Source organism: Bidens hawaiensis, unplaced genomic scaffold (genome assembly GCF_021521415.1).
Source record: "Bidens hawaiensis isolate Kalapana, Puna unplaced genomic scaffold, B.hawaiensis_p1.1 tig00000237_1, whole genome shotgun sequence".
Taxonomy (NCBI): Eukaryota; Viridiplantae; Streptophyta; class Magnoliopsida; order Asterales; family Asteraceae; genus Bidens; species Bidens hawaiensis.
Window position 1 is genome coordinate 7465431 of NW_027491021.1, and position 72089 is coordinate 7537519.

General features: G+C 33.4%; 1 protein-coding gene, 1 long non-coding RNA gene and 2 pseudogenes across 3 annotated transcripts; 2 read left to right on the top strand and 2 right to left on the bottom strand.

Annotated features, from left to right (window-relative positions):
- The first annotated feature begins 25828 nt into the window (after positions 1 to 25828).
- LOC143607244 (uncharacterized) lies at positions 25829 to 26777 on the top strand. The gene is made up of 3 exons (XR_013148929.1): positions 25829 to 26001; positions 26545 to 26599; positions 26699 to 26777. It is a non-coding gene; the product is annotated as an uncharacterized LOC143607244 (long non-coding RNA).
- A 69-nt stretch (positions 26778 to 26846) lies between these two features.
- LOC143599813 (putative multidrug resistance protein) lies at positions 26847 to 29487 on the top strand (annotated as a pseudogene). Its single transcript, XR_013147363.1, has 5 exons — positions 26847 to 27180; positions 27262 to 27588; positions 28164 to 28216; positions 28268 to 29015; positions 29104 to 29487. The product of XR_013147363.1 is annotated as a putative multidrug resistance protein (transcript).
- A 204-nt stretch (positions 29488 to 29691) lies between these two features.
- Positions 29692 to 33693, bottom strand: LOC143607309 (uncharacterized). The gene is made up of 5 exons (XM_077082820.1): positions 33392 to 33693; positions 31492 to 31528; positions 31171 to 31407; positions 31036 to 31083; positions 29692 to 30342 (listed from the first exon to the last, which is right to left on the bottom strand). The coding sequence occupies exons 1-5, from the start codon at positions 33691 to 33693 to the stop codon at positions 29836 to 29838; spliced, it is 1131 nt and encodes a 376-aa protein (XP_076938935.1). The 3' UTR covers positions 29692 to 29835.
- A 25213-nt stretch (positions 33694 to 58906) lies between these two features.
- On the bottom strand, positions 58907 to 59329 carry LOC143599900 (leucine-rich repeat receptor-like serine/threonine/tyrosine-protein kinase SOBIR1 pseudogene; annotated as a pseudogene).
- Between the last annotated feature and the right edge of the window lie 12760 nt (positions 59330 to 72089).

A 72089-nucleotide genomic window follows, 5' to 3' on the forward strand; every position in this document is an offset into this window, starting at 1 on the left:
TTTGTTGTTACGTTACAAAATATAGGTATTTAGAAAAGTTTAGATATTAAGTTGAGTGATTTAATTTTTAAATAAACACATAATCTAAGAAATCATATATTATTATTATTACTTGTATATTCTTTTTATATTATTATGCATGACATTATTATTATATATTATAAAATAAAATTGATATTGTCTAAATATTTCAATTCAATTTTTAGTTTTATATTTTCTTATGTAAATTGCAATAAACATTTTTTGTTTTATTAGGAATTGTCTAATTTTAGAATATATGATCTTTATTTATATGGAAAGTTTTAGAATGCCTATAAAAAAATTAAGAATTTGAATGGGAAAAATTAAACAAGAAGGAATATGAGACTGACACAGAATCATCATTATTTTCTTTTACTAGTATAGGTATATATATATATATATATATATATATATATATATATATATATGACTTTATATGTTATTTAAAATGAAATCCACACTAACAAAAAATATATTCTTAATATTTGTATAAGTATTTAAATATTGTATGTTTTTAAAAAATATAAAAACTTTCCAAAAGAAAGTAACATATCAAGAGCTCAACCTTTAAAAAAAATTGTAGCTGATGTGATGGACGATTGTCACAAACCGACTTAGGGCCTGGGTGCGACACCCGTTAGTTGGTATCCGGTTTTGAAAATATATCAGAGTTGCGGGTTTGTTTTAGCGGAAGTTTTATAATAATATAATATTCATTTATAAAATGTCGGGTTAGAATACCCGTTGAATTTCGTATAAAATATCAGCGGAAGTCTTTTCAGATAAAATATTATTATATTGAAAACTCGGAAGTTAAATACCCGTTTTATATTTCAATCACATGTCTTTTAAAAATATAACTCTTTAAATAATATTCTAAGTCAAATATTTGAGACTTCAGATCACCTCTAATGACTATGTCTCCAATCTTCTAATCTGTCTTGTCTGTCAGATCTATTCTTTACAGTTTCCCTGAAATGGGGTGAAAAATACGTCAGCACAAAGCTGGTGAATAACGCTAATGTAACGTCCGTAAATTCCGATAAAAGATTTAGCCTTGTAGTGATTGCGTACACCTTTGGGCTTGACCCGGCATCCTTCCGAGGGCTCCTTGACCACCCTCGAAAACGTTTCTCACTTAACTTTTCACCCAAGTTGCTACACACTTCATACTGGAAGGACTAGAGTGTAAATCATTATTTTATATCACAAAACAAACCCTAGCTTTTCTTTTCCCTCACCTGTCCGATCGCAAGTAGCAGCAGCAGCTAGGGCTCCCATTTTCATTTTTTTTAAAACCAATTCCATGTGCCAAACTTCAATTCAAGGTCGGTTTTATGATTCCCCATGTCTTTTACACCTTAATTGATTATATTAACGCGCTTATTGGTCGTTAAGATTGAGTTTTGATGATAACAGCTTGCTAACAGATTCGTATACGTTTATTTTAGGGTCTGTAACGCAATGTTAATCCACTATTTTTGATTGATTCTTGATTCCATGATGTTCTACTTTGAGTCTAGTTTCCAGAAAGGTATAATACGTAATTTTTGGACGAGATTTGAATGGTTTTTATGAATTTATAAAATCGAGTGTCAAAGCTGATGCGGGATGACGGATTCTGGTCTGTCTTCCCGACGTCATAACCTTTTTTAAACAGGTCCAAATTGGTTGGTTCCACTTCTGGAAGTTAGTATTTTGAGTTAGGAACCAAACCCAATTGGAATCGTTTAATTTGGTTTGGTAATGAATTTTATAAAAATAAAACCATTTTGTTGCGCGCTGAAATAGCTGCACATACCTTTCTGTGTTGGAAGAATTTTTATGATTTTTGTGTCCACTAGAAAAATATAATAAAAATATTTTTATAAACTTAAGATATTTATGCAACACTGGTAAAAATTTAATAATCTAATTCCATGGTTTTCCTATGTAATAAAATACATCTTTGCATGCTAAAATCTGCATGTTATATTCGTTATTGATCGATAAGTTCGTTTTAGGCTTAACCGGTGGCTGCCCTTTCTCGCATCCTTCGGGGCTGTTATAATTGAAGTTCGTACTCCGTCATCTTCTTAGGTATGTCACTTACAACATACTAAAATTTCATGGTCAATGGAGGTGTTTAGGTCGGTCAATCGATTTAGTTCAAAAACTAGGGTTTATCGGGTGTAGGATTGGCAATTGTTGAGTTTGATGCGTTAAACGATCGGATGACCGACCGAATCAGTTTGTACAGCCCTAGGGGGGATTTAAGGGCTGTGGGAAAATTATATTTTTGATAGTCGGGGCTGTTTGGTTGGTGATTGGTCAATCGAGTCGGCAGCGCGAATTTTCGTTCAAATGTTAAATTGAAAGTTGTAAAAAGGAACCGTAAACCCTATCAACTCGGGTGACATAATTATGATGTAAGAAAAGTTTAAGATGGGAATTTAGTCCACTTGGGGCTGATTCGTTTGACTATTGGTTTTAAGATTTATTACGCGCGTATTCGACTCGATTTGGTTACCGGCGGGTGACTTGTGCATCATGGTTAGCCCCGGCCATATTCGTAGGGTGGATTTGGTTAGTTGAAAGGTTTAGGGGCTGAGGTAGAGTAATTGGGTTTGGGTTGGGCCTCGGCCAAGTGTTGGGCCTTGGGCCAAGTGTTGGGCCAAGTTGTTGGGCCTTGGGCAAAGTGTTGGGCCTTGGGCCAAAGTGTTGGGCTTGGGCGGCCCATTAGGCAAGAGTGTTCTTTCGGTCTAGCTTAGTAACGCGTTGTGTATAATTTTACAGGCCCTTGTTTGTGATTGTGCACTTAGGGATTTCCTAGCTCGTTGCAGGTGTTCGATTGATTTCAGGTAAGTTCATGATGCCCTTTTTTACTCTTTTTACGTTTTGGGCTAGCATACACACCGAAATCCAATTTTATACGATTTTACCCGTTACAACTATTTGAATGGTACTACATGGTCTCACTTGTGATGGTGCATTTTGAAAATTATATTTGAATTATTTTATATGCATTAGGATATTTTAGACTCGTTTATGGTCTTGTATCCTTTAAGGTTACGTACATTATTAATGGTCTAGACTCGAGGATGTTAGTAGACTTGGTAGTAATTGAATATGAGTAGACCTATTTACGTAGTTCCCGTATGGGATGGTATATATATATGTATGTATGTATGGGTATGTGTTACCTTATAGCCTACGGTTGTGTGATGATATTTTGTTCCTCGTGACTAAGAATGATGTGAGTAGGCTTATTGATGTGTGTGTGCATGGTGATTCACGGCCGTGTCAAATATATTACTCGGGTTGTACCCGTGGTGAAGAGGCCCGTGTGACGTGATCATCATTTTGGCGGGTCAAATATATTACTCGGGTTTTAAAATCCCGTGGTGAAGAGGCCCGTAGGATGTTGAGCCGTGATCGGGTCAAATATATTACTCGGGTTGTACCCGTGGTGAAGAGGCCCGTATCACGTGCTTAGATGTGTGAGCCGGGATCGGGTCAAATATATTACTCGGGTTGTACCCGTGGTGGAGAGGCCCGTATCTCGTGCTCGGATGTGTAAGTTGTGACCGAGTCAAATATATTACTCGGGTTTGACTCGTGGTGGAGAGGCTCGTGTCACATGCTTAGGTCTTACCGCGTCCGGGTCAAATATATTACTCGAGTCTTGACTCGTGGTGGAGAGGCCCGTGTACGTGTGTTCGACGATGATTGTATTACTTGGTGAATTATATTATATATTTTATTTTATCCTCTCTATTGTTTATAACTATAGTTTTGAAATAAAGTGTGAATTATTGTTTACGAAAACTTGAACTCACTCAGCTCAAGCTGACTTTGTATGTATGTTAGATTGACTTTCAGGTTAAGAAGTGGATGCTACCACTTGGACGTGTTGGATGCTACTCAGGAGGTTGAAGGCATTTCTGGTCGATGAATTCAAATAAAACAAACATTTTCTTTACATTTGATTTTGGACACATGTACCCGTGTTTGGGATTTTTTTTAATACTTACACTTTTTCCGCTGTTATTTACTCTGAACTGGTTTTAAATAAAATGAATTGGTTGGTTTTAAATTTTTGTGAAATTGTGGATGTGATTACCAACTGTAGGATTCCCGGGATTCGGGGCCTTACAGCTAACTCTGAAAAATCTTTTCAATACCATTGTGAAATCAACAATAATACCTTTGTTACAACTCATTAGGCACCCAACTTAATTGGGATGAAATTACCCTAAGTACATGTACAATTAATAATATACACCATGGCCCCAGGGTAATCCGAGACACCATGAATGAATGGATCCAGACAAATGTATACTCTTAATCTGAGTATGCTCGTTTCTTATTATTGTAACACAAAGTTTTAAGGATTCGTAAATCCTATGTAAACAGTTCAGACTCTAAAAGAGTTGTAAAAGTTTAGGGCGTATTCACATTTTATGATTGTAATCAGTTTCTGACACTAATTCCTGTATATGATCAGTTTTGGTTACTGACCCCTGTCTGTAATCAGTTTCTGTTACTGATTCCTGTTTCTGAATTCTGTTTGATTGATTGACTAATTGATTGTTATCTCGGACCTATAGTACGAGAATATCATTCGTATAAATATCTAGATCTATGATCTAGCTTCAGACCTCGTAGTCTATTTTATATAGCTGTAACTTTGACAATTTATTTGTTTATATAAAACATGTGGACCTTTAGTCCTTTTGTTTGTTTATCAGGAATCTTCTTCAGGAAGAAACATTTATACCAGGTTTCTTCTTCAAGAAGAAACATTACTTTATCTATAACCTGTGTGAAATGAATAGTATATTTCTTAATCATTAAGAAATACTATTTTAACTATACCCTTTGCCTGTAATGATTACGTTTCTTAATCGTGAAGAATCAATAATTTGACTATAACCATTGCTTATGAAAAGCTATACATGTTTAATAGTGATCAAGGTTCGGGCTACACCCCCGACTATGGTCTAAGTCATTATAATAATAATAAAATAATAACTTAATCTGAACCCCTACCTCGTACGGGTATTTGGAGTTAAATGCCTATGACTGATCGAGCGGCACTTCTACTCTATATCGCGCACTACTGCTTAAACCGTCAGAGCTTCGGTGCTTGGGACGTTCCATGAGACCGGCACGCAAACCTAGACTAAGCGTGTGTAAAATGTGTGTGTTTGAGTGATTTTGGTGTGAGATGGGAATGTGCCGTGAACCCCCTATTTATAGTCGAAATTGGGCACCATCGCGTAGCGCGATGGTCCCTTCACTTAGGGCATCGCGTAGCGCGACGCCGCAATTGTTGAGATGCTGCCACCTATTGACACGTGGCATCGGTTGCTTAATGGGGTCATCGCGTAGTGCGATGCCCCTTTGATCTCTGGTCATCGCGCAGCGCAGTGCCCCCCTTTTTTTTCTGATTTCTGGGGAAGAGCATCTATTTGATAACTTGCCACTTCTTGGTCCTTCGTATTTGATAATTTGCCACTTCTTGGTCATACTTTCATTTTCCAAAAATACTAAAGCGGCCCTTATGCGGCTTGCGGCAATGCGAGCGTGCGAAGTGCACCATCAAAACGCCACATTACGCCCCTGTCCGTGTCCGAGTTCGAGTCCGTGCGCGTGTGCGTCGGGTGCGTCGCACCCTCCGCTAGGATTATGGAGAGTGCTTAGCCATATTAAAACATTATTATGGAAACTTGCTTCCTTATAAAGAGCTTCCATTTCTTTTCTTGTTTTCATGTGGGATGAAAGTTCCATTCCTTATTTATACCCATGTAAAATGCTTCCCTTTTCTTCCATCTTTCCATGTGGGATGGATTTTTCTTATTTCCTTAACGTGAGATATCTTTATTTTTCTTATCTCATTTTTCTCATTACTTGTCTTTGATATTATTTTTAATCCCTCAACTTTCAAAGTTGACATATTTAGCCCAAAATAAATATGGGATTTTCCGAGATGTTACAACGATCAAATTAGTTGATATTCAAACGAGTAATATAACTTGTGCGAGTGAATTGCAGCAGAGGTTAAACAAACACACAAACACAATATTATTGAATAACTAGGTGAATTGTATTTACAATGGATAAACATGTATCTAATACTATATTATAATAGATATAAATGATAGATATAAGAGAGAGCGTTTGGCTGTTTCAATAATGGCTTCTGAATGGAAAATTGAACCTCTTAATCGGCCAGTGACAATATTGAAGCTAGATGAAAAAGAGACAAGAATAACCCTAGACACAATATAACCTCTTCAAACAATTTACGACTCCAATCATCACTCCCAAATCGCGATTATACGGTATTGCTACTCGATCGGCCGGCCCTCCTAACAGATCTGCTACACAATCGATCCCATTTGTACCCAGGTAATTTTTTTCTCCAATAGAAATTTGCCATTTTATTTCTGAATTGCTAAGCATATGATTATATTTTATAACAAGGATTATTTATGATTGATAGGATTGATCATAATTTATGGAAATTAGAGTTTCAATTCTAGTTTTCATCAAAATGGTGAAATAAAGTGGGATTGGTCATGTATATTGTGTATGTGTTTATATCAAGGGGCTATCTCTTCATCACATGTGTTAAATTTCAGTTTATTGCCCATCTTTCTTAGATTTGGAATGCTATTATAGTATGTCATAATCTTTTATATAATGTTGTAATCATGTATCGAGTTATTAGCATAAGAAATTGATCAAATGTGTGTTCAGTTTCGTATAACTTGAACTGTGTTGGTTGTCTAACTTCAAACAAGTTTAAGTTATCAAACCGTCAAACCGTTCAAGCTGGGGGTGTTAAGGGTTCGGTTTCAAACCGGTAGTCAGTTTTTTTTATTTAACTCCCGGTCAGTCAGTTTTAAAATTTTAAAACGGTAGCCAACGGCTTCTAGGAGATTAGAAGAGAGAATCCGAAAGTGTGCGTTTGTTCTAATGAGGTTGTGAGGACGAGTACAAAAAAGCCCAGTTAAAATGCAGTGCAGCCGATAAGCATGCCAAGCTGCTGGCTTCTAAGAGATTAGAAGAGAGAATCCGAAAGTGTGCGTTTGTTCTAATGATTCGGTATGTGTGCCATGAACTACGACTTAGATTATATTGTTTTACGTTTGGTTAATGTCATCAATAAAGCTATAATTGAAGTTTATTATTGTCCACAAATTTAATTTGATACAAGACTGCCACACCTTATTTACCCTCACATACACTTATTAGATGTGGTATGTTAATATAATAATTTATCTGCTTCTAGCAAAGCTTCAATTATTTATGGATTCAATTCACATTCAATGTTAAAATTATATGTTTATGAACTTCAACTTTCAGGCCATTGACAAATTTTGATGAGATCACCTTCCATTTCATTGCCCCCCTAGAGCCGGCCCTGCTTATATCGGTAACTTCATATGCATTGAAAATCAATTTGGATTATAATTTGATTTATGATGTGTCAATTATTGAGAGGTGATTGTTGAGGCAGAATGTTCAAATTATTAGTTGTTTATTTTATTGAAGTTATGCGGTTTATCCATAATAGTAAAACACTCTATTTGGCTTTGGTTAAGAGTTATGTATATTAGCAAATTTAATCTGAGAAAAACAAATAATAGCGTAATATATTAATATGAATGCTGCATTCATAAATAATATGCATAAAGTAATTCATAATTTCGCATGTGGAATGTTAATATGAAGTGAAAAGTTACGATATCGAATTCTTAAAGTGTTCAAAAGCTGATCTTCTGATTGGGCTCTATGAAGAGTGCACACACAAGTTGGTTGATACACAAGATTGCAAAGGTCTGAATCTATGCTTCCAAACTTATTAATTTACCAATTGACTTATTTTTAAGCTAATTGTGCAGTTTTTCACTTACTATTTGTACAGCTCATCATCTAAGCATAAATGCTACAGTGGAGCTTCTAGAAAAGGTATAAAGAGATTCTGAATATTGATTCTCATGATTGAAGTTTTGTTATTATATATTTGATCATTCTATGTTGTTATTATGCAGCTTTATAATCTTGGATATTTGTTTATTCAATCTTCACTCTGTGGATGTCTGGTCTACGAATGTTGGTGAAATTTGAGTACAACTTTTGTTTAACGGTTTGTTGATTTGACGCCCACCGCAACGCGGGGGTTTCAATGCTAGTTAAGCTACAAGATTTATAAGAATTTTAGGCTGAATGATTGGATGGCTCAACCCAAATAGAAGGCCTACCCAAATGGTGGGTGTGAACATGAATATTATAGCTTCTCATTGTCATGCTGCAGGAGATTTTGATTTGGTATTTGTAGGTTTTCATGTGGTTTATGTTTACTTTAGCTCCTTGTTGAGTTTCCATTGTACCATATCGTTGTTGGTTATGAAAGTTTGTTTTTTTAATTAAAAAAAAGATACATAACTTGCATTTATAATAATTATGTACCTTGTGCATGAAATAATATATTATTTGGATTTTCTATGATGTTTTGTATTTTCTCTTTATAATTATCATTCATTCGGAGTTCTAACCAAATAAATAAATTTCACTCAGCACGAAATTGTTTAGAGGGGTAAGATAGTCATTTTGCACAGTTATTCAGATGTCCAACCAAACAGACTTAACTGTTTCAGCACTTAATGGCTCAGATTCTCTTAACAATTCATATTCAGCACTTAATGGTTCAGCACTTGTCAAACAGCCCCGAAGTTGGATTGTTGAAAAATAGAAGTTTTACAAGTAAGTAAGCCTTATGTACAACTTTTGTATGCATATAGGGAGAACCCATGTCATGTTGCATCCCAAACAAGTATTCTGCAATATTGAATCAAAAAGTGATCTGCCAACAAGTGTACTCTGTACGTGTACACATCCCAATTCAAATTTTGAATTCCACCATTTCTTCAAAGTTCAAACATGCTTATTCCAGGGAACGTAGGAGAAAGGGGGTGTTTCAGCAACTCTAGGTGGGAATCTCATTTCAAATTTCAAACGACTTCTCTTTGGTTGTCTCACTCTGCCACTCTCTCTCTTTCTACAACCGTTTCCTTACCTCAATGGATGCGCAAGAACAAATAGGATTTGCAGATAAATGTTTGCTTCAATGGTGTGGTGGTATGGCAGCGGCGGTAAGGGTTTCGGTCGTGAAACTGAATCTCCGGCGACCAAGATCCAACGCCAATCGTTCCGGTGTGACTAAAAGGTAAAAACCTATACCAACATTCGATTTCATTAGAAACTAATACCTATAAAGACCCGATCTTTAACTTTCCGTTTTTTTTTGTTTTTGCCAAGATGGGGTTTAGGCCACACTCCAACGAGAAAGGGTTCATCACAGCGTTGATGGTGCATCTCAGTTGCACCGGGGCAACTATTATGGTTTGCTAAAATCATTTTCATTTTAAAATTTATGTATTCATGTTATTATTGCAATGCTTTTGATAATGATGGTGTGGTTTAGGTTGGTCTTTTGGAATTCGTTAATGGTGTTATTAGTTATGAAATTTTTCATTCAAATCGCAAGTTTAAACATTTTGGAAAAACTAGAGGGTCAATTTTACTACTCAGCACCATAAATGAGTCAATTTTGTGAATTTTGAATGATATTTAAGAATATGCAGAACATTTTGTTGCTGTCGATGGTGGCAATCTTGGAGAGTAGAAATTCTGAAACGCCTTTGCAGGGGAATTGAATATTAAACGAAGAGGTTTATTATTAAACTTTTTCAATGGGCTTTATGTGATTTGGCATACATGCGTGACAATGAAGATTACATCAGACCCTTGGCCCAACTTCAGTTCTTAAGTAAGTCACTGTTTTTGTTTCTTTTTTTCTTGGAGACGTGGTTTATATTGTATTATAAAAGTAAATAAAGCGTATGTGTTGGTAGTGCAGTACAATACAATGGTAGAATAAAAAAGATGCGGCTTATCTTCTTCTTCCAAGGCTCCGTGATCTTGGCTTCGCGGTTGATATACAGTATGGTTGTGGTGATAGTTCTGCTTACCTAATTCTAAATTCAGTAATACCTCTGTATACTAATTAGTACTTTACATATTTTAGTTCATCATGGTAATCACTGAAGAGTAACTAAAGTGATATATATTATTTACATTTTATAACTAATTATTTTATTACATAATCAGCTTTTAATGTCTGGAAAAAAATTGACAGATTCTGCATTGGGATATTTTGTTTTGATCAAGTTTCTAAAAGAGGGTTGAGCTTGTAATCGTTAAGAACCGTGAATGCATATTTGTTTATCTTCTTAAATTAAGGTACTGTCATGTTCAATTAAGGTACTGTCATGTTATAGCTAACTTTTTAAATCTAATTAATGACCTTTTGTATTGATTTTATATATTTGCTAGAATTCCTGCTATTGAGACTGAAGCTTCGAAGGAAGATGATCACCATCATGAGGCCATGATGGAAATGAATACTTCCGGGCTGGCCTGTTCCCTTGCGACTCATAAAGGTATATGATTCTCTCAAAGGCCACACAATTCGTTTTACTATTACAAAAAATAAGGATCTACCACTTTATTTCTTATGTGTTTGTATGCAATTGCGTTTATTCAATAATCAAATTTAAACTTCATTTTTACAAATTGTTTATGTGCATCAAAGTTTTTATTTTGGGACTGAATTTCAATTTTCTTTTTTACAGATCTAGGGGTAAAGTGGTAATTTCTCAAGGAACCCGATGGACAAAGGCGATGGAGGAGCAAAAGCCTATCAACCGACGCTACACGTCTGCACCCACCAAAAGGTACAACTTTCAAATCTTTGTTGATAAGTTTCTTGAAGTTTTATATTTTGTTACTCTTACAAAGATGTTTTGGAGTACATTGTGTTAGAATATATAAAGTTTTTCTTGTATCTTTAAATTGTTTGTATCAATGTTTTAGCCATCTTAACCGAACACGTTCTGACCTATAACCAACATTGGCCCTTTTAAAAAGTGGCCCGTTTTAACCAGAAGCCGTATAAACCGAACAAGTTTGAACCCGTTACCGGGTTGATTTTTTTTTAAATGGCCAGTTGTGACCCGAACTAAATGGAGGTTTTTTAAAATGGTTTAAGAAGCTCTGGTCTGCAATTAAAACAAGGACTGGAGATTTTACCATTATACCCTGCTTTTGAATGGTAACGACTTTTGTATACTGATACAAACCCTATTTAGGAAAAAAAAAACAACGCTCATTTAAGGGATTTTGATTGAATTTGGGATAAAATATACTTTTCACAATTATGAGTCTAAATGTATATTGTTATAACAATTTATTTTACGACATTGCAGCGAGTGCTAAAAATATGAAGAGTATTTTGAGATACTCGTGGTCTCACTATAGCTGTGAAATAGATTACAAACTGAAAATAACTCCTTGGATCAGTTCAAAATTGAATTAAAAGGTCAGGTTCAGTAAGCGAGTTTGGGTCGCGTGGTTTCGGTAATCAATTACGATTAAATAAAAAAAGATAGCTTGAGTAAAAATGAAACATAATTTTGTTTAGTTAAATTTCTTAGGAGATTTTGTGCGTAAAAAGTACAATTTGGGTGTCTATTGACCCTTTTTCTTGCATCCAAAAGTTTTATAGAAATTTGATAGTTTGCAATGGGTGAAAATCCAGCAACTTTGACTTTCAAATAATTAAATTTACATTCTAGATTTAGTTTGCATCTGTTGAAAAGTATAAACTAAATATCAAGTATAGGGGTTTTTGTGTCATATTAGAAAGTACATTTTTATGTTTTATTTGTATTTATAAGAAGCCTAGGGTTACTATGTAATTATGTTAACTTGTGTTGGTTATGTGATGATAATTCTAGGGTTATATAAACCCCACATCACAAGAAGTCTGTACGTCAACATTTACAAGATTATCATTAGCAAGTTTTATCAAATTCATTGAGTTTATTCTTCAATTCCTATTCTAAATTGCCAACAGTCAAGGAAAATATGGGTATTTCTAGAAGCTTTGCATACGATTTTTCTTTAGAAATTTAATAGTTAGCATCGGGGGAGACACAATACTTTGGATTTTCAAATAGTCTAAAAGAATTAAATCTAGTGTCCTAATCACCTTAAGCTAGTCAGGGTAAGTAGTGTGTCGAACCACGAGGAGTATGTGGTCAGTGTGAAGTGAAATCAATTCCTAAACTTATGAAGTAACTTAGTTAGCAGTGCCGATCACACTAGCCAATGGATTTGGGTTTTATGCTAAACGAACAATTAATCAGGTATTATATCAGTCAAACAAAGCAAATCACACCCAGGAATCCAAGTAAGCAGTCAAACAGCAATCTCATGCAACTTAACAAGTCAACTATCTTGTGTCAACTACAGACTGACTAACCGGTTAAACCTTAAGCATCCACGCTCGCTAACACACAGCACTGGTTAGTGTGACTCAACTAAGGGCAAACGTATGCTTTCTTGCAATTAACAGGTCAAAACAATCATATAAGCAATTATTATAGCAATCGACAAACTAATCGTTCTGATCGAAATAAACCTAAACTGACTAATTGTACGAACATACTAAACATCAATACTCAGATTAACACAAAGACAATTACAATTAGTTTTTCTAGTACATGAGAAATAAACTGAATAATTACAAACTATACATCTGGGTATGACTCGAAGGGTCTAGCCGCATCTCGGCATCTCTAGGGCTTCGATATAGATTATATGGAGCATGTCTATGGCCTTGAGATGATTGACAGTAATGGTAGGCTGCTATTCCTCTCCAAGAATGCTCTGGAAACTCAATAATATCGATTAGGGTCGTCAAAACATGTTTTAAACAAAAACCCTAACTTTCCCGTCGTGGGAACCATCGCGTCATCCTAGACCATCACGCTACGCCATGGTCCAGGATAACTTCATATTTGGATTCCTCTCGTTAAGAAACCCAAAATTCATATATTATGGGTCCCGTAACTTATTTCTAGCCCAGGATATGCTCGTTTTACTTCCTGGTCGCTTTTTGTGAACCCATCTTATTCAGTTTTAGCATCGGCTTTAGGTTTCTCTTCCAAACTCTTCCCGAATCGTTCTAACACTTCAATTTATGCTCCGGTCTTCCAGAGATATCATTCCATGCTCGTACAAGTCTCCAATTTAAGCGCGTTAAGTACCTGTGACCTGAAACACAATAAGCACGTATGAAGTACCAAAGTTCCTAAACTAAACGAATAAACGATTAAGTTAGCAAACTAAAATATGTACAAATAAACCGAACATCACATCCCACGCTTATCTTTTGCTTGCCCTCAAGAAAAACTCTAAAGTAAACATTAACCGCCATCATAGGTCAACCAATTATCACCATTAATACTAGCAAGGTTTATAGTCATACCCAGTTTTACCAGACTGACACTTTCTAGATTGACAACCCACAAATAAAGTTAATGCTACCATAAAACTATAGAATCGCCCAGACAAGTGTACTTTGTTTCCGGTTAGGGCATACATGTTAACACCCCTCACACCATCAACACTCCTCTCGGTTTAATATCTGGACTAGCAAAAGATGTGCTAGTATATGTTTCTGCCCTCAAAATACCTAATATGAGTTACAACTTATTACGCTTGTAGGTCAATCTTATCTCCACCCATTAACCACCGGTTGCATAAAGACTCGGACTAAGGTTTTGCTGAGGCTTAGGTTTGGGTGCGGATTAGGCTTATTTAGTCACTCAGGTGGATGAAACCCAGTTAAACAAACCAATATACAGACTCACGAATACAAATGAACTAATTACACAATCAACTGCTATTTACATACTCAACTGTTAATAACAACTGAAATACTAAACTGATAATTTCTTTTTGTCTTTTTGCTGATTTTTCAGATTTTTTTAGACATCGATAATTACAACTCAAACTTTATAACTTTTCAACTTGTCTGACTAAATACAAATCGATATATATATGACTCGATAACGAACTGGATTTCATCACACGGGTTAAAATAAAATAAAGCCAAGGTTGCAATGGTGTGTAATGTTCAGTTTAGCAAACGAAAAAGGATAAGGTCCAAACGGGCTCCTAAGGGATAATGTCGGGTAAGGAATTTATTTAGTGAGGAAATATGTACGGAACGGATTTTCTAAAGTCCTAATCTCCATACAGGTGGTGGTATTAAGATCTCAAAAAGCATGTGACAAGCAAGTTCTAATTTTGTAAAACCTACCGATTTCCCTCAATAAATGACAAGACATGTTTTATATCTACTATATAATATGTGTATTAAGTATAGGGGCTAATCTCACACTATATCTGGAAATAAAGGCTGCCGATGTGAAACATGCATACCCGTCCCCTTGACTCGTTATCCCCGCCTAAATGATTCCATTTTCAACTTCTCATTTTAAAAACATTTGTAGGGAAAACTATCGAGAAGCTAAAAAACCAACCATGATCAAAGACCTCTAACTTGGCATTAATAGCAATAACTAATAGTTAATAACTTAGGTTTCTGAATACTCTTCGAGGTACTATCGGGCTAAAATTTTCAATTACCCCCATCCCCACACTTGAGGTTGACATTGTCCTCAATGTTAAAATTTTAAAACAGTTAACGAACATTTGATGGACGAGGTTGAAATTGAATGTTTAACAATTTAAAAATCGGGCTCTAATGTGATAGTTCTAACACAAAAATCTACAATTATACTCTCAACACGTAAACTAAAATAACAAAATAGATTATGAAACTGAAATAATCTGATATGGCTGATAAGGCAATACTAAAAAAATGGCTCACAAACCCTCGTGAAAACTCATCTTCTCCAAAGACTAAAAATGAATATGCAAAATCTCAAAATGTGTAGAAGCAAGCTTCTCACCATGTGTAAGACATAGGTCTTTTAAGAGTTTTGCAAAAAATGAAGTATTAGTTCATTTTATTTAAAATTATTACCGAGCCGAATTAGTTAAGTTTCATAATAAATTTTGTTAAATGAGTTAAAATGTTTAAAGACGTAAGTCACTTTCGTAGGAATCACGGTTGCATTTAGCGTATGCAACAAGCCTTTTAAACCCCCCGGTAGCCCGAGTGGATGAGTGAGGTCTCGTGAGGGTTTATAGTGAACTACACTCACAAAGTTCCAATACAAAAAAATATACACGTACCTAGATTAACCACAGCAAAAAAGAACATGAAAGCACTTTGGGTAGCGTAATTGAAACCTCGTTTTCTGACATAACTTTACCGCACACATCAAAATCCCAACTTTTTCCTTGCGGTATCCCCACACTTAGCTTTTGCTATGATGGTACGCTTGAAATACAATTAGTAATATAAAAAAATGCAAACTAAAAATGTACAATTACCACCATTTTGAAAATTTTATGACATTCAAGGTGGGCGGCTGGCCCGTTTCCATGCAGCCTTCTCGTTACATAAAAGCTTATCCTTAATAGGTTGATCCCAACCTTTTAACATACCAGAATCCGGCCCAAACATTTCCAACCTCCATTCTAAATCACATTCAAACGGGTCTTGTGTTAGTAGGTAGTCTTGGAAGGGTTTAAAATAAAATACATGACAAATAAAGTAAATAAATAAAGTTTAGGATTTAAAATGTAAATATTTGAGAAATTAAAGAAACGAGTTTTGTAAAATAAGTTTACTCGAAACCGGGTCTCGGTATTCTATTCATTAGTTTTTTTCTTTTTTTTTTACTCAACCTATGTTAAGTAATAATGTGGGTTAAAATGCTATATTGCAAAACCCTTGGTTATAAGAATACCAAAACGAGGTTTAAACGAGTGTTCGGGTTTGTCGGTTCGAGACTTGATAATTGACCAAGCTCACAGTTAACTTCCCAAAATAATAAATGTTATGAGTTAACTCAATAAAATCAAAATAAACTTAACCAAGTATGTAGTTCTATTGTGAAGAACCTTAACGTTCGTTAAGCGAGTATACGACCTTATCGGTTCGAACTTGTTATAAGATCAAGTTGGTTACCGACATGCCAAGTATGTTTAGAAATTAACTAAAATTGATTTAAAATATAATCTTAAAGAAAAATATGAGTTTTGGTGGCTAAAAACACACTTGTGTGTCTTAAGCGAGTGAACTCGGTTTAGTTCGGTTTTTGGTTCGGTCCTTGACTCGGAATAAGACCGAGGATGGTTACCACATACCCAATTACCATGGAACTTGTAAAATAACTTATAAATAATAATACTCAAGTTTTACACTCAAAAAGTTAGCAATAAAGCTTTTAAATGAAAGTTCGGTTTTTGGTTCGGTTCTCAACTTGGGATGAAACCGAGGCTAGTCACCACATACCCAATACCATGGAACTTGTAAAATAACTTATAAATAATAATACTCAAGTTTTACATTCAAAAAGTTAACAATAATGCTTTTAAACAAAAGTTCGGTTTTTGGTTCGGTTCTCAACTCGGGATGAAACCGAGGCTAGTCACCACATACCCAATACCATAGAACTTGACAAATATGAACAATAAACTAAAATATGTAGAAGTTAAGCAAGTATAACAAGTTATATGGTTAGATTTGTTAAATATATAAACAAGGACTACAAAGTCCTCCATGTAACCTTGCCTTACTAGCCCGACATTTCAACCGGCCGAGACCGGAGAAATGAAAGACCGAAGGTAAACAAGGAGTGTATATTATATATATGTTGTAACATCCAGCTTTAAGTATTGAGAAGTTAGTTAAAATGAAAGATTAGCTTATGAAGAACAACCTTAGAATTCAAGAATTTGAGAGAGAAATGAAGAAATGAGCAAGCACAAATGAAGAAGATGGGTGTGTATATATAGGTTAAGTTGAATGGGTCTTTCATAAAGGGTGTTTCATGAAAATGGATTGGTTATAGACCCAAGAAAGCACAAACTACAAATGGGTCCTTCAAGTCTCCATTTTGGTAGTTTTAGTCCCTGGAGTTTGTTTTGAGTGTTTACGGTTAATTTTAAGAACCGAAAAGGGTGTTTTTTTTTATCCAACAACTATAAAACAAATATTTAACATATAATTCATCATTTTGATAATATCGAAAGGTTCGGGATACAAAACGGGTCGGGTTTATATTAAGAATACAAGTATAAAATAACCCGAAATTGACAAATGTCACAGTGCCGATCACACTAGCCAATGGATTTGAGTTTTATACTAAACGAATAATTAATCAGGTATTCTATCAGTCAAACAAAGCAAATCACACCCGGGAATCCAAGTAAGCAATCAAACAACAATCTCATGCAACTTAACAGGTCAACTATCTTGTGTCAACTACAGACTGACTAACCGGTTAAACCTTAGGCATCCACGCTCGCTAACACACAGCACTGGTTATCAAACAGTCCCTGCCAGTGTGACTCAACTAAGGGCAAACGTATGCTTTCTTGCAATTAACAGGTCAAAACAATCCTATGAGCAATTATTATAGCAATCGACAAACTAATCGTTCTGATCGAAATAAACCTAAACCGACTGATTGTACGATCATACCAAACATCAATACTCATAGATTAACACAAAGACAATTACAATTAGTTGTTCTAGTACATGAGAAATAAACTGAAAGATTACAAACTATACATCCTGGGTATGACTCGAAGGGTCTAGCCACGTCTCGGCATCTCTAGGGCTTCAATATAGATTATATGGAGACATGTCTATGGCCTTGAGATGATTGGCAGTAATGGTAGGCTGCTATTCCTCTCCAAGAATGCTCTAGAAACTCAATAATATCGATTAGGATTGTCAAAACATGTTTTAAACAAAAACCCTAACTTTCCCGTTATGGGAACCATCGCGTCTTCCTAGACCATCACACTACATCATGGTCTAGGATAACTTCATATTTGGATTCCTCTCGTCGAGAAACCCAAAATTCATATATTATGGGTCCCGTAGCTCATTTTCTAGCCCAGGATATGCTCGTTTTACTTCCTGGTCGCTTTTTGTGAACCCATCTTGTTCAGTTTTAGCATCGGCTTTAGGTTTCTCTTCCAAACTCTTACCGAATCGTTCTAACACTTCAATTTATGCTCCGGTCTTCCAGAGATATCATTCCATGCTCGTACAAGTCTCCAATTTAAGCACGTTAAGTACCTGTGACCGGAAACACAATAAGCACATATGAAAGTACCAAAGTTCCTAAACTAAACGAATAAAACGACTAAGTTAGCATACTAAAATATGTACAAATAAACCGAACATCAACCATCGGGCAATGAGGATAATAACAAAGGACCTTGAACTTCATCATCAAACTTAATGTCGACCGATACTAAGCGGGACATGATCGAATTAAGATTATTAATATACTTTGTAACTGACCCACCTTCTTTCATTCTAGTAGTCACTAACTCTCGGTTAAGATAGACCTTCTTTCATTCTAGTAGTCACTAGCTTCTCATACATGTTAGATAGTGCATCCATCATACCACGCGCTGTGGTTTCCTTCATGTTGTTAAAAGCCACATCTTCCGACAACGATAGAGTAATACAAGCCCTATCCTTCTTGTCTAACTTCTTCCAATCTACTTCTGACATCTTTTATGGTTTTTCATCTTCTAGCACTACATCTAAATCTTTTTGACAAAGTAGCGCTTCAACCTGCATCTTCCACCAACCAAACTTTTGCCCATAAAACTTCTGTATGATAACCTTTATGTCTTCTGCCATAACAATGACTAAACAAAACCTAGATAATAAACAGAGACAGACTCAGTAATGGCACGGGCCTGAACTTAACAACTGCTCTACTGAACTCTGTTAATAAAAAACAATCGGCTACACTGCCCGGTAAAAATGCCAAAACGTGATGATCAAACCTAAACCAAGACCACGAATCAACCAAAATTACTTGAACCAACCCAAACCTTAATCAGTAATCAGAAAACTGAAACAAACTAGAACCCAAACCTGTTCTTCGGTTTCTTTCACGCTGAACCTGGGTTTAAGAAAGAACGAATATCCAACAAAAATGCCTTGGTTTGATAATAATCAGCAACCACAAAAACTGCTACCTTGGTTGAAGTGAACAAAAGTCAAAGCAACACAAAAGAAATCAATTCATCTGCAGCTCTAATATATCTAATATAACAAAAAGACAAAATCCTATATCATTATTGTCTTTTTCTTGATGAACAAAGTGATGGTAACGGTGGCGGTTACTTTCTCTCAAAAACCACAAACAAAGAACCAAAAAGACAAATCTTACAAAACTGCAATATATTTCTTTCTTTTTTTATCTTTTTTTTTTATGTAAACGGTTACCTGATGCTTCTGATGATCAAACGACAAGGTTGATGGCCAGCTGCCGAAACGAAACCCTAGTTCGATCCCACTCTACTCTTACGATCGTGTTCTCTGGTGATTAACGAACCTAAGCTCTTGATACCACTTGTTAGGATCTAGGACACACACAAACACGAATAATACTGCAAGAGAAAAATAAACGAAGATGAACACGCGAGATTTACTTGGTTCGGTCTAAACTGACCTACGTCCACGGGCTGCAACCAGGGTATTTTATTATTGCTACTGCCTCACTCGTGAGGAATTACAAGTACATGATTGCAATATATAGAGACTAGTTAGGGTTTCTAGCTTAGGGAACAAGATAACATAAACAGGCCCTAATAAAGAGATATAGGGCCGGCCCAAAAACCTCCCATGTCTTCTATATTTATAAAACCCATTTAATCCGTCTTCAAGTAAATTGGGCGCAACCCGAGCCCAAGCCTACACAAACCCAACAGATGTTTTAATGCAAGTCGCACAATACTCGAGCGCAAAGGAAGTTTGGAACTCGATCAAAGTCAAATATCCTGGAGCCGATCTAGTTCAAAACGCACGTTTACAAACGCTGAGAAGTGAACTAGAGGCTTTGAAGATGAAATCAAATGAAACTGTGAGTGACTTTGCGGGAAAGTTGAGTAGTATACAAACTAAGTTTAAAACTTTTGGTAGTACTGTGAAAGATAAAGTACTTGTGAGGAAACTGCTTATCTCAGTCCCAAAGAAATTTCTACCGATGGTGGCATCTATCGAGCAATATCAAGAAATTGATACGATGCCATTTGTAGAAGCCGTTGGAAGAATAAAGGCATTTGAAGAACGTCTCAAAAGCCAAGACGAACCAGAAGATAATGATCAGGGAAGACTTCTAATGGCAAGTTCAAGAAATCAAGGTCGTGATAGAAATTCTAATAAAGGAGCAGGTGGATATGGAAGAGGCATGGGCCGAGGAAATAAGGACAAGAGCAAGTCCAAGTGTTATGAATGTGGAGAAGTCGGTCATTTCGCAAAAGAATGCACCAAATGGAAGAACAAGGAGCAAGACAAGGGCAAGAATCCAATCTCATCTATGATGATGAACCGGTCGCATTGCTGTAAAAAAGCAAGAAAGTTGAAGACCCTCTTTAAACTATATTTAGTTTAAAGGGGAGTGTTGAAAAGTATTAACTAAATATCAAGTATAGGGGTCTTTGTGTCGTATTAGAAAGTACATTTTTATGTTTTATTTGTGTTTGTAAGAAGCCTAGGGGTTACTATGTAATTATGTTAACTTGTGTCGGTTATGTGATGATAATTCTAGGGTTATATAAACCCCACATCACAAGAAGTCTGTACGTCAACATTTACAAGATTATCATTAGCAAGTTTTATCAAATTCATTGAGTTTATTCTTCAAGGGTTAGGTTCAAATAAGAAGTTTAATTTTCCTAAGAAGGCTAGGAAATAGGGTATTTTAGTCTTAACACTTTAAAATCAAAACCCACTTACTTTAATCTCAAAACCCGCTTAAATTAATTTCAAAAACCAACTTACATCTTCACTCATCTTCTACAACCACCACCACTCCACAGCCCATCGCCACCACAACCGTCACCCACCGCCACCACCTCGCCGAAAAAGTCTATGGAAATTTCGTCGGAAAATTTCACCGGAAGTTGTCGGAAAGTCACTAGAAAACAATCCCCGAGAAATTTTACCGGAAAAATCGTCGAAAAATTCACCGAAAAGTCGCCGAAAAAAAGTCACCGGAAAACGGCCCCGAAAAAAACACAATAGAAAACACTATGAAAAACACAATTTGAAAAACACAATGGAAAAAAAACACTATGAAAAAAAAACAGAATGATAAAAATACAATAAAAACACAATTGTATGGCACAATGTAAAAAACACAATGATAAATTCAATTGTATAACACAATTTTGTAAAACACAATACGTAAAAAACTCACTAATTTTTTTTTATTTTTATATAACAATATGGTACTCATATAAAAGATAAAAAGACACTCGTTATTATGGTGAATTTGTTTTTCAATAAAAGCGTCGTAAAAAAAGTTATGGACGTTTAAAAATAATGGGGGAATTTGGCATGTGTCTTGCATGTGGAGAGAGAAAGTCAATAAATGTGCTATTCCTTTTATGTCCTTTACCTTGTTTTCACACTTGATTTCCCCCTAAACCAATCTCAACCCTTCATGTTCAAAATCAATGGACAAGATTACTTTTTATCCTTCCTATAAAAACTATATTTCCTATTATAACCTAACCCTATTCTTCGATTCCTATTCTAAATTGCCAACAGTAAAGGAAAATATGGGTATTTCTAGAAGCTTTGCATACGATTTTTCTTTAGAAATTTAATAGTTTGCATCCGGGGAGACACAATACTTCGGATTTTCAAATAGTCTAAATTACAATTACATTCTGGTCAAATTTCAATTATGTTTCAAAGCTTTTGAAATTCGATATTTCAATCACGAGTAAGCCACCTCTTACCAGTGTAAAAGTTTTGTATTGATCTTTTGTTTTTTTATGTGCAGACATGAGTTTTTGTTTCCAGCAATGAAAAGACTAAAAAAGCTTGCGGCAGGAATAGTGAAGTTGTTTGTGACTCATGGAAAGGTTGAAGAGGAACGAGGCCTGTTTTCAAAATCTAGAGTTTCTTACAGACTGGGGGTTGTAACCGCGGTTGTGGTCTCTGACACAAAAACCATTTGATACTCAAAAACGGGAAAATCCTAGCTGGCATCGGTTTATCATGTAAGCGATTATTTAATTTTGACAGCTTGACAATCTTCATTGACCTCACTAATTGGTTTCTTACTTTGATTTTGTAGATTTGATGGTCGTGTTTTTCTCAATTTTATTAAGATTCTAATTCCAGATGTTTTCGTGTTGTTGAGAAGACCAAGGAAAAATAAGAGTTTGTTACTTTTGAGCGTTATCAAAACGGTACTTCTTTTAGTTTTGGTGATCATGTTTCAAATTATTCGGCTGTTTTTTGTACATATGTTTCTACATAATTGATTAGCTAGATTTGTAGATTTGTAGTAATGTTAACATGTGTGACATTCGTCAATTTTTCGATTCGTATTTGTATTTGTAAACCCGACCCTATGGGTCGTTTCGATGTATTATTGATTATTAATAAAGTATTCCCGACATTTATGTTCAAACGTTCGTTCATTTATTACTCAAGGCTTATCGATAACCCGCTCTAACGCGTAAATAATCCAAAACAAAATGTTATATAATTCGGTTATTTAAAGCCAAAGTTGTAAACTTCGAAAACTTATATTAACTTAAAAGAGATTTAGTTTCCATTTAAAAGGTTTATTAAACTTCAGGGTTCAAAATGTAACATTCTATTTAAATTATAAAATAATCTAAATTAAACCCAACCCCGCCCATCCCTATCCCGTTTTTCCGGTGGGTCTCCGGCCGCCGGAATCCGGCGCCGAAGGTGGCCACCACTACCCTTAAACTCATTTTTTTAATCATTCTAAGTGTATAAAATTCAATTGTCGTCGATATTATGGCATAATCAATATATTAATTACAATATAACGACCTTTAAACAGCTAATCAATCCCGTGATCTCGCCGGAATTTACGGAAATCAATTTGCCCGGTTAACACGTATACGCTCCAAATTATTAGTATAAATAGAGGCCTAAGCTCCATTGCAACTCGCTCATTCCTCTCATTCCCCCTCTAATACACTGAGTAATCTGTAATTGGGAATTATTATAAATTCTTTCCGGCAACTGGGTTTCGATCAAAACAAAACATATTAAGGTAATTGTTATATGCTTTGTACTGTCGTAACATCAATGATTAAAAACTCTAAACTAATTTCACCAAACCTTGAACAGATCAATCGATTGTAAAATTTAGGGTTTATGTTCTTGATAAAGGAAGAAGATGAATTTTCATTATTATATATATATAATATTTTTCAAGCTTAATCTGAATTGCTCTTTAGACCAACTGGTTAACATGTTAGGATAACAAACCACGCATGCCTTCCTTCTTTTTTTTTTTTTTTTTTTTTTGATATAACATGTTATTATTATTATTATTTAACCAAAATTATTAGAAACTGTTATTATATTTAACAAGCATAAACGAATGTTCACCCTAGCTCAACTGGTTACACACTGCACATGTAAACCTCAAGACCCGGGTCAGCCATATTTTTTTTATTTAATTTTTCACCTAATTAATAAATCCTTTTTAATCATTAAAAATCAAAATAAAATTATAGAAACCTTTTTAAGTTAAATAAAAATTAAATAAATTAACTATAAAATATATCTCACCAATTCACACTTAAAAACCAAGTTTTTCATTTTCGTAAACCGTAACTAAAAATCGTTTAATAAACGTAAGGTAAACTTTAAATTCCTAGAAATCGTTTAGTCAACGTAATAATTATAATTATAACTTATAACCAATAGTTCAAGCTTTTTGAACATATAAACTTCGTTTTCACGCCGCTAAGATACTTAAATCATATTAATAACCAAATTTCCATTAAAACTTAAATGTTAATATTATAATTAAAGAATACAAAATAACATGAAATATTCAATAAAGGTTATCGATTGAGTCTTATTTTTTTTAATCTATTTTAGTTGCTATTGATCACACGCTTCGGCTTTCGTGACGCGTTCGGTTGTTGCATTCTTCAACGCTTTCGAGCTTCTTTTATTACCTTATTCATAAGGTGAGTTTTTCACCACCCATTTTTAATGTTTTAATGTTTTGGGGTAGCATATGTATCCTTATAAAGATTCAAGTATTATTTCTTCTATTACAAAACTACAATTCGTATATGGACTTGTGTGTTACTTGTATTACTTGCACGAATATTACTTGCACGATTGGGAAGCCTCATTAAGTATGATCATACGCCCCCCTTTGCACTCCGGTCCATTTGTATCGAGTGGAAAAGGGCCTCATTATCCAAGTAAGTTGGTTGTTACCAATTGGAAAGGACCTTACTTGCGCGATTATCCAAGTACGTTGGTTGTACCAACTGGAAAGGACTTACTTGCTCGTTTACCACATGTCTATGAATTGTATGGTTTTTATGTACGTATTTAAACTGTGGAAACTCACCAGCTATATTTATAGCTGACCATATTTTATACATATGTTACAGGTACCGTGATTAGAGGTTGAAGTATTGAAGACACTTAGATTACTTAGGGTATTTCAATAAAAGAACTATTGTTATGGTTATGTTTTGGTTTGAACTTGTATTGTTACTTTCGAACTTGTGTTACTTGGCTTATTAAATGAATTAATGTTATTATGGTCACTTAATAGTGTCACGTGTGTTTGAGCAATCTGTACGTCACACTCAGGCGTTTCCGCTTAAGCCGGGGTGTTACAACATGTTATTATAAAATATACAATTTTCGTTATGTACATCTTTATTATGTCGTATTGCAAGCTATATACGGATTCCGCCGCATCGCGCAAGTTACCTACTAGTATATATATACACACACACTTTAGTAATAATATTATAAAATATAAAAATACTTTATAAATTATAAACAGTAAATATTTTGGATTTTAAATTAAGTAGTCAATTATTTTGTAATATATTACTTTTTTTACCATCAAACACACTTTCTACTCTAAACCTACTAAGCTTCTACAAATAATTTCTACTATAAAAGTTGAAGTTATTTAAAATTTTATCTCAAGCGAAAATTGCGTATATTTTAACTTTTAGTTACAATGAAAATATTTAAACTTTAATTTTTCCTCCAACCGAAAAAATATTTAACTTTTAAACTTTCATTTTTAGAATTTTCATTAAAATGAATAACATATAAATTTTATTCTATATAGATTATAAAAATAAAATATTTATTGAAATAAATATAAAAGGTGGTGATGATGACGTGGCGATGTTTTTAGTTTTTTTGGGTTTTCTTATTGGGAAGGTTATTGGAGATTTTAAAGAATGACGGTTTTTCTGACGTGGCGGCTGACTAGGCATGTTTTTGAGTGTTTTTTTTTTATGTTTGTGTTTCCTTATCGGTGATGGTCTAAACTCTAAAGAATCTAGTTATCTGCCGGCAAACGAACAAATCAATAGACAACAAATTTGGGCAGTTAAACCTCCAAGATACATATATCAATATGACAATATATGAGTCCTTTTCACAAGCTGCATACAAAATGATACGAAATCCGGATACCATAGATAACAGCAAATGCCGAAAGAATCCTAAAATCTTCTGGATTGATCTTGTTTTTGCAGCATAATCAGAAACATAAGTATGCTTCTCTGTATTAACAGCATGATTTGGCATGCATATATAAAGGCAGTAAATGCATAACCAATTCACCAGCTAATACATTTGTGTACAAAGAGAAATTATCATTTGTCGCGCATGAGATCCAAAACAATAAACCAGATGGAAAAAAACGAGTCATCAGACAACAGCATGGTGCTGCCAGGGTTAATGGAGATGGTTACGGAACATGCTGACTGGATAGACATGGTTTTAATGGCTTTGGGGACAGCGGGATGCATTGCAAACGGATTAAGTTTGTCGTTGATCATGTTAGTCCTTAGTCGAATATTAATGACTATGCGTCTTTGGCTTGTATAACTTTAGCTGACATTAATCAGGTTTGTAACTTGATATTAATATTTTTATCATGTTTTTTATATGAAGAACAAAAGAAACCATTCATTTTTCAATCTGTAAAATTTTAAAATATAAGAAAATGGTTGATATTCAATGTTTAATCACTAATAAAATTTTTAATGATATGAACAGATTTTGTTTGTTTATAGAACCTACGCATGTGCAAGTTATGTGTAGGTTATATGAACAAATTTTGTTTGTTTATAGAACCGACATATGTGCAGGTAGCAAGTAAACTGTAAACTTTAAAAAAAAACAAAATAAAAGAAACATATGAACATGTTATTTTAATGTTTTTTTTATATACATAACGTTCTTATTTGTATGTAACGAGTAAAACTTTAAAAAAGATATATGAAGCATAGATAAGAAAGAAAAAACGATTTAGGCTTGTTCTTTTTGTTCTCAGAGTAATTTAGCGCCCTGTAATGAACCCCGCCCTATATCATCATGTATTCATGTTGGTTCTTGCATCATTTTACTATTGTTATTATTATAATTAATTTTTTATTTTTCTTTTGCAGTATGTACTCATCTACATCTATGTTGCTATAACAGTGGCTTCGGGCGCATTTATGGGTACTTCCATTTTTGCTGAATGCATAACTCTATAGAGTTATGATTTTATTATGATTTATGATCTTCATCTGCTTAATGATATGTTTTGCAATTCAACAGAAGGGTTCTGTTGGGGAGAAACTGCAGAAAGACAATCATCACGAATACGAATAAAATATTTAAAAGCTGTACTTTGACATAAGTCTTGAAGCATCGCGTGTTGTGAAAAATATATCAACAAATATATCAATAAACATACAAGGGGGTAATTTATGGAAATATTTTAGTGAAAAACCAAGAGTAACTACAAGAAGCTTATGCAGTTGCTGGTGGGATAGCTGAACAGGCGTTTTCGTCTATTAAAACAGTTCATTCCTATGTTGGAGAGAAGAAAATGGTGAATCGGTTTTCAGATGCGTTAATACCAACTTAACTCTTGGTATTAAACAATGTTTTATAACAGGAACGGTTTTTGGTAGCATTGGAATTATATTTTCTATTTTCGCGTTTATGAGCTGGTACGGAAGCATATTAGTCATCAAATATAATATCAAAGGTGGAGATATCATTAGTGCAGGTGCACGCATTGTATATGGAGGATTGTAAGTATATATATAATATATCACATCTTTTACATAAATTAGTTTTTTCAAATTAAACGTTAAATTAAGTAACTATTGCAGTGGTCTTGGAGCTTCTTTAATGAATGTAAAACACTTTGCTGAAGCCGAGATTTCAGCAGCTTTCGTGGATGAGATTATTAACTGGGTCCGAGCATAGATTCGGCAGACAAACATGGAACAGCGTTGCCGGTTGTTAAAGGTGAGTTGGAGTTTGCGGATGTTGAGTTTGCATACCCATCAGACCAGAAACTTTGGTTCTAAAAAAAGTCAACATCAGGATCAAGGCTTGTCAAACCGTTGGACTGGTTGGTCAAAGCGGGTCCGGTAAGTCAATGATGGTCAATTTGCTAGAAAGCTTCTATGATCCAACCGAGGGCGTGATATTACGTCGCTATGAGTGATGAGATTATAGAAGCTGCTAAAAAAGCTAAGGCCCACGACTTCATCATGTAACTACCAAACGGATATAACACAATGGTAAGCACAACTTGTATGCTATTTCTACATGAGCTAATCGCATAAAAAAGCATGGTCAAAAGGTCAACTCAGTCAAAAATAGAGTAAAATGATAATATTTATCTTACTTTGATCAGGTTAAAGTAGTCAAAAAGTCAACACAGTAAAAAGTCAACATGGTAAAAAATAAAATAAAGTGATAATATTTATCTTACTTGTGGTGGTAGTAAAAAGTCAGCAAAGTAAAAAAAGCTAACATGGTAAAAAAATAAAAGAGTAAAATGATAGTAGTTACCTTATTTTGATAAGATTGAAGAATTGAGAACACAGTAGTCAAAAAGTCAACATGGTCAAAAAAGTCAATATTGTATCAAATTGAGTAAAATGATAATATTTACCTTACTTGATTAGGTTGTAGTAGTAAAAATAAAAAGTCAGCAGTCAAAAAAGTCAACATGAAAAAAAAAGAGTAAAATGATAGATAATACTTACCTTACTTTTATCAGATTGTAGTAGTAACAAAAGTCAACAGTCAAAAAGTCAACATGGAAAAAATAGAGTAAAATGATAGATAATATTTACCTTACTTTGATCCAACATTATTACTTAGGATTTATGGGAGAAAACAAAAAGGATAAGAACAACACTCTTCGAAAAAATCATGTCTTTCGAGATCGAGTGGTTTGACCAAGAAGTCAACAGCACTGGATCCTTATGTTCAAGACTTTCAACCAACACATTAATGGTAAGAAACCTTGTAGCAGACCGTTTGGCATTTTTCGCACAGTCAATCTCGGCTTCGGTTTTGGCAGTCATTTGGGCAACGATATTATCTTGGAGACTAGCTAGTGTAGCTATTACTTTACAACTATTTATAATTGGCAGTTTTTATTTGAAAGCGGTAATGACAAGTAACATGTCCAAGAAAATATTGCTTGCAAGAAACAAGAGCAGTGGGATAGCAAGTGAAGCTGTTAATAATCACAGAACAATAACAGCATGTTATTCTCATAATCAAGTTATGAGATTGTATCATGATACACAAAAAGGCCCGAAAAAAGAGAGCAAAAAACAACCTTTTTATGCAGGAATGGTTTTATTTACGCGACAATTTCTAACGAATATGAACTTTGCAGGAAGCTTTTGTACCACGGTGATATTACGTACAAGCACTTGTTTCAAACATTCTACATTGTTGTAACAGCAGGGATATTGATAGCTGAAGCAGGAAGCATGACTGAAGATACATCGGTGGGAACAAGTGCTTTAAAGTCGATATTTATAGTTCTAAAACACGTAGGCAAGATGGAAAGCAACTCGTTAAAGCATAATATCGTCAACCCGGAAAAGATTAACGGGCAGATAGAATTATAAGGTTTGTCTTTTATTACAGTCTCATCTAATGGTAAATAAAACTGATTAACTGATGCAATAGTTTGTGAGCAGTTCCATGAAAGGCGGGTACAATACGGTTTGTGGAGAAAGAGGCATCCAGTTATCAGGCGGGCAGAAGCAAAGAATCGCGATTGCTCGAGCAATATTGAAAAATTCAAGGATATTATTACTGGACGAGGCGACAAGTGCACTAGATTATAAATCAGAGATCATTGTTCAAGATGCTTTAAAGAAAACCATGGTTGGTAGGACCTGCGTGATCGCAGCTCATCGGTTATCAAAGATACAAAGATCAAATAAGATAGTGATGCTTGATAATGGGAGTGTTGTAGATGAAGGTTCTCATGATGATTTGCTTGCTAGAGGGGATAAAAGTGCATACTTTTCCCCTTTTAAAGCACAACAATCTTTCTTTAAGTAACATTAGTTATTTCAAATAAAAGAAATATTTTTTTAATAGCGTTTGGATCCGCGGTAAGCCTTTGGCTCACCAATCACTATTACCCAATTTTGAACCCTGTGACATGATTTAAACCGTCTCAATTTTTGACGCTACTTATCGAACTTGAAACCTCCCCAAAAGGAAACCCCCTGACCACAAGACCAAAGAGATAACTAAACATGATTACATTTCAAATTTTTATCAAGATCCAAAACAAACTATGAAACTGGTACAACATTTTAACAACTTTGAAGTAAAAAAAGACGCACAAAATAAAACTTAAACCACCACCCACCTTTGCCTCTACACTTTTATGTAGTTTTTCACAAATCTTTATAAAGCTAGTTTCGAATTCTATCAATACAATCCACACTCATACGGGGCCACTCGGGTTTCATATCAGTACTAATTCTGGGCTTTTCAACATACTCCACGCTTCTTCGAGACCTCTCCATGTGTTCATAAGGTATTCTCAGCTTTCCAATTTTGTCATCATTAGCTTCAAATTTCAAAGCAAAGGGTTCAAGTTCATTGATAAAATCCAAACTTTCTTTCTTGGTTGTGCTTTTTCTTGGAGCTTCAAAACAGTTGGTGCTCTTTCGTCTGCTGGAATGGTGGCGGTGGGTGGTGGTTGACTGGTCAACACTTTTCCTTGAGTGGTTGTTCCATCGTGATGATGATGGTTTTTCGACTGTGGATATGAATTTTTTGAGGTGTTTGATGTATTCTGGAAAGAGTTCTAGGTTGCAGTGTTTTCCTCCTTTGATCCATAACGGCTCGTATTTTTCTTGGCATAGTTCCCAGAGTTGTTTCCCGTGAGAACAGTCGACCACCTCATCAGAAGTTCCCTGATAATTTTTTGAGATGACAACGGTCGATTGATCAAATGTCAAACCAAGAATAAGATGAATCATCGTCTAAAAAACAATTTTTTTACATACAGAGGATCCATGCTAACAAACAAAATGACTGCTTTGAGAAAAACTTTTGACTTTTTAGTCAAATTACGACTTCTTTTCAATCTAAAATACGTATTTTAACTTTTCTGAATCAAAACTTCATTTTTCACAAGTGTTAAGACTTTTTATCCTATTTGTTTCCTCTTGAGGTTATCATCAAAACAATTCTTTAAGTCCAAATCAAATTCTGGTTTTTCAAAATATAAGAAAATGCGCCTTAGTTTTTTACATTTTAAACGTGATACGTTATCATTATAATTTACAGCCTTCGTTGCGTTGTGCTAAAAACCAAAATGACTACTCCAGGAAAAACTTTGACTTTTTAGTCAAATTGGACTTTTTTATACGTAAAATACTAATTTTGACTTGTTTTCTCAGCAACCTCATTGAGGGGTTGATCAAAACTTTAGTTTCCGTAAGTGTTGACTTGTTAGTTTTGTAAAACTTAGACTTGTGAGCTATATATCTATGGTTTGGAAAGAAACTACTACATAAACGTGGGCCCCATATAAGTGACTCACAACTGTTAAATCAGGTGTAGAATATAAGAAAGAAAGATTAGAAGAATGCTGCTTAGCTTACATGGATGACAAGAACAGGGCACTTGACGAACGATATTTTATCAATGTTCTGCATAAAACCAATCAAGAATCATAACTTCAGTAAACAACATATAAACAATTTATAAGCAACGCAAAACGAGTTCAAAGTTCAGACCTTATAAATGTCAAACCAATACGTGTGCTTGACAGGGTACATGACTCTGAGACCCGATAATATAGGACTATGCAAAACAACAGCTCTTAATCGAGGTAAGCGAGCCGCCAAGTACACGGTGGGCCCACTCCCAACAGATTGACCATAGAGGATAATATCTTCTTGCTTTGTATTATAACTCTCTTCCAGACACTTATATGCAGCTTCAATGTCTGCATATGTGTTATGCTCACTTGGCTGCACAAAATATCATTTTTAAGTCACTTTTAATATAAAAAAAATAAAAAAAAATTCTTTATAGAAGTTCAATTGTTTATGCACCTTTCCAGAAGATTGTCCATATCCAGAGTAATCATACCTGCATAAACATACAATAATCTAGCTTTTGAATATACAATAAAGTCACAAAACCATGTGTAATTGCTGTTTCTAAGCAAACCCTAGCTATGATTTTAATTTACCAATAACAAGATAAAAAGTTCAATAAATCTATTGATTTGGGCTAAACAATCCCAGATTCAACAAACTAGGCCTGTCACTTATGACCGAACCCCAACATAAGAAAACCTAAACTAACCCGAACTGTACTACCTTAGTAATTTGGTTAAGTTACTGGGTTTGATTTCTTGGTTTCAGGTCAACCCGAATAAAGTTTTTGTTTTAAAAAACTGATGTTAGTTATAAACTATATGACAGCTCACATTCCAGCCGTATACCGATTCTGTTTAGCATTGCAACTTTTCTTATACTCGAAACCCAATTACCCACCCAAAAAAAAAGACCGATCCAGAGTAAAATAAGAGAGATTTGGGTCGGATTTTAAAAAACAAATTTGTTTTTTTGGATAACCCGATTAACCCATCCCAAAAAACCTGAACCCGAAAAAACCGTGACAAATTTGGGTCGGGTTTAAAAAATAAATTTGTATTTTTGAATATCCCAATTAACCTAACCAGAAAAAAAAACCCCGAACCTGAAAAAACCGTGAAAATTTTGGGTCGGGTTTTAAAAAAACAAATTTGTTTTTGAGTGAACTGCGGTTTTCGTCCCTATGGTTTGTCCGAATCTGCGGTTTTAGTCCAATAGTTTTAAGTTTGTGATTTTCGTCCTTGTGGTTTCATTTCACTAGCAATTAAACCCGACTTCACTAATCCCGTTAAGTCTGGTAGTTAAACCCATCAGCGTGTCCTTCACGTGAGGGGTAGTTTCGTCCTTTTTTCCCAAAATACACCCCAGCCCCTCACGTGAGGGGGCTTGCGAATTAGCGCGGAAATTTATTTGAGAAAAAGGACAAAACTACCCCTCACGTGAAGGACGCACTGATGCGTTTAACGACCATACTTAACGGGATTGGTGAATTCGGGTTTAATTGCAAGTGAAATGAAATCACAGGTACGAAAATCGCAAATTTCAAACTATTAGACTAAAACCGCATATTTGGACAAACCATAGGAACGAAATCCGCAGTTTACTCTTTGTTTTTTTCAGATAACCCGATTAACCATACCCAAACCCGAAAAAATCATAAGAGATTTGGGTCGGGTTTTCTAAAAAACAAATTTGTTTTCTTGGATACCCGATTAACCCAACCCAGAAAAACCCGAACCTGAAAAAACTGTGAGAGATTTGCGTCGTGCTTTTAAAAAAGGTAACCTTGGGTTTTTGGATGGCCCGATTAGCCCAACCCGAAAAACCCGAGCCAGAAACAAACCGTGAGAGATTTGCATCATGCTTTTAAAAAGGTAACTTTGTGTTTTTTGTGTTTTTGGATAACCCAATTAACCCATCCTAGAAAACCTGTAAGAGATTTGGCTCGGGTTTACAAAAAACAATTTTTTTTGTGGATAACCCGATTAACCCAACCCAGAAAAAACCTAAACCAAAAAAACCTTGAGAAATTTGGGTTGGGTTTTTTAAAAAATAAATATATATTTTTTTAATAACCCAATTAACCTAACCGGAAAAAACACAACCCCAAAAAAAAAGTGTTAGAAATTTGGGTCAGGTTTTTAAGTTTAAAAAAAGTAAATAAATTTGTATCTTTTGTGTTAACCCGATCCGAAAAAACCCGAACCTGAAAAAAACAGATTTGATTTGGGATATAAAAAAAAATTTGAAACCTGAAAAATCCTACTAAAAAAACCCGAAACACATATAGCTTGGTAATGAAAACAATTAGGCCAGGAAAATTAACATTAATAATAATAATAATAATACTAACCCCATGAGATTAACTTTGAGGTGAATGCTCAAATCAATGAACAGCTCATACATCTGCCCAATATCCGCAGCATTCCCATGCGAATACAGTACGGTCCGGGTCGCCATCGGGTACCTCACGTACACCGCAACGATCTTATTACCCCTACGAGTCTGTACCTTCAAAACGTCGACGTTTTCCCGGTGCGGAAACCGATCTAACAGCAACAACCCACTTGGGTTTTCCGTAATTAATTTATAAAAAGGTGGGTTTGGAGGGAAAAAGGCCAGCTTGGCGGCCATTGATGACTTCACACCTCCCATTTGGGGGTTAAGTGATGGTTACCGGTGAAGAGACGACGGCCACAATAGTCTTTTGGGTGGTTTAATATTTGGGTGTGAGTTGTGAGCTGTGAATGATGGTTTGGAATCCAGAGGAGTATGAATGTATGTATATGTGTGTATACGAAAGTATAGACACTGTTTTTCTTTTACGTAAAAATTATAGACAAGAAAATATTGGAATACTGGAAAAATTATTAGAAAAAGTAAAAGGGAAAAAATGGCATTTAATTTTTAAAAATAAATATTATTATTGTTGTAAACAATTTGGCACATGTGTATTATACGGATGATCAATTAAAGTTTAATATTTAATAATTAATTAAAATAAAAATTTAGTCATATACTTATCATGCACTGTTAATACAAAGTTATTGTGCATTTACAACAATTTAAATAAAGATAATCATATAGTTAACTGGCGTTATTTTTTGTATTCGTTTGAGACTAGGTCTTATATAAAAATGAAACATATAAAAAAAAGCATAATATATGAAAAGGATTATATATTAAAAAAATTATAAATATAAATTTAACACAATATATTCGAAGATGTATAGTAATTTTTATCTTATTTTATCTTCTTTTTTTTTTTATTTTTGTATCCACAACAATTTTCTAAATATATGGTTTTCTCGGTAAACATATGAATACTTGATTATAGAATTATTATAAAACTTTAGGCATGTATATTGAATAATCATGTGAAATAAAGTTTTTTACATATTATGTATATTGTATGTAGGGAAAAGTTAAAATATAAAAAGAGACCAAAATAAGAAGTGTGAGAAGAATTTGTGACTACACAAAAAAAACTCCTGAAAAATTAAAAAAATCATAAGTCAAAATCTAAATAAAAATGAAGAAAATTAAAAAACTAAAATGTTTCTCCTATCATTCCCGTTAAAAAAATAATAAAAACAAAGAAAATTAAAAAACTAAAACGTTTCCCCCGTTATTCCCGTTCAAAAAAATAAAAAAAAAACGATGAAAAAACACAATGCCGAAAATGAACAAACAACACAGTTATAATAAAAAAAAGGCACAACAGGTCGCAACATATAACACAACGTCAAACAAAATATAACACAGTGTTGAGTAATATAACACAATATCAAGGAAAAAAATACACAATCAATGACTAAAATAAATTTAAAAAAACACAATGATATTTTTTTCTCAACATTGTTTTTTTAGAACGCGGAAGACGGTGGAAACATTTTTGTGCTTTTATTTTATTTTAATTACATCTTGAGTTATGATTTTTTTTAATTAATTTTTCATTATTTTTTTAAAATTTTTTTTTTTTTTGCTACAAATCATTTTCATTTTTGTGCTCAATTAAAGAATAACCTAGCCCACTGTATCTAATATGCAAAATATGTGAAAGTTAAAAGTTAAAAGGGAAAAAAAAGTCAATGTAATGTAAAAATTATTGAGTTTATACTGTATTAAACTTAGCAAAATTAATTGTGTGATTTTAAATAGTTTTAACATTTAGTATAAAAAGCAAAAGTTAGTTAGTTTAAGAAATAATGAGTTTATTCATTTATAATTATTAAAATTATAACTAGTTGTACGTTATTAATAGTAAGAAATTAAAAGTATAATAGTAAGGAATTAATGGCAAGGAATTTATGAATTAAAAGGGGGTTTTCTACAGCCACCATTTTTTTGCTAAAACACCCTACCATTACACCCTGTATAACTCTATACGGGGCGTATTGGTTGGTTTTTATAGAAAAAACCACCAATTTTGTTTTATTATGTTTTTTTATTTGAAGATCAGAATGGGCGTATAACCCTATACGACGCCTCTGATATTTATTTTTGTTAATTTATTATTTGTTATTATTGTTGTGATTATTATTAGTTATTGTTATTATTATTATTATTACTGTTATAATTACGTTTGGATCGATTCCAGCGGCATTAAGTTCGTTTTTACTTATATTATCATATCTCAAAGTTTCATGTTCTAAAATGCCGCTGGAATCGATCAAACGGATGTTTAGAACTCCGGTTATGTTAAATTAAATGTTTAAGCGAACTGGTACTGACCAGAATCTGAACAGCGAGTCGGAAGTTGGGTTTTTGTCAGTATCCTTAAAATTTTGTTACAAAAATAAAAGTCTTCTAGACCGAAAGTCGGTTCCGACCAGAAGCATGAGAAATTGACTAGTCAAAGATGTTGACTTTAGCTTGTAATTCCCGAAAATGCGATTTTTAGCCTTTTTAAGCGATTTTAAAGGTTTCTAAGGGACATTTGGCATAATTGAAAGTTATGAAATTATAAAATAAGTTAAACCAAGTTAAATACCAATAAATATAAGTTTTAAATAGTTCGAAAGATCCGAATTACGATCTCGAATCGGTTTAAACTTAAATGAATACAAATATGAAAAATCCAAGATGTTACAGCACCCTCATCGTAATAATAATAATAATAACAACAACAACAACAGCAACAATAACAATAATAATAACAATAATAATAACAAATAATAAATTAAATATATATATATCAAAGGCGGCGTATAGGTCTATACGCCCCTTCTGATCTTCAGACAAAAAAACATAATAAGACAGATTTGGTGGTTTTTTCTAGAAAAACCAACCAATACTCCCCGTATAGAGCTATACGGGCCGTATTGGTGGGGTATGGAGGTGTCCCTAGCAGGACCCTTAATATTTTGAGTTAAAAGACCCATACATATTAATCCCTTTGAAAGGACACATCTGCCCTTAAACAATTTATAGTTAGCAAAATTCTCAAAATAGTCATTTTTAAAGAGAGAATTCCCAAAATAGCCCTTTTTTTCTTAGAATTATTTAGAATTTGAACTTGAGAGAGACTTTGGGAAAAGAAAATTATTATAGGGTAGCAGGCCAAATATTAAAAGAAATGGATGGAGTAGGTAAGATTTGAAAAAATATTAAAGGTAAAGTTCAAATTTTTTGAAATCGAAAGAAAAGTTCAAATCTTTTCTAAACTTTTTTTTCTCATAAAACAGTCTCCTAAAACTGTTTTTTATGTTTCCTACCTGGCTAGTTCATATTTTCAAATTCTTGTAAAAATATATTTTTTTACAATTATAACCCTGAACCACCACCACCACCACCACCATCACCGACGCCGTCGCCCTGTCACACCCCGACTTAGGGCCTAGGCGTGACACCCGAAGTTGGTACCTGTTTTGAAAATTATATCAGAGTTGCGAGTTATTAACGGAAGTCTTTGATTAAAATAAAATATTAATTTATTTTGAAAATCTCTTGGATGATAAATATCCAAGTATTTGGTTTACAAATCTTTGTTTAATCTTGTTTACCGTAGTTTATTTATATAAAACTGAGCCATCTCTACTTGTGAGCATCTAACTTCAAGAGTGACTCTTATTCCCTTGCTATCTGTACTATTCTTGCTTTCCTGTAATGAGGAGGAAAAATACGTCAACGATGTGCTGGTGAATCGTTGACTCTTAAAACATTTGACTGACAAGATAGTTTTGGAACAAACTCAGCAGAAACGTCTCTTATTTCTAGGAACTTGTTCCACTGCCAAACACACACAATTATGGTTCTCCAAGAACTAATGCCCGCTGGAGAACTTTCGTTATGACTGTTTAGCATGCGGCCACGTAGCCTTGATTGATAGACTAGACAGTTATGTTTGGATCCAGACACATGTGTACTCGGTCTAAGTTGCTTTTATTGTCTACCTTGTGACTTAGGGATCACGTAATCCCTTAAAATTTAGAGATCACGTAATCTCATATTTGACTGACTGTTTTAAGATAAACAACCCGTTTATCTGACTAACTGAAAAAGGTTTAACATATTCACATGTGATTGTGATTGTCTTTTCTGAATGATGTGGTGATCATGTTTGAAAACCCTTATGAATGAATGGTGATTGATCTATAATAAAATAGGTTTATATAAATACCCGGATCGTCTCTTGATCCAGCTACAGACCTTTAATCTGGTTTTGATAGCCATAAACCTTGACTTATCATTTGTTTGAATAAAATATTTAGACATGTAGTCTTTTTATTTGTTTACAAATCATGAGTTAAGTTTCTTCTTCATGAAGAAATATCTATTGATAGGTTTCTTCGTCAAGAAGAAACATTGAATTGACTATAACCCTAGTATGTAAAATCTTACGTTTCTTAATTATGAAGAAACTAATATATCTGCTTGTATGTAAAAGCTTATGTTTCTTAATCATGAAGAAACATTATTTTAACTATAACCTATTGCATGTACAAAGCTATTATAAACATAATCATGATCAAGGTTTTGGGCTATACCCCTGACTATGGTCTAAGCCATATAATATAAAATAATATTTAGGCAGAACCCCTACCTTATGCAGTATTTGGAGTTTGTTGCCTATGATTGGTTGGGCGGCACTTCTACTCTATATAGTGTGACAGGGCTTACACTGTCAGAGCCTAGGGGCTTGGCACGTACTACGAGATTGGTAAGCTTCTCGAGATCGGCACGCAAAACGATGCAAACGTGTGAAAAGTGAAGTGGTTGGTGTGAGTTGGAATGTTGCGAACACCCATCTATTTATAGTCGTAATTCTGCAACTTCGCGTATCGCGAAGATGCATGAGCTTTGCTGAGTGGCAGTAGGGTTGCCACGTGTCTTCATGTGTCACGCAGGCAGAAGTACAGCTTCGCGTATCGCGAAGATGCCTGATCTGTAACTTCGCGTATCGCGAAGATGCTCCAAAGTTGGTTCAAATCTTTTGTCTTTCGCGTATCGCGAAGATGCTGAAGCCTGATCCTTCGCGATGCGCGAAGATGTAAAATTTCATATTTTTATTTTAGTTCTTGCACTATCCAAAAATACTAAAGCGGCCCTTATGCGGCTCGCGGCGATACGAAGTTCCAAGTGCGCATTCAAAACGCCACATTACGCCCATCGCCCGAGTCTGAGTCCGTGTCCGTACGCGTCGGGTGCTTCGCACCCTCCGCTAGGACTATGGAGAGTGATTAGCCACATTAAAACATTTATAGGGAAACTTGCTTCCTTATAAAGAGCTTCCATTTCTTTGTTTGTTTCCATGTGGGATGAAAATTTCATTCCCTTATTTATACCCATGGGGAATGATTCCCTTTTCTTCCATCTTTCCATGTGGGAGGGAAATTTTTCTTATTTCCTTAAGATAAGATGCTTTTTTTTTCTTATCTTATTTTTCTCATTACTTGTCTTTGTAATTATTTTTAATCCTTCAACTTTCCTAGATGTTACACGCCCCCACCCCATCACCACCACCATAGCCACCTCCACCGCCGCTGCAACCCATCACCGCTGCACCATAGCCGCCATCGCCCCCACCCCATCACCACCACCGTCACTACCACTATAGCCGCCTCCACCACCACCGGTACAGGTGGTGGTGATGGGGTGGGGGCGACGGCGGCTATGGTGCAACGGTGATGGGTTGCAGCGGTGGTGGAGGCGGCTATGGTGGTAGTGACGGTGGTGGTGATGGGGTGGGAGGGCGACGACGTCGGTGATGGTGGTGGTTCAAGGTGGTGGTGGTTCAGGGGTATAATTGTAAAAAATATATTTTTTAAAGAATTTGAAAATATGAACTGGCTAGGTAGGAAACATAAAAAAACAGTCTTGGGAGACTATTTTGAGAAAAAAAGTTTAGAAAATATTTGAACTTTTCCTTCAATATTTCAAAAAATTTGAACTTTGCCTTCAATATTTTCTCAAATCTTACCTGTTCATTCCCTTTCTTTTAAGATTTGGCCTGTTACCCCATAATAATTTTCTTTTTCCAAAGTCTCTCTCAAATTCAAATTATTATAAATAATATAAGAATAAAAACTATTTTAGGAATTCTCTCTCTAAAAAGGACTATTTTGGAATTTTTCCCTTCATAGTTTTCTACCACCAATATATAAACTTGGCTCACAAATCACAAATATTATAGGAAAATTGGAAATAAATAATCCCAACTCTTGTGTATTAGCCGATAATAATCCCAACTTTGAAAATCACTACCAGCGGTCCCAACTTTCAACTATTTTTGTCTCAATGGTCATCCGTTAAAAAACACTTAACGTCATTATGTTTTTTCCTAAGTTTCAAACTGATGTTTTAGGGGTTTTGATCGGAAGAACGGTATGATTCGACCGATGTAAAACTTATCTCGAAACCGTGATTCAAATGACTTGATTTTTGTTAGTTGGAAATTTAAACACACGAATTGAAACATTGTTTCGTCGCTTGGATAACAGTTTCAAGATAAGTATCACATCAGTCGAATTGTATCGTTTTTCCGATCAAAAGCCCTAAAACATCAGTTTGAAACTTGGGAAAAAACATAACGGCGTTAAGTTTTTTTTAACGGAGGACCATTTAGACAAAAATAGTTGAAAGTTGGGACCGTTGGTAGTGATTTTTAAAGTTGAGATTATTATCGGCCAATACACAAAAGTTGGGATTATTTATTTCCAATTCGCCAATATTATATATATATATATATATATATATGATCAAGATCATGTGAGAACTTTTTGGGAATTGAGAACTATGAGAACCATTTTGAACCACAAAAAACCCAAAAATAAAAAAAAATCATAAAACAAAAAAAACACAAAAATAAAAAAAGTAAAAAAACCAAAATTCTAATTTATCATCCCAGTTTCTAAAAAAACGTAAAAAAAATTATCGGTTTAGCTAAATTATACATATACATATATGTATAATATGTACATATATGTACACACATGTTTTTTTCTTATACACATATGTATAATTTAAGGTAAATGATAATGTACATATGTGTACATTACTTAACTAGAGATTAAATGAAAGTATACATATGTGTAATACAAATTAAAAAGAAAAAAAAAATCGGTTTTTTTTATTATACATATATGTATAATATGTACACACATGTTTTTTCCTATACACATATGTATAATTTACGGTAAATGATAATGTACATATGTGTATATTACGTAACTAGATATTAAATGAAAGTATACATATGTGTATAGGTATAATACGAATTAAAAAGAAAAAAAATTTTCGGTTTTTTTTAATGAAACCATAATGAAATATAAGAATTTTGGTTTTTTTATTTTTTTTAAAATTTTCGGTTTTGTTTGTTTTATAATTTTTTAAATATTTTTTAGAGGGTTTTTTTAGTGGTCTAAAATGGTTTTCAAAGTTCTCAATTTGCCAATAGTTCTCTTAGGATCCTTACCCTATATATATATATATATATATATATATATAGGGGAGATTTCAAATGAGAACCCCTTTGAGTTTTAAGAACTCGAAAGAATTCAGTGTAACGATTTTTTTTTCGAATTTTTTTTACACATGCGTAATATATGTAGGTTACATACACATAAAAAAATTACAGATTTTTTTACGCACCGAGTCAACTTTTTACGCATGTGTTACGAACGTAAAAGTTAGTGTAATCAGTTACATATTTATTCTCTCTTCTACTTTGACTTTTTTGCCAGATTTAATCTCAACCACATATTCCAATTCATTTAATTAAATGTGTGGTCTAGAATGAGAGTTCTTAAGTTCTTACAACTCAACATGGTTCTCAAAATATCTTTCTCCTATATATATATATAATCTTAAAAAGGCTTTAGGTCATATCCCAAAACATTGAAGTATGAAAACTCACATGATATTCTCATATTTCGCTTCGGTTTCAAGTTATATTTTTTGGGTTATTTTTGTGTGACCAAGTAATGAGATTAATAATGTTAAGACTATAACTTTAAAATTATGCTATAAAAGTTAGCAAACCTTTTGGAAAAAAAATGATGTGATATAATTTTCTTATTAAGGTAACAAAAAATGACGTGACAAAAAATCTGATTTATGCTTATGTTGAGTCCTCAACAAGGATGTGACAATGTCATGCGATTAATTTCGGCCTTTAATTAGTCACGTCACTAATTTCATGTCACATAAATCAGGAAAATTATAAAAATAGCCCATTTTAGAAAGAGAAGTCTCAAAATAGCCTTTTTGTTGATTATTTTTAAGAATTTGTACTTGGTAGACACAATAGAAAAAGATATATATTATGAGGGAACAGACAAAGATTTAAAGATGTGGGGAGTAGACCAAATATGGAAAAATATTGATGGAAACGTCCAAATTATTTTAAAATATTGATGGAAAAGTTCATATTTTTTCTTAACTTTTGTTCTTAAAATACAGTCTGCAAATACTGCTTTTTAATGTTTCCTACTTGGGCCGTACATATATTCAAATTCTAGAAAAATGAACTTTTTAAAATTCGTCTTAAGAGACGCATTTCAGATACGTTTATTTATAGGAGACGAGATTATTGTATTTCTTCAAAATAATCTTCTTCTTCTTCCATCCTTCATGTTACACACACACACACACAATTATACATACAAGCATATGCATACATATATATGCATATACTAGATTTTATCTCCTGTATTACGGGGGTTATTTTACATTATTCGTTATTAATATTTATATATGTATATTTGGATTTTAATTTTATTTATTGTAGGAAAGTTAATAACTAATATACTTGAGGTTTGATTATAAAATGGTTTCACAAATAAATGATATGTTATAATCCGGTTTAAAAGCTATATGGGTTTGGTGATTTTCTTTATTATAAGATCCATTACCCGTTTATTTTCTTTATTATAAAATCGCTTTCTTAATTATAAATAATATCTTTTTTTAAAATAAAATAGGATATTAATTTTTAGTATATTCCTATTTTATAGGATTTTCATATCAAATATATGATAAGATTACTTTTTTATATAATGAGATGTTATAACCCGTTTAAGAGCTATCTGGGTTTGGTGAGACATTTACCCGTGAATTCGGGTCAAATGCATGAGAAGCCTTCATTTACAAATAAAATAATCTGATGGTTTGAGAGAATGGTTGTTTTACATTTTTCGTTTTTTTAATATTTATTTTTTGAATTTTAATTTTCTTTATTGTAAGAAAGTTAATAATATACTTTGGGTTTGATGATGAAAGGGTTTCATAAATAAATGATATGTTATAACCCGTTTAAAAGCTATCTGAATTTGGTGACCCATGACCCGCGTATGTTTTTTACTATAAAATTGTTTATTAATTATAAATATATCTTTTTTCTTTTTAAATTGGATGTTAAATTTTAGTATATTCCTCTTTTGTATGATTTTCATATCAAATAATTGGTAAGATTAATTTTTAATTTAATGAGATGTTATAACCCGTTTAAAAGTTATCTGGTTTTGGTAAGACCCATACCCATGAATTTGGGTTAAATCAATGAGAGGTCTCCATTTAAAAATCAAGAAATCTGGTGGCTTCCATAAAAGGGAAGAGCGACCACATCGCGACACATAGGATTTTTGGGTTTTCGTTTATATATATTATAGATATTTCGTGTGTGTGTATGTGTGTGTGTGTGTGTGTGTGTATATATAAGAAACTTATACATACATTCATACATACATGTGTGTGTGTATATGTATGTATATACATATATGTATGTGTGTATAAGTGTGTGTATGTGTAACATGAAGGATGGAAGAAGAAGAAGATTATTTTGAAGAAATGCAATAATCTCGTCTTCTAGTAACAAATGTCTCTGAAACGTGTTTCCCAAGACGAATTTTAAAAAGCTTATTTTCCTAGAATTTGAAAATATGTACGGCCAGATAGGAAACATAAAAAACAGTCTTGGGAGACTGTTTTTTGAGAAAAAAAGCTAAGAATTATGGCATGCTCCCTTAATATTTTCAAAAAACTTGGTCTTTTCCATCAACATTTTCCCATATTTAGCCTGCTCCTTACACATTTTTAAGAGTTTGGCCTAATCCCTCATAATTAATATGTTCTCCTAATGTATCTCTCAGTACAAATTTTTGGAAATAATCAACAATTTTGGACTATTTTGGAGATTCTATATCTAAAATGGGTTCCAAATTCATAACTTACGAAAAAAAAATGGCGATCAAATTCATAAGAAAAGTATTCAACCTCAATCGCTATCAAAATATAAGAGCATTCTCATCCAACCCCTCGTATTATGTGAGTGGTGTTTTTATAATTTAGAGAGTGATTCAGGGTGTTGTGAGGGAAGAGTTTTTATATTTTAGAAAAAGTAGTGAGTTTTCTGTATATTTGGAAAGTTACTGGTCATCCCCTATAATTTTTTAATATATTTTAAAAATGGTTGTGAGTGAAGGAAAGAGAAAAGGTAAAATGATAAAAGGTATAAAAAATATTATTTAATTGAAATAGAGAGAAAATAAAGTAAGTTTTATAGTAATTTTTTGTTTGGAGATAGGGGATGGATAATTTTTGGTTTGGAGATAGAGGATGAGATGAAAATGCTCTAAGATACAATCGTTATAAATTAGAGAAAAACTCCAATGTATAATATGCTCATGTAAATTTAGTTTAAGAATATATAACATAGAAGTTTTTGTAAATATGTAAATAAAACACAAAACACAAACCCAAAAACTCCTATAAACAACGCAAATCATATCAATTAATACTAGGATTTACGACTTGACGTTGCAACGATGTCATTAAATCTAAATGCATGTTTTAGGCGTTAAAAACATCTTCGGAAGTTTATATAAAATAAAACAACTCTTCTATTCAAACCCATGCTTTATAGCCAGGGCGTTGATAGTATAAAAAGTTTATGTTAAAAATTAAAGCACAACGCAACGGAAGCATTGAGCCGGAATAAAAAAAGAAAACCTTACGCAAAATGTTGAACCACGCACACATGTTGCGGTCTATTAACTCGCATTCAATCTGGTTTAAACTAATGTAGTATAATAATCCATACTCTTAATAAAAAACTACCATCTCTCTTATCTCTTATGTGTGGCTTCCACGTTAAACCTCATGAATTATTTAATTATAAATTCAATTGTTTAAGTATGGTAATTTTCATTAACACTATTTATTTGTCAATCTTTAAATATCGTGTACTTTTAATGGGTCCTGCTAGGGACACCCCCACACCCCACCAATACGCCTTTTATAGTTCTATACGGGAGCGTATTGGTTGGTTTTTCTAGAAAAAATCATCAAATTTGTCTTATTATGTTTTTTTGTCTTATTATCAGAAGGGGCGTATAGCCCTATACGTCGCCTCTGATATATTTTTTTAATTTATTATTTGTTGTTATTATTGTTATTATTGTTATTATTTTAATGTATGTTGATGATTTAATAAATCATTATTATTATTATTATTATTATTATTATTATTATTATTATTTATTGTTGTTATTAACATAACCGGGGTTCTAAACATCCATTTGGATCGATTCCAGCGGCATTAAGTTCGTTTTTACTTATATTAACATAACCGGGGTTCTTTATGGTGATCTCGATCACACGATACATATCGAGCAACCGGAAGGGTTCATAAGCAACGAACATCCCGACTATGTATGCAAGTTACAAAAAGCAATATAAGGTTTAAAGCAATCCCCGAGAGCGTGGTTCGGGAAGATGAGTGAGTTTGTCACACCCCGACCAATGAAGGCGGAATCGTCGAGGCGCGACATGATTTCTCATTGCACAACGACACTATAAAGTTACAATATTTAAACAACTCATTTAAATCCATATTATCATAAGTAACACAACAATTGTTCATACAAAATGCCAAATAGATAGATAAACAAATAACTTGTTCTTTCATTTTCTAATATCCTAAAGCCAAGATGATAAGTTTCTTCAAGTAATCCAATCAAGCTAACATCAAACCTGTAACATTTGTCAACACAAAGGTTGGTGAGCAATTTTCATAATTTTGGAAAATAAGTATATAGTATGAAATCCACAACTAGTATATGAAAACAATAAATAATAGCAACAATTTAGATAAAAATTCCGTCAATAAGAATACATTGACGACAATAATTAAATCGTCAATAAGAATACATGGACGACACCTTTCTATATGGGGATACCATATATACTCGGAATAAACGTATGATCATACTTTCATGAGGCTACCCGCCTTAGCATTCAAGAATTTGCACAAAATCATGTAAAGCATATAACACCAAATCGAGCATTTATTTAAGTAAACATATTCAATAAGTGTTGTGGTTTAAGACTCAAGTATAAATCATTTGAATTTGAATAAGTATGCAATGTCACCCCCAAAACGAAAGATGGAAAACGGGGGATGAAAAAGTACTCACTTTAACAAGTAACTTGAAAGATAGTGTCGTGAATAGTCGGAGAGATCGGTTTAACGAGCAAGACCTATATTAAACGGGTCTTGTGTTAGTATGTAGTCTTGGAAGGGTTTAAATAAAATACATGACAAATAAAGTAAATAAATAAAGTTTAGGATTTAAAATGTATATATTTGAGAAATTAAAGTAACGAGTTTTGTAAAATAAGTTTACTCGAAACCGGGTATCGGTATTCTATTCATGTTTTTCTTTTTTTTTATTCAACCTATGTTAAGTAATAATGTGGGTTAAAATGCAATATTGCAAAACCCTTTGTTATAAGAATACCAAAACGAGGTTTAAACGAGTGTTCGGGTTTGTCGGTTCGAGACTTGATAATTGACCAAGCTCAAAGTTAACTTCCCAAAATAATAATGTTATGAGATAATCCCATAAAAATCAAAATAGACTTAACCAAGTATGTAGTTCTATTGTGAAGAACCTTAACGTTCGTTAAGCGAGTATACGACTTTATCGGTCCGAACTTGTTATAAGATCAAGTTGGTTACCGACATGCCAAGTATGTTTAGAAATTAACTAAAATTGATTTAAAATATAATCTTGAAGAAAAATATGAGTTTTGGTGGCTAAAAACACACTTGTGTGTCTTAAGCGAGTGAACTTTGTTTAGTTCGGTTTTTGGTTCGGTCCTTGACTCGGAATAAGACCGAGGATGGTTACCATATACCCAATTACCATGGAACTTGTAAAATAACTTATAAATAATAATACTCAAGTTTTACATTAAAAAAGTTAGCAATAAAGCTTTTAAACGAAAGTTCGGTTTTTGGTTCGGTTCTCAACTCGGGATGAAACCGAGGTTAGTCACCACATACCCAATACCATGGAACTTGACAAATATGAACAATAAACTAAAATATGCAAAAGTTAAGCAAGTATAAACAAGTTATATGGTTAGATTTGTTAAATATATAAACAGGACTACAAAGTCCTCCATGTAACCTTGCCTTACTAGCCCGACATTTCAACCGGCCGAGATCGGAGAAATGAAAGACCGAAGGTAAACAAGGAGTGTATATTATATATATGTTGTAACATCAAGCTTTAAGTATTGAGAAGTTAGTTAAAATGAAATATTAGCTTATGAAGAACAACCTTAGAATTCAAGAATTTGAGAGAGAAATGAGGAAATGAGCAAGCACAAATGAAGAAGATGTGTGTGTATATATAGAGTAAGTTGAATGGGCCTTTCATAAAGGGTGTTACATGAAAATGGGTTGGTTATAGACCCAAAAAAGCACAAACTACAAATGGGTCATTCAAGTCTCCATTTTGGTAGTTTTTGTCCCTTGAGTTTGTTTTGAGTGTTTTCGGGGCATTTTAATAACCGAAAATGGTGTTTTTTTTATACCCGACAACTATAAAACAAATATGTAACATAAAATTCATCATTTTGATAATATCGAAAGATTCGGGATACAAAACAGGTCGGGTTTACATTAAGAATACAAGTATGAAATAATCTGAAATTGACAAATGTCACAGAGTTCTTGCAACATAATGACTTTGAGACTTCTAAGGCTTATGCGAGTTTATTTGTCAAGGCAAACGGGCCTAAATTGGTTGTAGTTATGATGTATGTTGACTTAATAATCACCGGAGATGATATAGACGGGATTGAGCAGCTTCCAGTTGCTTGATATGTATCGTGTGATCGAGATCACCTGAAACTTTGAGATATGATAATATAAGTAAAAACGAACTTAATGCCGCTGGAATCGATCCAAACGGATGTTTAGAACCCCAGTTATGTTAATAACAACAATAAATAATAATAATAATAATAACAAATAATAAATTAAAAAAATACATATAAGAGGCGGCGTATAGGGCTATACGCCCCTTCTGATAATAAGACAGAAAAATATAATAAGACAAAATTGATGGTTTTTTCTGGAAAAACCAACCAATACGCCCCGTATAGTGCTATACGGGGTGTATTAGTGTGGTGTTTTAGCAAAAGGGGGTGGTCATAGAAAACCCCTTAACTGTACCTCACTTGTATAAAAAAATGTATAGGAATGTGTGAATAGTTGTGGTACTTCACTTGTACTTGTATAATGAGAGTTTAAGAAAATGCTTATAAATTTTTATTATTCACTATTTAAACTAGTTATATATCAAACATTACTATTTGTAATTATAAAAGCATCTATCTATTCTATTAAAGTAAAATAATTATGGACACTTGTCATATTTTGGTTAACTCTAATAATTTTTCCCTTCAAAACTATATATGTAATAGATCAATAATTATCTACTTTCTTTTTATACTCTATTTATATTACATCTATATATTTTTATAAATATAAATATTAATATATTATTTTACTATATATTTCAAAATACTTGGTGAATTTCAAAAATTAACAAAAAATTATGTTTCTCAAAGATTAAAAAGAATATAATTTCAAATGTTATCATTCACATATTGTAATATGTATATTGTAGAAGATTGTAAAGAAAAACAAAACTCAAATATGATTTCATTTTACAAAGTAATTTTTTAATCATTTAAATTATAAATATATGCTTAAAAGTTGATCATTTTATTTAAATCAATCCATTAATCTATTATTACTATTATTATTGTAAATTGTCATATAAATTTATAAATTATAAATATATTCTTTAAATCTATCCATTTATTTTTTCGGTTAATTTAGTAAACTGTATATATGTTAAAATGTAAGAATATTATATACGAATCACTTTCAGACATAACAAAGTTTATCATACTTAATTTCTTAGTTTTTTTTATCAACGATTGTTTTGGGTTTTTTGTGGAACTTTAATTTGAATTTATGGGTTAAAAGTAGGTAAATAGATTGTTTGGTACAAGTTAACTATATTTAGGTCAAAATTTGTTATGGGTCAAATATGGAAAATTTGAGTATTTTTAAAAGTTTGAAAATGCAAAGAGATTTATCGTCAAATTTGCTATGGGTTCAAAGTGTTGACTTGAAAATGTCAAAAGGATGAAAGTTAGAATTTCAAACATGGTTTGGGTTTCAAATTTATTTTAAGGGCATTTTTTGAAATAATCAAAAGGTTCGAGATTTGTCAAATTGACTATTTTTCTCTCGAATATTAAAATTTAAGAAAAGATGACGAACACTTTCGACATGCCACCCCCATGCCTATCAACGATTCTACCTTTTATCAAATTTGAAATATTTATGTTAGCATTAATTTTTTCTTTAATGGTAATCAGAACATTATATGGGAAGCATGTCATGCAAAACCATGCTCGAATGAAACAAAATATTTACAAAATTGAATTGGTTAGCATGTTATTTTTTATGTTGTCATTATGACAAAGTGGAGAAGCCCTCTAAAACTTATCAAAATCTTTTTCATGGTGTAGCTCAGAGAAACATAGTTATTGAAAAACATCCGTCGTTATAATTTAATGTTCTCATTTTCTTTTATGGGTGGTAAATTGATAAATATATCAATAAAGATAACGCTCATTTTGTATTTAGGCTGAGTGGAGAAGTCTTATTTCCTAAATTAGTTCACAACCAAAATTCTTTCAATTATATATATATATGACATTAAGATGAAATTTTTAATAGAAAAAAGCGTTCTCGGGTATGTTTTTGCACGAGCATTTTTTTATTAAGTTTATTAAAAAAATCATTTTGTGATATAAATAAAATCAATTTATGTACACATAGTATAGATATAGTAATAGACGTAATACATTTTTTCATTGATGCTATGTAATTATTTGGTTTACTTGTAATTTTATAATTTGAATTATCCCGTGTGTGACACGGGCTCTAAAACTAGTTTTAATATATATAAAAATGACAAAATCAAAAGAACAGATAAAAAGACAATAGAAAGGTTTTTACACTATTATATAAAGTAAATTATTTTCGTCTCCGAGATGTGTTCACTTAGAAATCATCAAAATTCGAAAGCTAGTAAAAGAAAAAAAATAGTTGAGAAATATTTATTTTTTTCCCCGTTTGAACTGAAATTTTCATTAGAAAACAGCCTAGCAACCCTCCTCTACCGAGATGATAGGGAGAGGCTAAAAACTACAACAAGAAGCAAAGTTATACAAGTAAGATTTTCAAACTATTCCAATCTATATTCAAACAATTGACCCTATCTTTAATTCATACGAAACTTAAGATTTTAGTATTGCTAAGGATGTTGTCAATCTTAAGAAGCTTATTGTAAAAATGTTGGCGTGACCAGCCTTCCAAACAGGGATAAGCTCGGTACCGTATCGGTACCGAAAATCCAATCCTAAAAATCGTAAATTTTCGGTACTGGTACCGAAATGTTCGGTTCGGTACCGGTACGGTACCGATATTTAAGACAAAATTCGGGAAATACCAATACCGTACTGGTCCTGAAAACTCAAAACCTTGGTACCAATTCGATACCAGTACCAATCGATACCATACCGATTTTTCTCAAACCTACTTCCAAATAAACCAAATGCCACTATAATTATAGCTTGCATCAACTTCCTCTTATTATTAATAGAATATATTAAAATTGTTATTTAATATTTTTTTATAGAATCGTCTCTGAAGTTTAATGGTAACTTTCATCCAGATAGGTGAAACATACAGGGGGTGTTTGGCCTAGCTTTTATTTTTTAGTTTATGCTTTTATTAGATAGAAGCTTATAGCTTTTTTTTAACCATTTGATAAGCTCCTTTTATGTGTTTGGATGAGCTTATATTTTATAAGTTGATAAGATCTTTTCAAGTGTTTGTGTTAGCTTTTTTTTATTTAGCTTATATTAGGAAAATGATCAAAAGGGGCATTGTTACATATTATTACATAACTTATATTTTATATGTATCTACTTTATTTTTATGAGTTATATCATCATTTTTGGATAAATTTATATCGAGAATGACGCAAAATTTCTACAAAAATACATTAATATTCAATAAACATTCATCTTTGTTTGGCTAGATCTCCTGCAATCATATCTCTAACTGCATTCATGTATAAATCATCTATTATACGTCGTGTACTCGTGTCTTCATCTATTTCATTAATGTCACTAGACTCTCGACTATCAATGCCATTATTCTTTCCATATATTTTTTTTTTCATGCAAATAAATTAAAGGACCAGGCTCTGAAGCCTGAAGTGTTTAAATCTTATAAACTGTTAGCTAATAAAACAATAGAAATGTAAACAGTGGGCATGACCCGAAAACTGTTTTTATCTAAGAGTTAATATTAAACCTCTTGAAATAAGATTTTATGGTTTAAAATACACTCCGGGTAACTTTCAATATATAATTTACAACTAGTATTTCGACCCCGCGCTTCAAGGCGGGTGAAACCATTCGATCAACTAATTGCCTCTTCTCCAAAAATCCATCATTTACCTCTTATTAATTATGCGTCAATAAGTTGTTAAATTGTTACAGTAATAAGTTGTCTCTTATTAATTATCCACCATTTGTCTCTTAGGCCTTGGGGTATACTTTAACGCCTAACATACGTTAGGATGAAATGACACTTTAAATGTGCTTTTCACGGATTAAAATGAACAATATGCATTAATTATGTATTAATTACTAATTGATTTGTTAAAAATTAATAGGAGTGAAATGGATTAAACCATTTCATTTGAAGGCAAATGGGTAACTTAACACCCTTACACAAATAAGTTTCCTTAAATAAGCTTAAAAATCATCTTCCAACTAGCTTCTATAAATTAGTTTATATAAGCTTATAAGCATAAGTTTAAAAAGCTAAAACAAACACCAAACTAAGCTTATTTTGTAAAAAAAAAACTAAAAAAACTATGAACATGTTAAAAAAAGCTAGGCCAAACACCCCATAAATGCCCTGACTTAACATTAAAGTGAACCAATGAGTTTATTCCAATCTATTAAATGTAGTTTTTTTTAAATAAAAAACCTATGCCAATATCTAGAATTTTTTACCAAACTAGTGTTGGTAGAAAAAGTATTTACTATTTTGGTATTCCATGAAAACTATTTACCAAACTAGTGTTTTCCTTTATTTTCTATTCATCTTTTATTATTAAATCATCATATTAGAGTTTCTTTTTTATTATTTTTATATTAGTTAACCTTTTTTTTATATTTTATCAACAAAACCTTTCTTATCTTTTTTCTTATCTCGTTGCTATTCTTTTTATTTCTTTTTTTTTATTGTTTTCAAATGTATTGATTTTTTGTTTTTATTTAAATATGTTCATTTTACGAATTTTATATTTTAGGTTTAGTTTCGAGACTTTGACAAACATAACCGATACCGATCAAATCCATGTCGAATAATCACCGCAACGTCTGGGTTTTACCAAATTATGTTATTTTTTTGTTTTAAATATGTTTATTTACGAATTTATTTTTGGCCGGGTTAAGTTCCGGTACGGTAACGAACCTAACTGGTACTGATGTTCTGGATTCTTTTCGTTTTAAATATGTTCAGTGTAGCATATTCAGTTTATTTTACACATTTTTTTAAAATTTGTTTATAGTTGTAGAGATCGGTAGCGACTCAACTTCATTTGGCATTTTTGCCTTTTTGTTTGTGTTCTTTGAATTTCATATTTTCGTTTATATTTGATATTGAGACTCGTGGCTTGTAGCAGGTTAAGTTTTAATATTTGGTTATCTTTTTATTTTCTTATTTCATTTTGAATTTATTTAGATGATTTATTTGTTTTTATATTTGACAATAGTAGATAAAAAATAAAATAAGAAGAAAAGAATTATAACAATTAGTGAAAATACAAAAAAAAAAGAAAAGAAAAGCTGACTGATAAGAAAACATATAAAAAAAAGAAGATACTGGATTGATGGATAAAATATACATAAGCATTATGTTATAAAAAAATAAATGATCGATTAACTAAATAAAAAAAAATAAAAGACTCCAATAAAAGAATTTAAAAATAAAGATGAATATAAAACAGATGAAAAACACTAGTTTGGTAAATAGTTTTCATAGAGCACCAAAATAGTAAATATTTTTTCCACCAACACTAGTTTGGTAAAAAATTCTCAATATCTATATTCAATATCTAATCGAAAGGCAAAAATATTATTTATTTGGATGGGATATTCATATTGTGGAGAATATGTTTAAGTGTAGTGGATTTATGGAGAGTGATAGGACATGTGTGTGTATGCCTCCTCGTCCCTTCTCACCTTCTTGGCTTCTTATCATGTTGCTTTTCCCTTTGTCCTTTTCCACTTATCTTATTATTTCTTTCACCGGACATGATGTTCAAACTCATAGTTCCATACTAAGTTATAAAGTGTTTGATAAACAATAATCAATGAAAATCATATTTAGGGTTGTATGGGTTGGTAGAATGTTTACAAAAGAAATGAATGATAAGATTACTTAGACCGAGTGTTATCGTTAAATGCTGATACGAGCGGGTGTTAATGATGGAAATGTGGTACGTTGGCGGAATTAAAGGGGATGAAAAGTGGAGACCAACCAGATGCGTCTGCGCCCCATGGGCAACCACAACTCGGTGTTTATGAACCACTACCACCTATCCAGTGCCGACTGCATATCTGTGTTTTCTACTCGCCAACCAACCGGTTTGGTAGTACTCGCTTAAGTTTCGGTGCCCAACCCACTCAAGATCAAGTAAACAGGGTTGTCTTTTAGATAGGTCCGGCCTTAGCCGTCGTTGAGGACCAGGGGCACATTTTATTTTTCAAAAATATTAAATATTGTATATAATTTTTTAAATGGTGATACAGGGCTTTTTTTTTTAAGTTAGGATCTGAATTTTAAATAATAATAACAACCCAATTTACTTAAGCTCAAGAGAAATTACTTACTTAATGGTTAGGGTTTGAAGTTAAAAACTATTCAAGTTAGTCCACAATCCATCTAATTTGCTTAACTTTTTTTTTTTAATTTATTTATTGCTAAACTTTGTTTTTATTTATTCTTATCAAAATTGTCATTAACTTTTTTTAAAAGATGAGCCTGAAATAACTTGCTTACTCGCTGTTTCCACCCTAACAAAAGTTAACCGATAAGCAACGCACACTGGTATTCCGAAATAAGAAAATGTGTATTTGTTATTTAAGAAACAAATAGGTCGCAATTCTTTTGTTAATGACAAATTTTATTAAAAACAGATAATAATAAGGAGCTAGCCTCATAAATCATAACACACCAACATTACACCCAATAACAACATGCACACCAACTTTCTTACCCACCTATCTACATATCAATTGTTCAAAATGAAAAAGATACCCAAAGGAACGTTAGTTGTTTTATATCTTCCTTAATTCTTATGATCAACACTCTTGTGTTACTAAAAGGTAGTTTCATTGCTTTTAGTATACACCAACATGCCATTTGTCGAAGCACGAAATGAATCTGACCTGATCCATGACGATGTTTCCACGGATTTTCGAGATGAACGAACCACGTCTTGATCTTCTTCTCCAGCTGCTTGAGACCTGCAATGGTTTTTCGGGTGTGTGGAGGTGACTGCTAAGAAATCCTAAGATCTCTTGTTTACAGACACAAAAAAGTGGTGGTGGCTCTTATTGAGCATGACCCCTTAATAAGGAGGTGGAGACCTCCTTATATAGAGAGTCTCATGGCCACCATCATGGTACCCTAATGGGCCTAGCCCAGTTAGGGTTACCTCCACAAAACCCCCTCAGCCCAATAACATTGTATTAGTCCATATAATAAAATAAGCCAAACATAATAAATTTAGGGTCGTAAAACCGGGTTTAGTACCATACCCCTACACCATTAATATAATTGTTTGAACGACCCTTCTGTAACTTTCATTCCCATTTTTGTTGAGATGCGGTTTAAGTAAATCCTTCACCTCAAAACGTATATAAATGGGATACCACACTAGACTAATAAATTCTCATATAATCTAGGCAACATATTGGTAAATTGCAATATACCAATATATTAAAGAGGCCTTAATTAAAAAAAAAAAAGAGTAGTTTGTTTAAGGAAAGAATTAATAAAAGTATTTCATGTGGCCCATGCTCGATTTGTGATCGCATCATTTACTTTTAGCGGTATCAGGGTGATGGTTAGAGACTAGGCGAGTATGTGACATTCATTAGCTGGATCATTGAACCGAACGTGTTTTATCTCACCATACTGTCGTGCCTTCAGACAAGTGTTCATGGGCCGAGCCGGCTTGAGGGTTGGGCAACCCAGGCGACCGGCCGGGGCACTTATTTTTTAGGGGCACAAAATGTGTGTGTGTGTATTTTTTTATAAAATATGTAGAAATCTTAATACTCTTATTAGATAGATATTGGGCCAATCTTTTTTTACCCATTACCCATTTGAGATATTGGGCTTACAAGTCTTTTTATTTCGTTATCCGTTAGGGCCTAAGAGTCTTTTATTTCAGCTCGACCGAGTCATTTAAATTCTCGAAGACGGCACTGTTCATGGGCGCTGGCCTTATGTGAGAATTTTTTCCGAATTGAAATACGAGTGCATTCCGATGTAGTGAGTTTAACCATTAGGCTATCCGTTATGGTGGGGGGTTTTGAAGCCCCTCCACAGTGCCACATCATCACCTCGTAGAAAACGGGGCTTCGAAGCCCGCCCCACTATGATTTAATGCCCATTGGGCGCCCCTATATATATATATATATATATATATATATATATATATATATATATATATATATATGGTAAGGTTAAAATAAAAACCCACTTGAGTTGTAAAAACTCTAGAAACTCATTCTCAACCACATGTTTTTAATTAAAGTTTAAAATTTGTGGTCCACAATTAAAGTTAATAAAAAATGTAAACATAAATATAACTTTTTCTCTCTCCTGAAAACATATATAAAAATTAGTAAAAAAATGTTAAAAAATAGCAAAACAATTTTTTTTTTTAGTTTTCGATGTTTTGTATTAAATATTATAACATATATTACGTGTGTAAAAAAAATTAAAAAAAACGATGTTACATAGGGTTTTCACGAGTTTCACAACTCAAGTGGGTTTTCATTTTATACTTCCCCTATACACACACATATATGTATGTGTGTGTGAGTGATAAAAAAGTGAGGGCCCACCACCATTCCTTCCACGCCGGTTGTCCTCTCGGTGCCTCTCCCCTCCGCACCCCCACCGATAACGCCTTACGGCGGTGTTCCGCGCCCTCTGAAGAGCGCCCGTAGCATAGTCTTAGTCCACTTGCAATGGTTCGTGTGTGCGGATGTTTATGAGGGAAAGAGAAAGGTAGCTGACAAAAGCAGGAGCCACGTGAACACTCCATTCCAATTATTATTAATTATTTTATTAACTTTTCACATGCGATATTTCTTCTTTTTAGCCGATCGTCTCACTAAAATAGTAAGAACACGATTATATATATTTATGTCACCAAAAATTACACTAAAATTCACTTTATTTTCTCTCTTCATTTCAATTAAATAATATTTTTATATCTTTTATCATTATCTTTTCTCTTTTCTTCACTCACAACCACTTTCAAAATATATTAAAAAATTATAGGGGGTGAACAGTAACTTTTCAAATATACAGAAAAATCACTACTTTTTCTAAAATATAAAAACTCTTCACTCACAACACCCTGAATCACTCTTTAAATTATAAAAACACCCCTCACATAATATAAGGGGTTGGATGAGAATGCTCTAAGATTTAAAAAATTGTTTTTAGGTACCTGACAATAAAGCAAATAAGATTAGGTGTCCAGCCATCTGATGGCTGGATCGAATTCCTCTTTCCTAGTAGCAATCCACGTAAGCAATGACCCGTGTCATTGTATGGTGACTGGATCAGCCATTTGAGATGGCTAGATCCAACTTTATTCTCTTTCACACTTTTCTGGCACGTGGCACCACCATATAAGACCAGCCATTTGAGATAGCCGGATTCATTTACAACTATTTTTATAGATAACATGATTTATGATTAGAACCATGCAGAACGCCTTTTGAATATTATTACCTTCAGGGCCGCCCTTGAAGGTGTATGAGCGGCACCTTCGGCCAGGGTACTTTTTTTTTTCTAGGGCCAAAATTTTTTTATATGTATTTAAAAAATAATTCTAATGTATTATAAATTGAACATCAACCACCACTATACCAACTCAGTGAATCATCAGGGTATAATTTTAAGTTTTAACTATTTGACTGTTGTATTTTATGGTTGTTCCATGGTTGTTTCGCTATTCGGTCGAATGATAGGATATTTAGATAATATAAGCTGCGAAGTGGTGATCGAAGAATTTGTTGTCAAGAATGCTATGAGAGTTTCACGAATTATCGGTTAGCGTTTAGCTATTATTACATTTGAATTTAATACTATATTTTTGTTATTTTTATTGTTACAGCGTTAATTTCGTTTAAAAAAAATAGTTTATATATTTCGTTACTCGTTAGGGCTTACGAGCCTTTTGTTTCAGCCCGCTCGAAGTATTAAAATTTTCGGAGACGGCCCTGATTACCTACTAATGCACCACCCTACTAATATTCTCACATGTTAATGCCATGTGTCAAAGGAAATAAAGTTGGATCTAGCCATCTCAGATTGTTGATCCAGTCACCATACAATTACACGTCGTCGCTTACATGGATTACCACTAGGAGAGAGGAATTCGATCCAGCTATCTCAGATGGCTGGACACCTAAATCCCATTTGCTTCATTGTTAGGTACCTAAAAGCCAATTTTTAAATCTTAAAGCTACTACTTTTTAAAAAAAATCTATCAAAATTATTGATTGAAAGGGATTTTAAATAATAAATAAAATTGATAGGGTTCTAAAAAGAAATATAACAATTAAGGCATGATAAAATAAAAGGCAAATACAACTACAAAGAAAGTGATAAATAAAACAATAAATACAACCATTTTTTTGTGACAGTAATGAGTACTGTTCGGTTAAGTTGAGCTTTCAAACCGAAACTACGAAAACTAAATATTAGGTAGTTGTATTGTTCGTTGATACGCAGGCCACAAATGATTGTAGTAATTTAAAACCTTTTATTTTAGTTGACATGGATATACAAATAAATGATTAAATTTATTATGTTTTTATTTATTTTTTATTGTGCGGCCAAGACAATGTATGAGACAATCATGGTTATTAACATGCCACATGTCATATAATTCTCATTGCTTTTTCCACTTTAATAACTACTAATAATTTGTTTTTATAAATAAATAATATAAATTATTTGTACAAAGTTAACATAACGAAAACGTCGAGGGGCTTCAAAATTTTCAGACGAAAACGAGTAAATTTATATTACTGAAATTTAACGTGTTAAAATTGTATATAAACTTATTGAAATTAACGACTCACACTTTGTATCATGGATAATGTGTGTATGAAAATATGCAATTGGGACAATGGGGCCTAAAGTAATTTGCACTTGAATTTTATAAATGGGCTAAATGGCCCTGTTCTACTGGGCTATAATCAGGTTGATTACTAACTGGTCTGGATCAAAAGTTTTGTTTTAATCAGCTATACAAGATTTTGTTGGGCCTAAGTTAAGTACATTTTAGGTGTTTAACTGTTTGTTATCAACAGTTAAAATATCACTTACTAATTCTAACCGGTTATCGGTAAAATGGTCAAAATTGGTTATTACCGATAGCCACTTACGGTTCCTAGTGGTTTTTTAGTAGAAAATTCCTAACCAGTGTCACCGGTTTGGTGCGGTCAGTAAACTGGTAATAACCTATTGAAATTAACCTTTTAATACATTAACCTATGTTTAATTAGATACAAATCAATTCCAGTCTTAAAAAGTTAAAATCGGTTCCTAACAATCGGTTACTAACCGGTTTCTACTGTACCGGTTAACAACCCATCACCAAAACCGCCAACACCACCCCAAACCTATAAATATCACACTTATCAGTAAATTTCAATGTTGATGATACTCAGGTGCAATATACCCTAAAGTTCCCGTAACATTGGAACTTGTCATGTGTGTGTTAGCATTTGGGATTGACTTTGCAAGCCCAAAATCAGATATACGAGCTTCCATGTCATCATCCAAAAGAACATTCACGAGATTTAAGTCTCTATGAACAATATGAGGCGTATGACTCAAGTAAAGATACTCGAGCCCTGCGGTCACTCCTAGCGCAATCTTGTGTCTAGCCAGTCAATCCAATTCACGGTTACCATCTTTCACTTGTTGCAAAATATCCTGCAAACTATCATTCTTCTTAAACTCATAAACAAGGTAATGACACTTTGACGGTGAAACATGGGCTAGCAATGGGACTAAATTCCGATGCCTGATTTGCCTGGCGGTTTGAATCTCCGACTTGATCTGTCTCATTTTCTTATTGAGAAGCTTTGTACCTTCCTTAGTGAGCTCAGCTGCATCCTTTAGAGGCTACACTATCTTCTAGACTACAATCATCTTCACTTTGCTTTCCGGTGATTTGTTATATACTTCTCCACACCCGCCTCTTCCAATGATTTATAACGATTCAACTCCGTCACCCTTCTCCAAGAACGTGATTTCTTCCGCTTTAATAAGCTGATTAAAGATCACCATACCCGAATCATTCTTTCTCCCTTTAATCATATTCCAAACCAACTTAAATAGAACCGAAATATCACCCTGCATATTATTCCAGCAACCGTTCCAGCCGCAAACCCGAGCACCCAACGTATCACTTTCTTCTTCCTGTTCTTATGTTTAAGGACCGGTGCACTCATGGCAGCGGGTGTTGGAGCCAGAAGATTATTACAATTATCCTTATCAGTATCAGTATTATTATCGTTTTTAATTTGATTTGATTCAGCAAATATATACCATTTTGGAACAACCTTGATTTCCACTAAGGATTCCACCAAGCATCATTGATTTTTATTTATATTTCCACAAGGATTTCAAGAGCTCTATGAAGAATGTATAGATAGAATTAGTGGTGGCAATCTTGACCCAAACCATTTCAAATGGGTTAATTTGGGTTGTTTTAAAAATTAAATAGGTTAGTTTGGGTTAGAGATTTTAACTAAATGGGTCAAAATGGGTCATTTGAAATTTCATCTTGTAATTTTCGGGTCAAATTGGGTCGCCATATTCAAAGAAATGGGTCGATGTGGGTTAGTGTCCTAAGGAAATGTGGCAGGTTTCGGATCAAAACGGGTTTCGGCACGAGACAGGTTTCGGCACGAAATGGGTTTTCGATTGGATCGGGTTCGGTTCAGGTTTCAAGCCAACACGAGTTTTCACACAGAACGGGTTGGTGTTTTGGTTTCTTTTTGGTCGATTCTGGACTCGTTTTTTATTTTTTGTTTCGTTTGTGTCTGTTTTTTTAGTTTCGTTTTTGTTCGGTTTCAGTATTTTTAGTTTCATTTTGATCGAATTTTTGATTTCGATTTATTTGGTTCGGTTTTGGCTTTTGTTTCATTTCTGTCGACTTTTCGGTTTCGGTTCCATTTCTCGGTGTTTTTTATTTTTTTTATTTTTTATGGAACGAGGACAACGGAGGAAACATTTTAGTTTTTTTTTACTTTTTTGTTTTTAATTTATATTTTTAGTTATGATTTTTTTTATTATTTTTGAATATTTTTTTGAGGGGTTTGTGTTCTTAATAGAAAACCCTTAGAAAAAATTAAAAAAAAATAATTAAAAAATCATAAATCAAAATATAAATAAAAAACAAAAAATCTAAAAATACAAAAGTGTTTCCGCCGCTATTCTCGTTAAAAAAAAACCACCTGTTCTGACTTGTTCCGACCCTAACCTATTCTGACCCACACCAAAACAACCATTTTTTAGTTGACCCATTCTAACCCTAACCCATTATGACCCAAACCCGTTTCAACCAAACCCATTTCGACTCATGACTCGTTCGACCCAACCCAACCCATTTGCGACCTCTAGATAGAATTAAGAACATGATTGAATATGAAGGTTTAAGGGAAGATATGTATGATGCTTACAAGATCAATTTGAAGAGGCAGCTAATGCAATTAAAGAGAACAACATTGACTATATTAGACTGGTGATGGAAGAACATGTAGGAAACAGTTATGATTTTTTTGGACGAGTTGAAAATAGCATATGGTTAGATCTTATCAACTTTGAAGAGTCATGTCAAAGAGGTGATGAAATAACACCTCCCAAAAGCATACGAAGAGTTAAAAGGTTTAAATGAAGAATTTGAAAGACAATGACTGTAGAAATCAATGATGAGATGATTGGTTTGGATTTGGAAGCAAGGTGTAAAAATCATGTTGTAGTCTTCAATTGTCGAATGGTTACATAAGACAAGTAATGAAAGATCTAATCAACACCACTGAGTCACTATATCAAGCTGAGTTGGTCTTCAATGGAATAAACTGAAAGGTATTGTTGATTTGAGGAGTATTCAGAGGCAAACTTTTGGTGAAGAAGAAGAATTTGAAGTATAGTTAGTAACAAGTCAACTTCGTTCAATTGTTAGGAGGCGCGCAATAGCATATGAAAAAAAGCGATGGAAATTATTAACGTTATCAATGATATGCTGGAGGAGGAGGAGGAGGAAGAAGAAGAAGTAGTTTATTCACTTTGTTTAAGATTTTGTATAAAGAAAGAAACCTCTTACCTTTGGTTCTTGTTTTGAATTTTGCTTTAAATCCTTACTTCTATAATGCTACTGCTATTATAAGACTTACGAAATTTGAAACTAAAGAGTATATTGTAACATCCGCATTTTGAGATTAATAGATAAAAAAAAATTTATTATAAGGTTATAGCGTGTGTCTCGTTAATTTAATTGTGTAACAGTGTTTAGTTTATGTTGGGTTTGGGCCTGGGAATGGTTAGGAAAAAGTTATGGACCTTAGGGCCCATGAAATCCCTATATATATATATACACACCTCCATTTCCCCAAACACTCCTCCTTTCTCATTTCTCATTTCCTTCACAACACACACTTTCTCTCTCTCATACTCGGATCCAAATCTGAACCAAAGGAAGGACAAATCTCGTGTATAACACCATCAAACAACAAGGAACACCATTAGATCCTCGGGTTGTCCAGATCCGAACCCGACCGAGACCAAAAGGTGAGTTTTGGCCAATAAGGTTAAGTTTTTATGGTTGGTTTCTACATGCAAACTAATAGAACGATAGATCGGGTTGTAAGATGTAAGAAAAACATAAACTTGGTGAGTTATAACCTCACGGGTGTGTTATAGGACAAAAAGGTGATGTTCGGACCTCATAAAACACGTGTATACAAAGTTGGTACAACCCAAAACCCATAAAAAGGGTAGAATCGAGTCCTAAAGAAGAGTCACGGAGTAATATGGTTTAAAAATGGTAAAAACGAAGAAAAGACATTCTGATCGCATGAAGCAGAATTCACATCGCACAGCCATGCGAAGCGAATGGTTTTGCATGCGAATTCTTTCCACGAATCGCATCGCATAGCCATGCGAAGCGAATTCTTCCATGCGAATTCCTCTATACGAAGCGAATTCCTCCATGCGAAACGAATGGCCATGTGAAGCGAATTCTTCCATGCGAAATCTTTCAAATTGTTGTAAAACGTGACCCGATTCATTTTTCTGATGCATTTTTGATAAATGCCTATTAATGAAAATAAAATTTTTCCAAGCTGACCTGGCAGCTCTATCCCAGCCAGAGGCTCTGCCCCTTAGACCCTGCTAGGGGCTGCTGTGACACTCTGCAAAATTGGTCATAGTACAAATATTGAACTTGATTTACTTACGTTAATTATGATTTGTTTAGATTTTAATAAGTTTATAACGCAAAGAGTCTAGCATAAGTCCTCACATGCATTAAATGCATTTAGTAATATTTAGAGATCATCGGTATACACACACAAGTTAAATCGATTAAATACAAGCGTTGGGATAAAGATATTTAATACCAAGTGTTAAACATGAAAACAAAACATACAAATTTATATTTAGGTATTTGCTAGGAGATTTAAATGATATTTACGTAAAGCAATATATATAATCTTGTTACCTTAGAAAGATACATAGTATTATTTATGTGACCATGATAACACGCATTCATCACCATACATCAACTCCACATTTTAATCCATATTCTCTACTGAACCAAACTAGCAAATAGTGTACCTATAGTTGGTTTTCATATTTAAAATCTCTTATAAATTTCTATAACATATATGATAATGTATTTGATATGGCTAGATGAAACATTTCAAGCGTATACCCATCATTCCATTTAAGTGCTCTATATTTATATCCATTTTAAAAAATGTATCTAGATTTTAAAAAAGAAATGAAACCAAACATATATGGTAAAAAAAAAACAAATTGATTTACTTTAATCAAACAAGTCCATAGGCCATTTTCACTAACCATCCAATCAAAACAAAATAATAATAATAATAATAATAATAATAATAATAATAATAATAAACCATGGTGAGATATAAATAGTCAAAAGATTTGAATGGCTAGACACCATCATAACAAATCCCATACCATACTACCAATCTCAACAACTCTTACCCTTTTTCTTTGTTGACCTATATAGACAAACCCCACAACCCTTGTTTTGGTTCACACATATAATCTCCATATCTTTATTCACTTTATTATAGCATAAAACCCATGGCCATTATCCACCTACATATTCAAACCAATAGTTGCAAAGCAAACACACACCTCCAAAACAAATATACACCCACACTCTCGGCTCCCCCACCCACCTAGCACCCCCTTCCTATCTTCAATCAAACATACACACCAAACTATTACATACTCTAACTCAAGATCAAAGGTTGATTGGAAGGCTCTAAGAAATGGATATAAGCTCAAGATCACCTTCTTATTCTCTTTCATAACCTATTTCTTCGAACTAAGTGAGCAAAAATCATCCTTAATCTATTCTTTACGTCATTATATGTAGTGTTTATGTAGTAACATTAATGTTCACCCACATATAAATGGCATAAAACACACTAATTATGCGTTTACAAAACTAGGAATATATTAATGATGCCATAAATGTGTTAAGCACACTCACTTTTGTCTAAAATGATGATAAACATACACTTGATAAATGAAAGGCTAATTACTTGTGACGTTGGATATACAAAAAATGACACAAATACATAAGGATATGGATTAATGGTTTGTTAGTGGACTAATTTCATGTCTAAGCGCACTAATACAAGTTTTTGCTAAGTTGGTATTAAAAGCATAAAGTTACTTTTATTCAAAATATACTTTATTTTGGTAGAAATTGAATATTGAGTATATATAAGTTTGTAAAAGATATTTACCTACTGACATTAGTTTGGCTAAAATAGTACTTTATACAAAATATAGAGTATTTTGCTACAGTATTATACGCATCTTGGAAATGGTAATCATAAACTTATTTTGTTAAGGATATCTCGTTTACAATGGTCTTCGTTTAAAACCGACACATTTTTAATAAAAACAATATATATATATATATGTACGTATTTGGAGATTTGGAAAAGGTTCATTGGAATACAACACTTAAATGATTGAACAATTTAAAAATATACATATTTGCAGTTTAAAATTTTTTTTTATTACTTATATATAGGGATATGTATGTACACACATTGAAAGTATTTTAAAATACACAAGTGACCTACAAAAATATATATGATAGAAGTATGTATAATTACAAAAATGTGCATTCATAACAAAACAATATATTTTCGAAGGAAAGATATATCCTTTAAACATAATGATAAAGTATATGTTGGTTAATAAATATAATAAAGTGATATGTATTTACTTGGTCGATCATGTATCATGATAGATATACTAGGAAAATTATGTATTTCTAATAAAATATGAGGTTAACGAAACTAAAAGAAAATCGACAATGGTTTGTAACACAATAGTCATAAATATAACGTGTTGGGTGAACACGTTGCATAAACCGTCTGACATATTTAATAAGTTGTACCGAATATTAACATACTCGTACATGTCTTAGGACATCAGTAGGTCGACTTCTGTCAGGAACATATATTGCTAACACATCACATTTGACAGTCATTAGGTGAGTCACATTGCCCCTTTTTACCGTTTTTATTTGGGGGGGAAACATACTTCATACTTTTTTTATACGATAAGAAAACAAGTTCAAACTATTATGGTGAACAGGAGTTTCATGCAACAAAGCGCTGGAAGTCCCCATAACATTATCATAACCATTAACTTGTATAAGCCGAGGAAATATTGATAGATCTATTGGGTAAGACATGTCCCCATTCATAAGGTTGTCGCTCAACCTTGCCATTATGAATGTTTATTGTCCTAATTGGGTGAGCATTGTTGAATAGGGGCAAAGTACGATTGTCTGGTTTGGTTATGAGCTCATTGTGTCACATATTTTTCGTATACTTAGCTAGTCTACGAAGAGTCAATCAACACTTGTTTTTGCTTATCGTATACATATATTTATTTGCATTCACAATTTTTACTCTAAATCATTAAAACATGTGAACTCACCAACTTTATGTTGACACATTTTAAGTATGTTTTTCAGGTAATTAAGCGTTACTGCAAGGGTAATCAACCTAGGAAAACAAGCATGCGAGTATTAAATACATTTTTGGAAGATTTTAATAGTATAACTCAATTAGTTGGGTCATATTTGAGAAATCTTTAAACTTATATCATTTTGAAAACTATTACTATGGTTGCAAACCTTAAACTTTAAACTTGTATCCAATGCATATTTGTGTTTGCAATAATCATATGCTTATTGTACCATATTACGTCTCGCCTTGTGATTCTGCCTTGGCGGGGTGTGACAGCTGCCGCCCTTAGACCCCGCTACTAGGGGCGTTGCCCCCGGACCCCCGTTAGTTGAGTGTTTCATTAACTTGGACGTAAGAAGTAGTAGTAATGGATAATTGATACTCGTAACATGTTACATAGTTAGCCGAGCTCAGTTAAGGAAGGTAATTACGATAAACTCGGAGAGGAATCGTCTTCAGGTGAGTTCTAGCCCCATTTCTCTTTGAAATGTTTTCGGGGCTGTGCGCATACTTGTAAGACTAGAAGTACACACACACACACACACACACACACACACACTTATATACATATATGATGAAGGTGAATACCTAAGGCAAGAATGAAAGAATGTGGTAAGAATTTTGTGTATGTTTAATTTGATAACTAGATATGATTGTAAGAGTCAAATATAATATAATAAAAGAGTCAGGGTGGCAGGCCCTCCTAATACCTGGGCAAGAATAGAGTGGCCGACTCTATGATATCGTCGCAAGAGGTAGGGTGGCAGACCCTTATAATATCTGTGCAAAAGGTTGGGTGGCAGACCTTTATAATATCTGTGCAAGAATGTGATGTGTGTCTAATAACTCTATAATAATGACCCTTACAACTAAGCTTTAATATTAAAACGAAAATCCTAAAACCACACACAACCGGCAAGTGTACCGATCGCAAGTAGTATAGACCTAGGAAGTCCGAGTATCAAACACGTGGACACGTAAGACGCTAACGATCACTAACACTAAACAAGACCTACCTTAGAATAATATTATATTGATTTTTGATTTCTTTTAACTTAACTGAACTAACTGGACTAACTAACAAAAGTTACCTAAAATAGAAAACTTAACGGAAAACTAACTGTGTTAACTTAGGATGGAGAAAAACGTCTACCTAGGTCTGAATCAAATTGTAGGCCTAACAAGCTAATGGATTGAATGACTTCAAGACACCGGTCCCTAAAGATGACACGACTAATGATCGCTCGGGCTCACTGGATCACTTTTCGGTCTCACTCAACAAGCCTAAACTACTCAAAATCGCCTAAAACGACCAAACCGGGAAACAATTGCTAACGTGTTCTAATGATGGATCACCTCTCGGTCTCACCAACACTCGACCCTAATGGCAATGAATACTACACAACCAAGGATAGAGGAACAATTCAACTTAAACTAAAATAGATCAATTAGTCGCTCAAAACACCTAAACCTGACAAGAAACGAACTCGCTCTCGCGCATTCCTTATTCTAGCATGCAAAGGTAATGAGACAACCCTAACTTCCTATCACCTTTCGGTCTCAAGGAAGGTGTTTAACCGCTGTACTTAATTCAATAAATCATGCAACAAAACCCTACGGTTGTACCTACCGCAAACAAACCCTAAACATAAAGTCTAGAATCAAACAATGCACCGATCAATCAACACAAAACTAATTAACCGACACACGGGGTTTATGAAATAATTCACCAAAATTTCCAGCCCTTGAACACAACCTATTTCATGTCTAAATCAAACGTTACATCAACAAATTAAGTCTATCAATCAAATAATCCATAAAACCTATCAAACACTAACAAGAATCATCATTCCTTGGTAGAACTAACAAGTTTAGCCGAGAATTATTTTTGGACAGCCATGAACAATTAATAAAAGCATCAATAAACTCATCTCAAATATCAATTCAAGCATTCAATAATCAACACTAATCAATAACAAGTTAATATCCCAAGTAATTGCAAAACTACTAAGCAATTGAACAAGAAAATCAAAGTATATGAACAATGAAAAAGATGTAAGGATATGGATGTTTCCGGGCTGCTCCTTGGCTGTAAAAACTGATGGTGAATAATCCCGAGGCTTGATTCTTGTGTCTTCTTCCTTCCCTAGCCGTCACACGATCAAAACCTAAGCCGAAAAAAGATTTTCCTTGCTTCCTTCCCTTGCTGATCTGCGATCGCAGCAGTAGCCAGCCCCCTAGGGTTTTTTTCTTTTTTATATTATAATATAATAGTAGGCTTGGGCTTTTCCATGATGTAACGGACCGGGCCTTGAGTTTTTACTTGAAAACGTATGCGTGAAAGGCTCGTAAACTACTCCAAATGCTCGGTTTCTTCTTCCTTGTAACCCATAACCTACAATATGAATAAACTTACGTAAAACCTATATAAAACGAGTAAAAACATATAAAATACAATACATTACATAGATAAAAGGTGCGGAAAATACGTGTGTTTTACAACACATCAGAATGTAAGAATAGTTGTATGTTACGTAAGAAAATGTAAGAATAATGTAAGAATAGTACCAAATAATATTTGTATGCAAATAAAGGAACGTGCAAGAATACTCCTATAACTTGATAAACTAGAACTCACTCAGCGTAGCTGACTTTTAGTATGCACGCAGGTAAATAGGTTGAAGCAGTTGGCTTGAGCAAAGGCACATGGCATGAACTGAAGGAGCTGGCATCTACGAAGAAGTATCATGACTATTTTAAATTAATGTTTATGAAAAGACAATTTGTATGTTAAGACATGTTAACTTTACTTAAGACAAGATTCGATGTTTTGTAATGTAATGCATGAAGTTTTAACTATTCCGTGAAAGTTTTAATTAACTCTGATTTTAGAACTGTGTTTATGAGTAAATCCAACATCAAAGTAGGGTTACCGGGAACGGGACCTTACATATATGGTTTTGCGGTGTAGGGGAAACACCCCTGATGTGCCATCTACACCCATGCTAGAGAATCATAAAAGAAAAAACAAGATAAACATCTACCCACTAAAGACAAGAAAGAAGATCGTACAAGGAATAACGGTCACAACTGGAATATAACAACTATTGTACCCGCCTAGGAGACCACTAGGAATAATAGTACGATCAACATATGCTATATTTTCTCTATAAATAGAGTATATATTTGTAACAATGCTCAGATTATTCATACTATCAATATACCCCTTTAACTATGTATTTTACAATTATCCTTGTATTGTTCTCAAATATCATTCATATTGTTAACTATTAGAGTCGGTCTTAACCTATAATCATAAAGGTTGGGATTTGCTTTAACATTGGTGCCATATGTGGGAAGAACTTGAGTTTTATGACATTTTTCGGTGATTTTTTGGGAGAGTATAAGCGGTAGCATTATGGTGTCAGCAAGCAACGTACCAGACGATAGAATCATGACTGAAGAAGAAGAGGAGACCGTCATTTGAGTTATGCAAAAACCTAATTAACCTAAACAGCTAGGGTAAGTCAGGTATCGTATCCACCAAGAGTATGTGGTCAGTGTGAAGTAAAATCAATTTCTAAACTTATGAAGTAATTCAATTAAAGTGCTGATCACACTAGCAAATGGTTTATATGTTGTAACTGTTGGAATTACGTATGCCCGAGACACATACTTAAACTAATGTGGCTAACTGTGTTTGATCCAAGTCGGGTCATACCCAATAACAAGCTAGACAACACCAAATGTATTCTTTTAGTGATTTGATCATTTAAACGAATACCGAACACTACGTGTTTAGAAAATTGGTTTTCTAAACAAACACACTTGAGGATTTAAATAAATTATCTGGATAATTTGTTTATATAAATAAATTATTTAATTGGTTAAATAATTACATAAATGTATGCACAATTTTATAAAAGTGAGTTTTATAAAATAAATGGAGGTGTTTTAAATGGTTAAAACAAAACACAAAAAAAAAAAAAAAAAAAAAAAAACAAAACCGGCCACCCCATGTGGGTGGAGGGTTTGGTCCCATCCAAACTTTTGTCCTTTTGTGTTGACCACCTTTTATTAATAACCATTCACAAGACATGCATTTTGGTTCTTGTCTCATTTTTGAATTTCAAGTAATCAAAAACATCCTCTCTTTCTCCCTCTAAAAACTCACGGCCACTTTGGCCAATTTTGGGGAGTTTTGTGAGCTTCATATAGTGTTCAATTCCTAGCATAAAGTTGGTGTTGTTGCTACAAAGCTTGGGGTATACAAAGCTTGAGGGTTTCTCCTTTGCAACCTTGCCATTTGAAGACATCATCTTCTTCATCCATCTACATCTTCTTATAAGGTATAAGAAGGTACCATTTACATTTTGTAAGCATATTGTTCTTGTAATATTGATCCTTGTTCTTTGGGTTTTAGTTTTAACATAATGGTATGTTCATAACAAGTTTGAAAATCTAAGCTTCCGTTGCGTTTTCATGTTAAATATGGTTAACTTGAACTTTGATAATCTTGTATAAAACCCAACAATGGCATCAAGAGCCGGTTACAAGGACTTATGCTTCTTACATGTTCATAGATTTCGGGTTTTTCATGGGTGAAAAAGGGGTCCGAAATTTTGGTGGATTTTACCCCTCATGGATTTGTAAGATCTTGACATGCATGGAAAGATCTTAGGAAACCATTATTAACATTTGGATGTTGAAAATAAAATAAAAAAAAAATAATAAAAATTTGGGCCGTAGCCTCTTGGGGGGAGGGGGGGGCCGATTTTATTTGGTGATTTTGGGCATTGGTTGCTTAGGTTGCATGCTTAGAACATTTGGTATGTTTGGATGTGTCATAACCGAAACCTAGACCTTGGATGTGTTGATTGTTGTTTGTGTATGTTGATTATGTTTATTATTCAATATGGTTGTAATAATTCATAATCTTAGGCTTGTGTAATTTATTTATTCATAAGTTGGTTTGTAATAAATAGATTAGTTGCATTTTCTTTTTTTTAGAAAAATATGTATTAGGATACATTTTGTAAAAATTGAAGATGCAAGAATTGGTGGATTTGGGCCTTGGACCGAAATTTTGGGCTTGTTGGGCCTCACCGGCCCATCATGGGATTCAAGCCCATTAGGCCCATAAATTTCACTCTTGGGCCCAAGAAGACTTTTGGAAGTTTGGAGCCCATTAACAAGCCCAACAAGAACACAACAACTTGGAAAGGATACTTGAAGCATTTGGATGCAAGGTCAAGTGGGAGTCAACATTCCATCCTTGTGTCATGTTTTGTCCCTTAGGTGTGACTTATGACCTATACTTGTTTCGGCTAACAAGTATGGTCAAACTTAGCGGTTCTCGGTTATGACTATATTTTGCATATGTATGCTTGGTTGTTTGTTTTACTTTATGTAATGTGTGGTTGATAGATATTAGGATATCCAAACCGTCACATAGGAACGACAACAAGCATAAAACGGGTTCTAATATATATTTGGTAATATCGCGTCAATTAGTTTAATTAAATGGGTTTATTAAAACTAAGCGATTACTCACATATAATAAAATTGGTTTTATTATAACTTGAACCTTGAAAATTGGTTTTCAAAATCGCCATATTACTAAATGCATGTTAGGATATGGCATAATGTTTTTCAAACTAGAATATTGGAAAACTTAAAAATCCCTTTTTCATAATTACCAAGGAAACAAGTCTAACACCATCCTTTTGTATGACACTTAACGTATTAGGGAACTTTAAATGGGATAAAGGTCACCTAACCATTTTGAGCAAACTAATATACTTAGGGTAATATTAACATATTTGTGGGATAAAGGTCACCTAACCACTTGTATGTTAATCTTACATGTTTATACAAGTAGGACGACTTGAATTGGAAACCATGTGATAAAGGTCACCTAAGCATGGGATCTAATGGTGTTGATGGGATAAACATGCCAACACGAAATAAGGATTTCGAATGGTCCCATACCTCTAGAAGTTGCAAAGGGTTGCAATTGTCAAGATTGACTACCTTGTTAAATCAAATAACGGGATAAAGGTCACCTAACCGAAATTTGATTTATCGTTGGATTCTAGAATTTAATTATTATTTTAAAATTTGGAATAAAAGGGTATTAATAATTAAATTGTTTGTAATACTAAAATAAAACTTTGTTAAATTTTGTAGATGGCCGCTAACAATGCAAACACCTCTACCCATAACACCCGTAACCTATCCTTAAGAACCATCCTTGAAAAGGATCGTCTAAACCATAATAACTTTATGGATTGGTATCGCAACTTGAGAATAGTTCTCAAACAAGAAGAGATATCATATGTCTTAGACGATCCCATTCCCGACGAGCCTAACGTGGAAGATGAGGAGGCGTATAACAATTGGGTCAAGTACACCAAAGATTCGGTGCAAGCCTCTTGCCTCATGTTAGGGACTATGATTCCCGAAATCCAAAAGGATTTCGAGCATCATGGGGCATACGACATGATAACTCAATTGAAGGAAATGTTCCTTCAACAAGCTAGAGCGGAACGTTTCGAAACGGTTCG

What these genes read in the sequence shown, in the direction of transcription:
- LOC143607309 (XM_077082820.1), bottom strand. Translation starts at nt 33,693, where the DNA reads ATGGGAGGTGTGAAGTCATCAATGGCCGCCAAGCTGGCCTTTTTCCCT. An exon ending in CTCAAAGTTAATCTCATGGG is followed by an intron (nt 31,529 to 33,391) that starts GTTAGTATTATT and finishes ATGTTTATGCAG; the next exon opens with GTATGATTACTCTGGATATG. An exon ending in ATGGACAATCTTCTGGAAAG is followed by an intron (nt 31,408 to 31,491) that starts GTGCATAAACAA and finishes TATTTTGTGCAG; the next exon opens with CCAAGTGAGCATAACACATA.